Here is a 72,089-nt window from a genome sequence, read left to right as displayed (position 1 = left end):
CAGTGAGTTAGCCACAGTGAGTTAGCCCCAGTGTGTTAGCCCCAGTGTGTTAGCCCCAGTGTGTTAGCCACAGTGTGTTAGCCACAGTGAGTTAGCCACAGTGTGTTAGCCACAGTGTGTTAGTCACAGTGAGTTAGCCACAGTGTGTTAGCCACAGTGTGTTAGCCACAGTGTGTGTGGGAGACCGGTTAGGTGAGAAAAGGGTGGGAGTTAAGGGGGATGAAAAAACACCCTTTTGAACGTTGGCCGCATTAGGTGTTAAACACTGGATGCATCATTGGGGTAGGTGTTAGCCACAGTGTGTTAGCCACAGTGAGTTAGCCACAGTGAGTTAGCCACAGTGTGTTAGCCCCAGTGTGTTAGCCACAGTGTGTTAGCCACAGTGTGTTAGCCCCAGTGTGTTAGCCCCAGTGTGTTAGCCACAGTGTGTTAGCCACAGTGTGTTAGCCACAGTGAGTTAGCCACAGTGAGTTAGCCACAGTGTGTTAGCCACAGTGAGTTAGCCACAGTGTGTTAGCCACAGTGAGTTAGCCACAGTGTGTTAGCCACAGTGAGTTAGCCATCACAGTGAGTTAGCCACAGTGAGTTAGCCACAGTGTGTTAGCCACAGTGAGTTAGCCACAGTGTGTTAGCCACAGTGAGTTAGCCACAGTGTGTTAGCCACAGTGAGTTAGCCACAGTGTGTTAGCCACAGTGAGTTAGCCATCACAGTGAGTTAGCCACAGTGAGTTAGCCACAGTGTGTTAGCCACAGTGAGTTAGCCACAGTGAGTTAGCCACAGTGAGTTAGCCATCACAGTGAGTTAGCCATCACAGTGAGTTAGCCACAGTGTGTTAGCCACAGTGTGTTAGCCACAGTGAGTTAACCACAGTGAGTTAGCCACAGTGTGTTAGCCACAGTGTGTTAGCCACAGTGAGTTAGCCACAGTGTGTTAGCCACAGTGTGTTAGCCCCAGTGTGTTAGCCACAGTGTGTTAGCCACAGTGTGTTAACCACAGTGAGTTAGCCACAGTGTGTTAGCCACAGTGTGTTAGCCACAGTGTGTTAGCCACAGTGAGTTAGCCACAGTGAGTTAGCAGAAATAAAAATGGAGGGTATAAAGGAGGCATGATTTTTCACTCTCTTTGAGCTACAACAACCTGTCGACTGCTGGAAGAAGATTTTTGCTGTAGCTTTTTAGCTTAATTAAAATATATTTTGAGTTTTATTACACTCTTATTTAGATTTTTATTATACTCATATTTAGATTTTCATTACACTCAGTTAAAGTAACATTTTAGGAGGAATCCTTAAGGTTACCTCATTGATAGCAGTGTGTTAAAGTAGCTGTTCAAGTATTCAGATGCTATCGAAGGGACTGATCATCCTGAAGAGGGAGCCAAAAAAACTGTTTATAAAGTTGTAGAAGGTATGAAATAGTTTTTCTTTTTAATTAAATATTGTGCTTCACCTAAAATTGTAATAGTCAAAAGATATTGTATTGGCATCCCAATAAGGGTTTAGTTAAGGGCGCTACAGCGGTCTATCAGTTTAATTTGCTGTTGATGTTTGCCTGTCATTGATTGGTGAAATTGATTGGTGATTGATTGATTGGTGATTGATTGATTGATTGATTGATTGATTGATTGATTGATTGATCTGGATTTTTATGAATGTTTCTGGAATTTTGAATAAACTTGCTTTGTTGTTCTGAAACCCCGTTTCATCAAAGACTCATACAAGTGCAAGTCGTTTTAATCTCGGTTTCTGAAATTGTCAGGAGAATTCTATACTCCTGTTCATTTACCAATTCAGTTATGTTACCCTCAGTCTGTTATATCAGGATTTGTAAGATACTGACAGAAATGAAAACAGACAGAGAGGCCCAGTCTACCAAAGTTAAATGTTTATTCACGGTAACGTTCTGACGTGTACAGTACAGGACCTTCAATTTATAGCGACACACATACTTCCACACCAACCATCAAATCCGCCCGCCAATAGAGCCTAGGGGAGTATGTGAGAATAGTGTCTTAATACCCTCCCCTAAGATAGGGAGAGACCTGGGACTGGGAAGTTCTCAGTGTCCGAGCCAAGGTCGCCGGGGATCTGGCTCAGACAGATAGCCTGTTCCCAAAACGTTGAAATATTTGACTTTCAAAAAATCACAAGTGCAATACATAAAATAAAGCTATGGTTATCTGAGTACAGCGCCCCATCATACAAATGACAAACATTTTTCAACCAGGGAGGTGCGACACGAAAGTCAGAAATAACAATATAATTCATGCCTTACCTTTGAAGATCTTCTTCTGTTGGCACTCAAAATATGTTCCAGAAACATCACAAATGGTCCTTTTGTTCGATAAATTCCTTCTTTATATCCCCAAAATGTCCATTTATTTTGCGCGTTTTATTCAGAAATACACCGGTTCCAACTTGCCCAAATACAAATGATCTAATAAGTTACCTGTAAACGTGGTCCAAACATTTCAAACAACTTTCCTAATCCATCCTTAGGTATCCTAAAACGCAAATAATCGATCAAATTTAAGACAGAATATACTGTGTTCAATAGCGGATAAAAACAACGTGGAGCGAGCTCCAGGTCGCACGCAAAAAACAATAGAGTCCACTTGGCTTGACACTCACAGAGAACAGCTGTACTTCTTCATTTCTCTAAAGAAAAACATCAACTTATTTCTAATGACTGTTGACATCTAGTGGAAGCCTTAGGAACTGCAATTAGGTTCCTATTAAATAGTGCTTCCCATAGAAAATGAATTGAACACACATATTCCTGGATGTTTTGTCCTCTCTGGTTTGCCTGCCAAATAAGTTATGTTATACTTACAGACATTATTCTAGCAGTTTTAGAAACTTTAGAGTGGTTTCTGTCCAAATATACCATGTATATGCATATCCTAGCTTCTGGGCCTGAGTAACAGGCAGTTTACTTTGGGCATGCTTTTCATCCGGATGACAAAATACTGCCCCCTAGCCCAAACAGGTTAAAACCTCCAACAGTGCTTGGCAGAATTAGGGTCTCCAACATAGCGAGGGAGAGTTAGGGTCTCCAACAGGGCTCGGAGAGTTCAGGTCTCCAACATGGATAGGGAGAGTTAGGGCCTCCAACATGGCTAGGGAGAGTTCAGGTCTCCAACATGGCTAGGGAGAGTTCAGGTCTCCAACATGGCTATGGATAGTTAGGGTCTCTAACAGGGCTGGGGGGAGTTAGGGTCTCCAACAGGGCTGGGAGAGTTCAGGTCTCCAACATGGATAGGGAGAGTTAGGGCCTCCAACAGGGCTAGGGAGAGTTAGGGTCTCCAACAGGGCTCGGAGAGTTCAGGTCTCCAACATGGATAGGGAGAGTTAGGGCCTCCAACAGGGCTGGGAGAGTTCAGGTCTCCAACATGGATAGGGAGAGTTAGGGCCTCCAACAGGGCTAGGGAGAGTTAGGGTCTCCTACATGGTTAGGGAGAATTAAGGTCTCCAACATGGTTAGGGAGAATTAGGGTCTCCAACATGGCTAGGGAGAATTAGGGTCTCCAACATGGTTAGGGAGAATTAGGGTCTCCAACAGGGATAGGGAGAGTTAGGGTCTCCAACAGGGATAGGGAGAGTTAGGGTCTCCAACAGGGATAGGGAGAGTTAGTGTCTCCAACAGGGATAGGGAGAGTCAGGGTCTCCAACAGGGATAGGGAGAGTTAGGGTCTCCAACAGGGATAGGGAGAGTTTGTGTCTCCAACAGGGATAGGGAGAATTAGGGTCTCCAACAGGGATAGGGAGAGTTAGGGTCTCCAACAGGGCTAAGGAGAGTTAGAGCCAAATAATAGAGATTACTGACCAACAAATATACATTTGGGGGATATACTACTCATGATAATGTGCATTTCAAAATGAATGACTTCAGACTTCTTTATACGGCTGTGCAGAAGTAGAGGCCTTGTATACAGTACAGCTGTGTATATTTTTCAAGGTGCTGGTTGAATAACAGGATGTACTTTCAATACAGTATCGGTATACGTTTCTCTTTTGCAGAATGTTTTGTGGTGAGCCTGCCAGAAAGCAAGCTTTTAAGTTAAGCTCAAGACGCTGTGTAGCTGGCATCAACAGGAAGCTGTTTAGGCACATCTCACCTTCTCACCTCTGTTTTGTTCATCGGCCTTAGCAGGGTTAAAGAAAAAAGGGTGTAGCAAAACGTGCAGATGATGATGGTTCCCACGCAGCCTTTCTCTTCTTCTGTCCATCTTCCAGCTGTTCCACCAACATGGTCAGAAGGTAACATCTCTCCCATGGAGAGATCACAGCGACCCCTTAGCTTCCTCATTAGCTTCCTCATTCCTGAGAGCAGGAAACACTTTTTGCCCAAGGCATTTCAATTTCACAGGTTATTTCCATTCCTGTAGTTAAAAATTCCATCTACATCTATCAACTTTTCAATATAAACCATTTCAGCAAATTAACAGTATAAATCTTCCCTCACCTACACCTTTCACATGGATTTCTGAGGCTTCAATTACATGTGAAGTATATCTGTTGTTGTCCTCTGAGGATCATAAAGTAACCCATATACATGTCAGGCTATAGATCGAACATTCAAAAGTTTATTCTACTTAAACGTTTAATTAATTCCCAATTTCATTTAAATAAATCATAAAAAGCTAAAAAATAATAATAATTTAAAAGCAACACAAGGAAACAACTAATGTAACATGGTTCTTAATGTAAATGTTTACATTGGAAGGATACATTTGCAGTCTAGTACTATAGACCTGTTTTAAAGGGAAAGTTAACCCGAAATTACTGATGAATAATTTGAACATGAAGTCAAGAAAATGTCATATCGATACTCTTCACTTGCATTGGATTTGTACCACGAATGCTAAAAGTTAGCATTTAGAAACAGTGGCCAGGTAAATAAAACCAAAGCATGGATTGCTGTCTATAGACTGCATACAGGGTAAGGAAACAAATGTCATTTTGTAATTTGGGGGAACTATCCCTTTAACTAGTTTCATTAAATGGTAACAGATCCTCCAATCATGCAGCTTCTTGCAACTCACAGACACTCACTAACCACAAATAATTTACTGGCCTTTGTGCTGAGATTTGGAAAGTATTCAGACCCCTTGACGTTGTCCACATTATGGATTAAATCAATGTTTTTCCTCAGCAATCTACACACAATACCCCATAATGATAAAGCAAGAACATGTTTTTAGACATTTTTACCAAAGTATTTAAAATATGAAACAAAAATACCTTATTTATGTAAGTACTCAGATCCTTTACTATGAGACTCTAAATTGAGATCAGGTACATTCTGTTTCCATTGATCATCCTTGAGATGTTTCTACAACTTGATTAGAGTCCACCTGTGGTAAATTCAATTGATTGGACATGATTTAGAAAGCCACACACCTGCCTATATAAGGTCCCACAGTGCATGTCAGAGCAAAAACCAAGTCATGAGGTTGAAGGATTTGTCCATGGAACTCCAAAACAGGATTGTGTTGAGGCACAGATCTGGGGAAGGGTACCAAAACATTTCTGCAGCATTGAAGGTCCCCAAGAACACAGTGGCCTCCATCATTCTTAAATGGAAGAAGTTATAGACTCTTCCTAGAGCTGGCAGCCAAACTGAGCAATCGGGGGAGAAGGACCTTGGTCAGGGATGTGATCAAGAACCCGATGGTCACTCTGACAGAGCTCTAGAGTTCCTCTGTGGAGGTAGGAGAACCTTCCAGAAGGACAACCATCTCTGCAGCACTGGTAAAGTGGCCAGATGGAAGTCACTTCTCAGTAAAAGGCACATGACAGTCCGCTTGGAATTTGCCAAAAGGCCCTTAAAGACTCTCAGACCATGAGAAACAAGATTCTCTGGTCTGATGAAACCAAGATTGAACTATTTGGCCTGAATACCAAGTGTCACATCTGGAGAAAACCTAGCACCATCCCTACGTTGATCCATGGTGGTGGCAGAATCATGCTGTGGGGATGTTTTTCAGTGGCAGGCACTGGCAGACTAGTCAGGATCGAGGGAAAGGTGAACAGAGCAAAGTACAGAGAGATCCTCGATGAAAACCTGCTCCAGAGCACTCAGGACCTCAGACTGGGGCGAAGGTTTACCTTCCAACAGGACAACGACACTAAGCATACAGCCAAGACAACGCAGGAGTGGCTTCGGGACAAGTCTCTGAATGTCCTTGAATGTCCCAGCCAGAGCCCGGACTTGAATCCGATCGAACATCTCTGGAGAGACCTAAAAATAGCTGTGCAATAACGCTCCCCCTCCAACCTGACAGAGCTTGAGAGGATCTGCAGAGAAGAATGTGAGAAACTCCACAAATACCGGTGTGCCTGGCTTGTAGCGTCAAAGTACTGAGTAAAGGGTCTGAATACTTAAGTAAATGTGATATTTCAGTGTTTTGGGGGGAGGGGCAAAAATGTCTAAAACACTGTTTATGCTTTGTCATTATGGGGTATTGTGATGTCATTATGGGGTATTGTGATGTCATTATGGGGTATTGTGATGTCATTATGGGGTATTGTGATGTCACTATGGGGTATTGTGATGTCATTATGGGGTATTGTGATGTCATTATGGGGTATTGTGATGTCATTATGGGGTATTGTGATGTCATTATGGGGTATTGTGAAGTCATTATGGGGTATTGTGTGTACATTGATGAGGGTAAAAAAAACAATTTAATACATTTTAGAATAATGATGTAATGTAACAAAATGTGGAAAAAGTCAAGGGGTCTGAATACTGTCCGAATGCACTGTATACTACTCATGATATTGTACAGTTAAAGACGGGGCGGCAGGGCAGCATAGTGGTTAGAGCATTGGACTAGTGACAGAGAGGTTGAAAGTTCAAATCCACGAGCTGACAAGGTACAAATCTGCCGTTCTGCCCCTGAACAGGCAGTTAACCCACTGTTCCTAGGCCATCATTGAAAATAAGAATTTGTTCTTAACTAACTTGCCTAGTTAAGTAAAAGGTCAAATATATATATTTTTTTAAAGATGCATAACTTCAGACTTTTGTATATGGCTGTGCAAAAAGATAAATAGAGGCCCAGTCCACATGTGTGTATTTTTTTCAAAGTTCTGGTTGTGGAACAAGAGATAATATACAGTGCCTTGCAAAAGGATTCAGACTCCTTGGATTTCTTAACATTTAATTGTGGGATTAAAATGTGGGATTAAAATGGATTTAATTGTCATTTTTTGTCAACAATCTACGAAAAATATTTTCTAATGTCAAAGTGGAAGATAAAAAAATATATACAGAATTGAACTATGGTCGTTGCATAAGTATTCATCCCCTTTGTTTTAATGCAAGCACACATTAATTCAGGCGTAACATTTGGATTAACAAATTGCATAAATTAGATGGAATCACTCAGTCTGAAATAATAGTGGTTGACATGATTATTTAATGACTCCTCCTTCTTCTGTCCTCTGTACATACAACCTCTGTAAGGTTCTTCAGTCAAATATTTAATCTCAAGCACAGATTCAATTACAAAGACCAGGGAGCTTTTTGAATGCCTCATAAAAAGGGCAGTGATTGGTAGATGGGCAACAATAACAAATAAGACATTGAATATCTCTTTAAGCATGGTCAAGTTAATAATTATGCTGTGGATGATGTATTAAACCACCCAGACACATCAAAGATACAGTCGTCCTTCTGAACTGAGCTGCAGGACAGGAAGGAACCTGCTCAGGGATGTTAACATGAGGCCATTGGTGGTTTTAAAACAGTTACAGAGTTCAATGGAGGGAGAAAACTGAGGATGGATCAACAACATTTTGGTAACTCCACAATAATGACCTAAATGACAGAGTGAATAGAAGGAAGGTACAGAATACAAATATTCCAAAACATGCAACAAGGCACTAAAGTAATACTGGCACAAAAAACACGGCAAAGGAATATATCTACTTTTTGGTCTAAATGTGGCGTTATGTTTTTGGTCTAGACTTATGTTTGCGGCAAATCAAACACAACACATCACTGAGTAATTGGTTTCTTATTTTCAAGCATGGTGGTGGCTGCATCATGATATGGGTATGCTTGACATCAGCAAGTACTGGGGAGTTTTTCAGGACAAAAAGAAATGGGATGGAGCTAAGCACAGGCAAAATCCTAGAGGAAAACCTGATTCAGTCTGCATTACATCAGAGACTGGGAAATGAACTCACCTTTCAGCAGGACAATAACCTAAAACACAAGGTCAAATCTACACTGGAGTTGCTTACCAAGGAGGGAGTGAATGGCTGAGTTACAGTTTTGACTTAAAACTGCTTCAACATTTTAGATGGTTCTCTTTTGTAGATGCTTCTTTTGTTGCCCGAAGCAAATGTTAAAGTCAAACTCAGGAAGCTGTGTAGCTGACATCAACAGGAAGATATTTAACTACATCTCTCCATCACACCTCTGTTCTCTTCATCAGCCTTAGCAGAGTTACAGAAAAAATGTGTTACAAAAAGGGTGTAGTAAAACATGCAGATGATGATGGTTCCCACGCGGCCTTTCTCTTCTTCACTAACCTGGTCAGAAGGTAACATCTCTCCCAGATGATGATGGTTCCCACGTGGCCTTTCTCTTCTTCACTAACATGGTCCGAAGGTAACGTCTCTCCCAAGGAGAGATCACAGCGACCTCTTAGATCACAGAGGCTTCCTCATTCTTAAGAGCCGGAAAACGCTTATTGTCGTTAACGATTCCACTTCCATCCATTAAAAAAAATATATATAAATCCTTTCAGCAAATGAACAGTATAAATCTTCCCTCACCTACACCTTTCACTGGGATTTATAAGGTTTCAGTAACATCTATACCTATTGTTACCCTCTGTGATCATTAAGTCATTCAGAAACACTTCAGGCTATAGATCAAACGTTCAAAAGTTTATTCTACTTAAATGTTTAATAAACAAATCCAAACCAATTCGGTAAAGTTCAAATAAAATAAATACTTCAACTTTGAATAAAATCACTTTTTAATTCAAATAAATCCTAAAAAGCATCCAATCAAATTAAATGTTTATTGGTCACATACATATATTTATCAGATGTTATTGCTTGGTGTAGCGAAATGCACACAAGAAACACAACGAAACAACTACCTGAATACTGTAGGTCTTGTACTCTTACTGCAATGGGCTAAATCAGGGTCACACAGAGTGTTTAAATCGGCTTTGAAACAAAAGTATATACCTCACACACATGGTTATGTCAGATACACAGTTGAAATGTATTCAATTTTGAGTTTGCATCCCAATATTATACGCACAGTAAGAACATCACAGAAGACTGAAATATAACATAGAAACACCTGAATTTTCCCAGTAGTTTAGAATATTGTTGTATTTATTAATTATTCAATTCTGAAAAATATGAATATAAATCCACCCATGAGGCCATTAGAGGGTGATTTGGTCATTTGACTGCAGGAAAGGGGTGCTGCAAATGTAACCTGTGGATAGGCAGGCTAACTTTGCAGACTACACTCTTAGAACCTAAAAGTGTTCTCTGGCCTGGAACCAAAAGGGTTCTACCTGGAACCAAAAGGGTTCTCCTACAGGGACAGACAAATAACCCTTTGGAACCCTTTTCTCTAACAGTGTGGCACTATAGACCCCAGTCTTAACTAGTCTGATGCAATTGGTAACAGATCCTCTGTGTGTCTCTCCAATCATGCAGCTTCTTGGGTCTCAGATACTAACCACAAGCTATTTCCTTTAGTTCTGTGGGGAGTCACGTAAGAGACGTCTCATGGGTTGTCTTCTTTTGGCATCTATACAGGAGCTACTGTAAAGGGAAATTGTCATTGTCATTTTGCCTCATTCTGAAACAGAGAGGTGAGTCCAGGGCATTTTTATTTTGATGTAGCCTGAAAAGGCTTTGCTCACAGAGCAATCCTTTAAACACAAAATTATTCTGTGAACACATTCTCACAAATGTGCACCTTCTATCAGATTTCTCAACCAAACATTTATATGTTTGTGTTGCATTTAGGATGGATGTGCCAAAACCATGGCTGAAACTACTGAAGAAACATGTTGTGTCAAATGTGGGTTGTATCTTCATTCTTCTGGGCTTGGAGAAGCTTGTGGAGATGGAGTTTAGGTGTCCCTGCGATCCTAAATGGAACAGGCTGTTTACGTCTACATTCTTTATCCTTCCTGCCATTACAGCATTCATGATGATGCTAAAAATACTAGGACCTGGGTGTAACAAAGTGTGTAAGGGGGCACTTGTGTATTTGTCAAGCCTCATCCCTGCATTGGTGTGGTTGGTCATACTGTTCTTCGATGGCCAGTACTTTGCTTGTGTAAAGTCAAACTGGAATGGCACATTTGTCATTTCTAAGGAAGATACTCCTCGGAAATGGTGTGAGCCAGATGAGGCTGTACCCACTCAAATGGATCACCATCGGGAATTTCTTGTTCAGTCTCAGGTGAGAAACCAGACCAATATATTACATTAATGATATGTAGCTTTTTGAAGAATAGAACTTACATGCCTTGTGATTAAAAAAACAATCAAGAGTTCACCCCGGTCCCCACCACTTGGTTTGGTAAACAGCTGAGGGATGGGGCTGGAGAAATGTTATCACTGAAATTGGGCAGGACCCAGGGTCTCAAGCTTAATGATGAGTTTGGAGGGTACTATGGTGTTAAATGCTGAGCTGTAATCGATGAACAGCATTCTCACATAGGTATTCCTCTTGTCCAGATGTGTTAGGGCAGTGTGCAGTGTGCAGGGAAAGACTTTCCCTGGTGGAGCGTGCCCGGTAGATTTAGTTTGGGCACATACTGAACATGAGTTGACATAGTGGGCCACATCCTGAGCAAAAAACATATCTTTCGTCTCTCTGTGTTTCATTAATGTCCTTCAATTCTCAAGAGGCTGAATGTATCTCACTGGAGAAAGTATCAGAGCAAACAAAACAGCACCCCTCTGTCTCAACAGTTTTTACCCCCAAGCCATAAGACTCCTGAACAGGTAACCAAATGGTTATCCGGACTATTTGCATTGTGTTCCCCCCCCCCCAACCCCTCTTTTTTACGTGCTGCTACTCTTTGTTTATCATATATGCATTGTCACTTTAACTATATATTCATGTACATACTACCTCAATTGGCCCGACCAACCAGTGCCCCCCCGCACATTGGCTAACCAGGCTATTTGCATTGTGTCCCACCACCCGCCTGTTCATCATATACAGTGGGGATACACAGACAATTTTGCAGGTTTTCCTACTTATATAAAGCATGTAGAGGTCTGTAATTTTTATCATAGGTACACTTCAACTGTGAGAGATGGAATCTAAAACAAAAATCCAGAAAATCACATTGTATGATTTTTAAGTAATTAATTTGCAGTTTATTGCAACACTGTGTGCTAGCTATTAAACTAGCATCCAATGTTATGGTGCATTCCCGCCGCCTACTGTATTACAGCGCCCCTGCCTCCCGCTTATGTACCAGAGTCAAAAAACAGACCAATAGCGGTATAAAGAGGGTTTCCTGCACAAGCAGGAACTTTCCAAATTGCAGACTGTTCTGGGTTTTTTTTGCGCTTAGGCCTTGGAGGTGTAGGTTCAGGCTGAGGCTCAGAATCAGAAGAATAATCATCAGAGATGTCATCATGATTCATTTCTTCCGTCTGAGTTTCATTCAGATTGTGTAGTAATGCTAATGCAGCATGTGCAATGTAATTCAAATGCAAATGTAATTTGTCTTGGTCTTCTTGCTATTGTAAATTACACCTGCTCTCACTGTGTCCTCAAAGTAGGCTGATAAAACTGCTTGGATTTGGTGGACTGATATAGGGTACATACCATTTTGAGATTATAATTAGAATATACCAATACAATACAATGCCTGTCCTGTTCTTCATTCACAATTGGTGATTACATAATTATGCATCGTTTGCTTCCCCTCATCCGTCAACTCACCCATTCTCCCCCTTTCTCCCCATCATACTTAATAATAATTTACTTCGTCTGTTGTTATAAGCTGTGTGAAGTTCATTTCGGTATAGTTTAGGTTCAGTTTCGAGGCAATTATTGCGGTGATTATCAACTGGGCATGGTACCTTGGCACCTTCAACTATCGGGAGAAGGAGAGGAGCAGGCCCTACTGTCGGAAGAAGGAGGGGCAACAGGGGAGAACTTTTCAAAAAAGTCCATTCTCCCCTAAAACTAGTTATAACTCCAGTTCTGTTTGTGATATTAAGATTTGGACAACAGTTTTATTTAGGAAAAATCAAGGACGGAGGGGGACATAACTTTAAATGTGCATTTATGAGCAGTCCAAATGACAGCGGTTCTAGTGTGGGTAATTTAACTGCAACATGTATTACCTTTTACTGTGGTATGAACACAACCAGTCTTTATGTTTCCATCTGATTGTCAAACAATATCACTTAAAAAAGTATGTGATAATTTTGGCATCCGAACAGTGCACTGTGCACCTGCCAACTTTCCTTCAAATTGCATGTGGCTAAAACTATCTCACAGGAGAAAGCATCCAGAGAAAGCATCTGAATGAGTGAAACAGCGCCCTTGTATCTGATGCTGTCTGGACAGAAATAGTTTGACATGCCATACTCATTTTATCCAGACAGCATGGGCTACATATACTGAGACAGAGTGGCGCTGTTTTGCTTGCTCTGATGATTGATCTGAGATTGATGTGTCTTTCTGTCGGTATGTGTCTTAGTCAAAATAAATTCTAAATATTATTATTTATTTTTTTGACGGGCAAAGAGGTATGATAGCCCCACTAAGCCCCACTGGCACTGATGAAAAATCTGTAGTTTTTGTATTGCATGCACTGATTCTGTTTTCCATTTGTCTGTTTCCTCTTGTTTTAGGTCATTGGTCTGGCTCTGCTCTTGGTCATCTTTGCGGCACTCACATTTTTCTTGTGTTTAAAATGCTGCTGCACAGGACTGCAAACAGAGATAACAGAGCAGCAGAAGGAAGTTGACAAGAATGATGGCAAGAAAGATGTCAAGAAAGTTTTTGTGTCACATGTGGTTTGTAGCTTCATCCTTCTGGGCTTGGAGAAGATTGTAGAGATGGAGTTTAGGTGTCCCTGCGATCCTAAATGGAACAGGCTGTTTACGTCTGCATTCTTTATCATTCCTGCCATTACAGCATTCGTGGTGATGATAATAGTACAAGGACCTACTTGTAAACAAGTGTGTAAGAGAGCGTGTAAGTGGGCACTTGTGTATTTGTCAAGCCTCATCCCTCCATTGGTGTGGTTGATCATACTGTTCTTCGATGGCCAGTACTTTGCTTGTGCAAAGTCAAACTGGAATGGCACATTTGTCATTGCAAATGAAGATGCTCCTCGGAAATGGTGTGAGCCAGATGAGGATGTACCCACTCAAATGGATCACCATCGGGAATTCCTTGTTCAGTCTCAGGTGAGAAACCAGACAACTTTTATATTAATGATATATAGCAATTGATTTTTTAAAGAATGTAACTTACATGCCTTATGATTTAAAAAACAATAAAGAGTTCACCCCGGTCCCCACCACTTGGTTTGGTAAAAAGCTGAGGGATGGGGCTGGAGAAATGTTATCACTGAAATTCATAGACAGAGATATCGATTCAAAGACTGACAATACATGAGATCAAAATGATAGTTTTAACCATGTTTCGAAGCTATACAACATTTTCTCATGTAGCTCACGGGTATGTGTGAAACTACATAGACATTAAAACCAGTACATAGTGATAGCTCTGACGTCATCCCGATGGCGCATGAAGCCGAAAGTATTTGAATCTGAAGCTCATCATCCCACCATATTGCTGAATGGGGTTGGACGGTGTCATGTAAAAATCTTCTCAGCGTGAAATAGTTCCCAATCATTCTGATTGTGTTCTGATTGTGTTCTGATTGTGTTCTGATTGTGACGTCGTGTTGTAAAAGAGACTTTTTGAGATTGCAAAGACCAGTCTCAATGTCAACAGTGAAGAAACGATTCTGGGATGTTGGCCTTCTAGGCAGAGCTGCAAAGAAAAAGCCATATCTCAGACTGGCCAATAAAAATAAAAGATTAAGATGGGCAAAAGAACACAAACACTGGACAGAGGAACTTTGCCTGAAGGCCAGCATCCCGGAGTCGCCTCTTCACTGTTGACATTGAGACTGGGGTTTTGCGGGTCCTATTTAATTAATCAGCCATTTGATGACTTATGAGGCGTCTGTTTCTCAAACTAGACACTAATGTACTTGTCTTCTTGCTCAGTTGTGCACCGGGGCCTCCCACTCCTCTTTCTATTCTGGTTAGAGTCAGTTTGTGCTGTTCTGTGAAGGGAGTAGTACACTGCCTACAGTAGCATTGTACGAGATCTTCAGTTTCTTGGCAATTTCTCACATGGAATAGTCTTCATTTCTCAGAACACAAATAGACTGACGAGTTTCAGAAGAAAGTTCTTTGTTCCGTCCATTTAGAGCCTGTAATTGAACCTACAAACGCTGATGCTCCAGATACTCAACTAGTCCAAAGGCGGACAGTTTTATTGCTTCTTTAATCAGAACAACAGTTTTCAGCTGTGCTAACATAATTGCAAAAGGGTTTTCTAATGATCAATTAGCCTTTTAAAATGCTAAACTTGGATTAGCTAACAAAACGTGCCATTGGAACACAAAAGTGAGGGTTGCTGATAATGGGCCGATGTAGATATTCCTTAAAAAATCTGCCGTTTCCAGCTACAATAGTCATTTACAACATTAACAATGTCTACACTGTATTTCTGACCAATTAGATGTTATTTTAATGGACAAAAAAACATATTTTCTTTCAAAAACTAGGAAATATGTAAGTGACCCCAAACTTTTGAATGGTAGTGTATGTCTATATATCATTAATTAAAAAATCCCTAAATGTATTTTCCAATCCCAGAATGCTTTAACTGCACAGCAAAATCAAATGACAGAACGATTCTACCTGCAAATTCAACCCGCCAAATGTTAAAACCTCTCTAGGTGAAATTGCAGAACGCCAAATTCAAAATACAGAAATACTCATAATAAACATTCATACAATATACAGGTGTTATACATTGGCTTAAAGATTAACTTCTTGTTAATTCAGCCGCTGTGTCAGATTTCAAAAAGGCTTTACAGCAAAAGCATACCATGCGATTATCTGAGGACAGCGCCCCGCTTACAAAAGCATACAAACATTTTCCAGGCAAGTATATTACTCACGAAAGTCAGAAATAGCGATAAAATTAATCACTTACCTTTGATGATCTTCTTATGGGTGAACTCACAAGACTCCATGTTACACAATAAAATATTTGTTTTGTTCAATAAAGTCCCTCTTTATATCCAAAAAACTCAGTTTTGTTCAGTAATCCACTGGCTCAAAGACGGTCACAACAGGTAGACGAATAGATCCAAATAGTACCGGTAAAGTTCGTCGAAACATGTCAAAACAATTTTTATTATTCCTCAGGTTTTCTATTGTCTTTATAATCAATAATATTTCAACCGGACCACGGTCTATTCAATACAAAGGAAAAAGTATGGATGGCACGCTCCCGGGTTGTGCGCGCAAAAATCTCTTGTTCGTTCGACCGACCACTCAGAAAATGTTGTCATTCTTACTCATTTTTCAGAATAAAAGCCTGAAACATTGTCTAAAGACTGTTGACATCTAGTGGAAGCCATAGGAACTGCAATCTAGGTCCCATCCTTTTATATGGTGGATAGGCTTTCAATGGAAAAACACTCAATTCAAAAGAATGCCACTTCCTGGATGGATTTTCCACATGTTTTCGCCTGCCATATCAGTTATTACATTATTGTAACAGTTCTGGAAACTTTAGAGTGTTTTCTATCCAAATCTACCAATTATATGCATGTCCTAGCTTCTGTGCCTGAGTAACAGGCAGTTTACTTTGGGCACACTTTTCATTCGGACATCAAAATACCTACCCCAGAGAGGTTACCTTCTCTGGGATATGTGAGACGGTAGCGTCCCACTTGGCCAAAAGCCAGAAAAAATGTAGTGCGCCAAATACAAATATATTACTATAAAAATCTATCTTTCATGAAATCACACATGAAAGACACCAAATTAAAGCTACACATGTTGTGAATCCAGCCAACGTGTCTGATTTCAGAAAGGATTTACTAGGAAAGCACACCAAACAATTATGTTAGCTCAGTACATAGCCACGGAAAAACACCATTTTCCCAGCAAAAGATAGTAGTCACAAAAAGATCCAATTAATCACTAACCTTTGATGATCTTCATCAGATGACACTCATAGGACATCATGTTACACAATACATTTATGTTTTGTTCGATAATGTGCATATTTATATCCACAGATCTCGGTTTACATTGGCGCCATGTTCAGAAATGCCTACAAAATATCCTGAGAAATTGCAGAGAGCCACGTCAAATTACAGAAATACTCATCATAAACTTTGATGAAAGATACATGTTTTACATAGAATTAAAGATACACTTGTTCTTAATGCAACCGCTGTGTCAGATTTTTTTTAAACTTTACTTAAAAAGCACACCATGCAATAATCTGAGACGGCGCTCATATTTAACAACATTTCTCCGCCATGTTGGAGTCAACAGAAATAAGAAATTACATCATAAATATTCCCTTACCTTTGATCATCTTCATCAGAATGCACTCCAAGTCATCCTAGTTCGACAATAAATTGTTATTTTGTTCGATAATGTCCATTACTTTTGTCCAAGTAGCTACTTTTGCTAGCATGTGTAGTACACGTGTCCAAATGCTCACGCAGATGCAGGCAAACGTCGGACGAAAACTTCAAAAAGTTATATTACAAGTCGAATAAACTGGTCAAAGTAAGTAGAGAATCAGTCATCAGGATGTTGTTATCATATATATCCAATAACGTTCCAACCGGTGCATTCCTTGTCTGTAGAAGTTATGGAATGCAAGGCGACATCATGTGATATCATGAGGAAAGCGCGAGAGCAGGAACTGGCAATCTGCCAGACCACTGACTCATTCCCCTCTCATCCGGCCCCACAACACAGTATAAACTTCATTCAACGTTCTACCGACTGTTGACATCTAGTGGAAGGCGTAGGAAGTGGAAACAGATCCATATATTACAGGGAATTGAATAGGCGATGAGTTTAACATCGACCAGCCTCAGAATTCTCACTTCCTATTTGGATTTTTTCTCAGGTTTTTGCCTGCCATATTAGTTCTGTTATACTCACAGACATCATTCAAACAGTTTTATAAACTTCAGAGAGTTTTCTATCCAATAGTAATACTACTATGCATATATTAGCATCTGGAACAGAGTAGGAGGCAGTTCACTCTGGCCACGCAATTCATCCAAAAGTGAAAATGCTGCCCCCTATATCAAAGTTTTTAAACAATCCTCTTAAAAGCACCCGTGAGGAAAAAGCTGTTGTTGATCTATTGCATACACTGATTCTGTTTTCTATTTTCATGATTCCTCTTGTTTTAGGGCATTGGTATGGCTCTGCTCTTGGTCATCTGTGCGGCAGTCACACTATCTGTGTTCAAAGACTGCAGCTGTGGAAAATGCTGTGGGGATGTAGACGAAGAAAACGAACAAAGAAAAAATGACGAAGAAATTGAGTTGAATCAACCACCAGCAACAGCTTCGGCGTGATGGAATCAATCATGCACGAACTGATGGATGCACATGCACACACACACACACACACAAGCGCACATGCATGCATACTAAGAGAAAGTTTATGTTAGATTTATACTCTTCTCTCTGCAATTACCAACTGCCATTTCCTCAATGTATCCTGTACTCAATGTATGGTAATATGTCATTGTTCAGGATGGAGCCAATTGCTGTTTGAAAGCTTTGGTTTAGGTTTCTCTCTACTCTGATGATTAAGAGAACACCAAGCAAGAATGGGAATGTTCAATTATTACATATGTAGGACACGGGCGAGCCCAAACACACACACACACACACACACGCACACACAATGTGTTTACTGCATTGCTTCACTTACGTTTCTATGATGTGGAGGTCGTGAGGAAATCACTATAATGATTAAATCATCTCCACAATCTACATTATCTCCACGTTCTAAATTATCTCCACCCTCTAAATCATCTCCACCCTCTAAATTATCTCCACCCTCTAAATCATCTCCACCCTCTAAATTATCTCCACCCTCTAAATGATCTCCACCCTCTAAATCATCTCCACCCTCTAAATCATCTCCACCCTCTAAATTATCTCCACCCTCTAAATCATCTCCACCCTCTAAATCATCTCCACCCTCTAAATCATCTCCACCCTCTAAATTATCTCCACCCTCTAAATCATCTCCACCCTCTAAATCATCTCCACCCTCTAAATCATCTCCACCCTCTAAATCATCTCCACCCTCTAAATTATCTCCAACCTCTAAATTATCTCCACCTTCTAAATTATCTCCACCCTCTAAATCATCTCCACCCTCTAAATCATCTCCACCCTCTAAATTATCTCCACCCTCTAAATCATCTCCACCCTCTAAATCATCTCCACCCTCTAAATCATCTCCACCCTCTAAATTATCTCCACCCTGTAAATCATCTCCACCCTCTAAATCATCTCCACCCTCTAAATCATCTCCACCCTCTAAATTATCTCCACCCTCTAAATCATCTCCACCCTCTAAATTATCTCCACCCTGTAAATCATCTCCACCCTCTAAATCATCTCCACCCTCTAAATCATCTCCACCCTCTAAATCATCTCCACCCTCTAAATCATCTCCACCCTCTAAATCATCTCCACCCTCTAAATCATCTCCACCCTCTAAATTATCTCCACCCTGTAAATCATCTCCACCCTCTAAATCATCTCCACCCTCTAAATCATCTCCACCCTCTAAATTATCTCCACCCTCTAAATCATCTCCACCCTCTAAATTATCTCCACCCTGTAAATCATCTCCACCCTCTAAATCATCTCCACCCTCTAAATCATCTCCACCCTCTAAATCATCTCCACCCTCTAAATCATCTCCACCCTCTAAATCATCTCCACCCTCTAAATGATCTCGTGGAACAAATGTTAAGGTTTTTCCCCGGTCAAAATAGCACCACATGCAGGCAGCCACAGGTCTCTAGGTACTCTCTCTACTAAACTATATCTTTCTATTATTATACTCCCCCCTTCACTACAGTATCTCTCCCCTTTATTATAGTATCTCTCCCCTTTACTATAGTATCTCTCCCCTTCACTACACTATCTCTCCCCTTTACTATAGTATCTCTCCCCTTTCCTATAGTATCTCTCCCCTTTACTATAGTATCTCTCCCCTTTACTATAGTATCTCTCCCCTTTACTATAGTATCTCTCCCCTTTACTACAGCATCTCACCCCTTTACTACAGCATCTCACCCCTTTACTATACTATCTCAGCCCTTGACTATAATATACTATCTCCCTTTACTCTAGTATCTCAGCTCTGTACTAAGGTATCTCTCCCATTTACTGTAGTATCTCAGCCCTTTACTATAGTATCTCAGCCCTTTACTATAGTATCTCTCCCCTTTACTATAGTATCTCTCCCCTTTACTATAGTATTTCTCCCCTTTACTGTCGTATCTCAGCCCTTTACTATAGTATCTCAGCCCTTTACTATAGTATCTCAGCCCTTTACTATAGTATCTCTCCCCTTTGCTATAGTATCTCAGCCCTTTACTATAGTATCTCTCCCCTTCGCTACAGTATCTCTCCCCTTTACTATAGTATCTCAGCCCTTTACTATAGTATCTCAGATCTTTACTATAGTATCTCTCCCCTTTGCTGTAGGGAATAGGGTGCAAAGGGAGAGAACCCTTTAGAGCTGAGCTGCCATAGTACCTTGTCATTGCAGTGGCCTGCCTGTGTCTGTCTGTCTGTTTGGGTGGTCCTGACTGCAGAGTGTCAAGCCCATCCATCACACAGCAGATTATGCTGCAGAATCAGCCCAGTGGGGCGTGGCCTGCAGGTAGCAACAGCTGCAGTGCCGCAGTCCCCATGTGGACGGTGCACATTCTAGGACATCCTCAGCCCCCAACGCTTTACCCTTCCTTGAGTCAATCGTCATTGTATACCACTTAGCAGACACGTATCCTAAGTGACTTACAGTACAGTTGATTGCATGTATTCAGTATGTTTTTGACAATTGACTCGAGAAGGGGTGAGACGTGAGGCTGAGTACATCCTAAAATGTACACCACACAGGAGGACAGCATCTCTGTCAGCTCTCATCCACCTTGACTTGTTCTGCCCACTTCAGTCTGCAGTCGTCCCACTGAACGGTCGGGGGGATCTAAACCCACTGGTCTTTTCTGTTTCACCGCCTGCTGATATCCTGGTTCAAATATTGACAGACCTGTCAATCACTACTCACTCAACATGAGTGTCCTTTGAGTATCAGTGACAGACTTGCAGGATTGTGTAGGCTCTGCCCTAATTTATATGCTCTGTGGCACCTGGAGTTAGATGACAGTGGAAAAGGACTAGTCATAAAAGTAGCGAGGCTACATACAGACATACAGGCTGATTGAGGTAGTATGTATATGTAGATATGTTTATGTGACACCATGTGGAGATTGGGCCTTGGTGGTCAGGTTACACTGTAAACTTGGTATCGTTTGATTGGTCAAAATTGGTTGGTCTTGAGTTGAAAGGTGACACCTTCCGATGATATAAACGGAATTAAATGCTTTGTTCTCTCTCTTCTCCTGTATCCTGTATGATCAATTCAAACTCCCTAGGCTTCTGGCCTAGTAAGCATCTCTTTGTTCATGCGTTGTGTTGTAAGTTAATCTTAGGATCTATATGCTTGGAAATATGCCATGTAATGTTTGCAACTTAAGCTTTATTAAATATCTGCCTTTGATATAAACCATTCTCAGACCCATTTTTGTTAGTCTCGTCAACGCATTGCCTAATGCTTGTTTGTATATTTTAATCATCTTTATGAAGTCAGACAAACTTTTTATTGGGCTAATTGCTACGTGATATTACAAGTCACACGTGACTTAACCATTCTGAACCCGCTACGGCTGTTGCAAAAGGACCAATCAGCTCGAAGCACCAACCTGGAAAAAGGAATGTGTGCATTTGTTTGATCTTGCTCAGTGCACTAGGTGGGTGGAGTTTGCGCTTTTAGGACCAATGGAATGGTCTCAATCCCGGGACGAGGTAAAACTAACGGACCTAATAACACCATCCCAATACAACGGGGACAGACAGCGTTTCAGTCACAGGAAGAAAGGGAGGAAGAGGAGGTTCATGTGAAACAGGCTCAATTTTCTGGATTAAAAATACATGATTCCTCTTCTCCAGCCTCACTCCTACCGTCTGTTGGTTGACGAATGGCTTAACAAAATGAAATATTCTCAGTGAAATATTTAATAGAGTAGGTTAGCAAATGCAAAAGTGGACGAGCGATATCATCAAAGAGGAGAGGGAGATGGTATACCTGTGAGTGATGGTACCTCGGGCCTGGGTAAGCCTTTGTAGCTGTGAGTGATGGTATCTCAGGCCTGGGTAAGCCTTTGTAGCTGTGAGTGATGGTATCTCAGGCCTGGGTGAGCCTTTGTAGCTGTGAGTGATGGTATCTCAGGCCTGGGTGAGCCTTTGTAGCTGTGAATGATGGTATCTCAGGCCTCGGTAAGCCTCTGTGGCTGTGAGTGATGGTATCTCAGGCCTCGGTAAGCCTTTGTAGCTGTGAGTGATGGTATCTCAGGCCTCGGTAAGCCTCTGTGGCTGTGAGTGATGGTATCTCAGGCCTGGGTAAGCCTCTGTGGCTGCATGCTGTATACTTACTGTTAGGGTGGATAGAGAGAGATGAGGTTTAAACCTTCAAGAAGTCAGCGATAGACTACAAGGAGCCTAGAGGTGTTAGGACAGTGGACAAATGTATAGGTTTCAACTTGTATTGTCAACTGAAACTTGTATTATCTCATCCGTATCTCCATCTTTTAATACAGTCCGTAAATACAGTAGCTATTGAAAGGCCAAACACTTGTATTTGCACACAGCAAAACAGTCTAGTGGGAAACATTTTGAATCCATTTGGAAGGTTAAAGTCTCATGTGAGACATTCTCATAATCTCTCATCGCTGTCATTTGGACAGTGATCATTTTCAACTGCCTCACAGACATCTAAAATCAATAAGAAGTACCAAAGTACTTTTGTCCCGGCAGGTCCCCCGAGGGGACACATCCAACACCAACAGGAGTTCATTGAGGACAATGTAAACCATTGTTTTAGGGGACTTACTCAAAATATAATCTACCTGAAATCTATCTGATTGGTCCTCTCGATAGACTAGATTTACCCATAAGCACATACAAGTTGAGAGACACCAAGCCATTAGGTTTACATTTAAGTCGCAAGCACACACACACACACACACACACAAATACACACACACACACACACACACATTCACACACACACACACACACACACACACACACACACACACACACACACACACACACACACACACACACACACACACACACACACACACACACACACACACACACACACACAAACACACACACACAAACACACCTTCACACTGAGACATACAGGAGCACATATGCACACAAACGTGCACCACACACACACACTGTCACGGAGCGCATATCCGTGACTTATAGACAATGACACAGATAAAAGATTTGAGAAAGGCTCCTTATTATCTCTTCTATATATCGTCAGAAATCCTGAAACAAAAGACCATGTTGGTTAGAGTTGCGAATTCCTTTTGCCAAACAATGCTTTGACATAAGGTGCCAAAGTCAAGTGATTGTTACTCACGCCAGTATGTAAACTTGTTAACCATGTTTCTACCATGTATAAAGCTGTCCATTTAGACCTACATCTAATATATTATTAGACTAACGATCTACTTGGAAGTAGAAGAATAATCATATAATTTATCAGGGGTGCAACTTTGGTTTTGAGAATTATTTATTATTATTATTATTATTATTTTATTTATTTTTCAACCAGTCGGATAAACAATCCAAACAGCTCCTACCCGACCGCTCTGAGGCGTCTTCATGGTCCTAAAGCACACGGTTGCCTCGTTTTGTATCACATTCCAATGATGGGGGGGGAAGAATGCAATTTCAGAATGTGTGAGGGGGGGGGAAGAATGCAATTTCAGAATGTGTGAGGGTTCAGAATGTGTGAGGCAACTTTCACTGGGTCCCCAGTGAAAGTTGCACACCTGTAATTTAACCTACCTGCTGTTTGTCTGAAGCTCCGTGCTGTTTCCTTGTTGGAGCCGGTGTTCATTACGAACGATGCAAATTAGTCTGCAATTCATCAAAGAACAATTATTGGTAATTGGGAAATAACCAAAGCGATGAGTTACCCCGGGTGTGAATTACTTTATGAATGGGTGACTTAAAGAAGTTATGGCCCAAGTCATTGAAGTGTTGGTTGCAATGTAACCAGTTGTAATGATATTATGGGATGTCCATATGAAATGATGCATTTATGGTAGAAATGTATTGTGGGCTATCATGATGGAACAACCAAGGGTTCCTGGGAAAAGTTTTTAGGTGGTCAGTCGGCCTTTGCCTGGGGGGAGAGCAGACTGGGCAGGTCACAGGTTGGCTAGAGTAGAGCCATGTCTGAGTTTTATATAGAGGCAACGAGTTGTTGCTTGAATAGTTTATACTGAGAATATCTTTGATTTATTCAAGTCTTTATGTCAGCGTCCTGTTTTGTTATTTTCGGTACAAAGTTTATTGACAAATTCTTTCTGCACCTGTTAATCTTGTAAATAAAAGCCTCTAAGAGAGGTGAGTACCAGAACATCCTGTCTGTCTCATCACTGTCTGATCCGTCGCCTTCCGTAGCTTCTGCTTCACAAACACAGTCACACATACTACACACACACAGACGCTGGATTTCCAGTTATTTGCGGCTTGCCAAGGACTCGGGAATTGCTGGCGAATTAAATCGGGATTAAGATTAGGGAATTAAAGTACAAATCATTCATTTCTGAAATGGTAATAGGCTTTAGAAAGTGCTTGCATGCCTCTAGGTTTATGTCTGTACTTTGTGAGAGAGAAAGAGAGAGAGAGAGAGAGAGAGAGTCAGTGAGTCAGTGAGTCAGAGAGTCAGTGAGTCAGTGAGTCAGAGAGTCAGTGAGTCAGAGAGTCAGAGAGTCAGAGAGTCAGAGAGTCAGTGAGTCAGTGAGTCAGAGAGTCAGTGAGTCAGAGAGTCAGAGAGTCAGAGAGTCAGAGAGTCAGAGAGTCCGTGAGTCAGTGAGTCAGAGAGTCAGAGAGTCAGTGAGTCAGAGAGTCAGTGAGTCAGAGAGTCAGAGAGTCCGTGAGTCAGAGAGTCAGAGAGTCAGTGAGTCAGAGATTCAGTGAGTCAGTGTGAAACAGAAAATTATGAACCCTTACATCTCTGCTCTATCTCTTTCTTCCTCTTGTATGCACAAATGCTTTCGTAGTCAGCGTGACATACATGGGTTCACAACAACACAACAACAACACTAAACAAGTGGTAGAATAACTGCAAAACAAACTAGATGTAATGTCAGCTATCAGTGATTCAGCACCAATGGACAGCTGACAGAACCAGAACGTCTGAGATCAGCACCCTATGACAGTGGACAGTGACTCTCTCACAGGTGCATAATCAGGAAGGAGAGGAAGCCTGAGGAAGGGGGCTGGGATACTCCCCTGCAAACCCCATTTGCTAGCTTTGATTGTGTCTGACGTGCTTAGAATTCATTTACACAACTTTACAGACATGTAATCTCTGATTTTAAACTCACAGGTTATGTGTTTGTGAGTTGTTTAGTACCAGTTGTGTGGATTGTTTGTCTGGTCTGTGTACAAAGACCTGTCTTCATCTCTAGTCGATCCCATGACATTAGCAATTGCGTTGTTGTTGTTGCGTCCCTGGGTTATTGATCTTCAGTTGACTTTAATTACATAGAGGAAGCAGCCCTATCTCCACAGTAAACACGGGGCCCTATCTCCACAGTAAACACGGGCCCTATCTCCACAGTAAACATGGGGCCCTATCTCCACAGTAAACACGGGGCCCTATCTCCACAGTAAACATGGGGCCCTATCTCCACAGTAAACACGGGGCCCTATCTCCACAGTAAACATGGGGCCCTATCTCCACAGTAAACCCGGGGCTCTATCTCCACAGTAAACACAGGGCTCTATCTCCACAGTAAACACAGGGCCTTATCTCCACAGTAAACACAGGGCTCTATCTCCATAGTAAACACAGGGCCCTGTCTCCATAGTAAACACAGGGCCTTATCGCCATAGTAAACACAGGGCCCTATCTCCACAGGAAACACAGATTCTTATCTCCATAGTAAACACGGGGCTCTATCTCCATAGTAAACACAGGGCCCTGTCTCCATAGTAAACACAGGGCCCTATCTCCACAGGAAACACAGATTCTTATCTCCATAGTAAACACAGGGCCTTATCTCCATAGTAAACACAGGGCCCTATCTCCACAGGAAACACAGATTCTTATCTCCATAGTAAACACAGGGCCTTATCTCCACAAAAGAAGAGAAATGGGAATGTATTCAACTGAAATGTGTCTTCCACATTTAACCCAACCCCTCTGAATCAGAGAGGTACGGGGGACTGCCTTAATCGACATCCACATCTTCGGCGCCCGGGGAACAGTGAGTTAACTTCCTTGCTCAGGCACTGAACGACAGATGCTCTTATCCAGAACAACTTCCAATCGTGATTTCTTACATTTTCATACTTTGTTTTCTCCATACTGGTCCCCCGTGGGAATCGAACCCAAAACCCAAGCTTTTCAAGCGTCATGCTTTACCAGCTGAGCCACACGGGTAAGTGATTGTAAACCCGTGCAGTGCTTCTGAACACTAGTCTTAGATTAGTAGTTAAACCGTCATATTCTTACTGTGACTCTGCTCCTGACTCATAGCTGGTTCCTGAGAGCTGTGTGAACTCTTAGATGTTAAATCCCCTGTATGTTGTTTGTTAACTATTAGATGTTAAATCCCCTGTATGTTGTTTGTTAACTCTTAGATGTTAAATCCCCTGTATGTTGTTTGTTAACTCTTAGATGTTAAATCCCCTGTATGTTGTTTGTTAACTCTTAGATGTTAAATCCCCTGTATGTTGTTTGTTAACTCTTAGATGTTAAATCCCCTGTATGTTTGTTAACTCTTAGATGTGAAATCGCATATATGTTGTTCGTTAACTCTAAGATGTGAAATCGCATATATGTTGTTCGTTAACTCTAAGATGTGAAATCGCATATATGTTGTTCGTTAACTCTAAGATGTGAAATCGCATATATGTTGTTCGTTAACTCTAAGATGTGAAATCGCATATATGTTGTTCGTTAACTCTAAGATGTGAAATCGCATATATGTTGTTCGTTAACTCTAAGATGTGAAATCGCATATATGTTGTTCGTTAACTCTAAGATGTGAAATCGCATATATGTTGTTCGTTAACTCTAAGATGTGAAATCGCATATATGTTGTTCGTTAACTCTAAGATGTGAAATCGCATATATGTTGTTCGTTAACTCTAAGATGTGAAATCGCATATATGTTGTTTGTTAACTCTTAGATGTTAATCTTTGGGAAAGGCGTGCCGCTAGCGGGACAACTCGACAACATCCGGTGAAATTGCAGAGCGCGAAATTCAAACTACAGTATTATAAATAATACACTTTCATAAAGTCACAAGTGTAATACTTCAAAATAAAGCTTGACTTCTTGTTAATCCAGACGCTGTGTAAGATTTCAAAAAGGCTTTACGGCGAAAGCACACCATGCGATTATCTGAGGACGGTGCCCTGCATACAAAACCATGAAAAACATATTTCAACCAGGCAGGTGCGACACGAAAGTCAGAAATAGCGATATAATAAATGCCTTACCTTTGATGATCTTCTTCTGTTGGCACTCCAAAAGGTCCCAGTTACATCACAAATGGTCCTTTTGTTTGATAATGTCCTTCTTTATATCCATAAAAACTCAGTTTATCTGGCGCGCTTCAGTCAATAATCCACCCATTTTCCCTCCATCAAAATGCATACAAAATGAATCCCAAAAGTTACTAATAAACTTTTCCAAACAAGTCAAACAACGTTTATAATCAAACCTTAGGTACCCTAATACGTAAATAAACGATCAAATTTAAGACGAAGAATCGTTATTGTCTTTACTGGAGAAAAATACCAAAGCTCTCATTCACCCGCTTGGAAACAATACAGCCAAAATGGGAGCCACCTAGAAAAACTACCATTTCTGGCTCATTTTTTCCAAAAACCAGCCTGAAACTCTTTTTAAAGACTGTTGACATCTAGTGGAAGCCCTAGGAACTGCAATCTGGGAGGACTTATAATAAAAGTGACAGCCATTGTAAACAGTGATAGGCTGAAATGTTTTTTTTTTGGGGGGGGGGGTTTGTCCTCTGGGTTTCACCTGCCATATCAGTTCTGTTATACTCATAGACATTATTTTAACAGTTTTAGAAATTAGAGTGTTTTCTATTCAAATCGAACAATTCCATGCATATCCTAGCTTCTGTGCCTGAGTAACAGGCAGTTTACTTTGGGCACGCTTTTCATCCGGACATCAAAATACTGCCCCCTATCCAAAGCAAGTTTTAAATCCCCTATCTGTTGTTTGTTAACTCTTAGATGTTAAATCCTCTGTATATTGTGGGTTAACTGTGTGACTTATTTATTTCCTCCTTGCTGGTTCAGCTGTCACACTACAGGCTAAATTCCATCAGCGTGGGGGTTTATTTAATTCAGCTCTCTGTTGCCGGGCGGACATCTGTGGACCAGGGAAGTTTTTTTCACCTTTTTCAAAGTGTTCGCACAGCTTCCAATAAAGAGAGTTTACTATCTGCAGGAAGTCAGCTGTGTGGAATCTTGCAGGAAGGAGCACATTATAGTGTGAACTGTGACAAAACACGGTTGAGCCCTCGTGCTATCAACCTCGGGATATCTTAATCTGCACAGACAAACCAATCACCTTACACACTATGTTCGCCCCTTTTTCCACACATCTGCTAAACTGCCACGTAGACAAAACAGTTTGTGCTATTTCTATAAAAGCAGAGATCCAACTATGTTTGTTTAACTTTCAACTCTGAACCGTTCTTGGTAACGGTTCGGTTGATTGATTTTTGCCAATCTTATAATAAAGTCGTTATAAGAGGAATCTACAGTCTCTCTCTTCCTATAGAATTGCTAACACAGACGTGATGGAGAAAGAGAGGGGGAGAGAGAGGGAGGGGGAGAGAGGAGATGGAGAGAGAGAGAGGGAAAGGGGGGGGGGGGGGGGGGGGGGGGAGAGATAGGGAATGAGGGGGAGAGGAGATGGAGAGAGAGAGAGGGGGAGAGAGAGAGAGAGAGAGATAGAGAGAGAGAGAGAGAGAGAGAGAGATAGAGAGAGAGAGAGAGAGAGAGAGAGAGTATTAAGGGACAGACGAGGTAGAAAGTGAGAGGTTATGAAGAAGGGCTGGCGAATGAGGGAAACTAAAAAGGAGGGAAACCAGCAGTTGTCATCCACTTAAACTATTGCTCCTTCCTGTTGTCCCCCCCCCACCACCACCCCTCTCTCAACCGTCGTCCCATCTCTCCCTCTCTTTTCCCTTGTCTCATTATTCTCTGTGACCCCATACCCTTTAGCTTTGTACCCCGGTCCTTGTTCTAAATCATCTTCTCTAGTCTCCTTCTACCTCTCCCTTCCTGTCTCTCTCCCTCCATCTTCTTCCTCTCTCTCTCTTGTCTCATTATTCTCAGTGACCCTGTTAAACCTTAGCCAGTCCCTCTGCCAGACGCCCCCCTCTGTACTACGCCGGTGAGGACCCTTTAACCCAGAGCAATTTGCAGCCCTGTTGAAATGTCAGATGGTGACGCTCGGGTGGTTTCTGATCCGTTCTTTGAGAGCAAAGAGACTTCACTTCAGACATCTCTCTGTCCGAGGTGCTCTCCAGAATGTCAACTGGGCGTTTTGAATTCACAGCACCTTTCAAGACTGTAGTTAACATTTTGAGATTAAGACTAGGATAGTCTAATTTTAAGATGACAGGTGAAATGAGCACAGTCACGGACATAGATCTATCATCCCCGTCATCTTTTTGTGACAAAATTGATCTGCTCAAGCAGAGAGTCGTCTGTGGCCAAGACAATGAATGATAGAAATAAGAGCCTCATAAAATACTTCACCCAATGAGCTATGAGTTTACAGATAGCTGGCAAGTAGCATTTTACAGCAGAAGAACAAAAGCAATTGCAAGCATGACTGACAATAATAAATAGACAACAATGCAGACAAACACACACACACACACACACACAAACACTTGATTATATCACTAACAAGAGGGAGTGTGTCTGCTATCGTTCTGTGAATTACTATAGCTAATTACACCTAATGAAGAGACCCTGGTGAAGGTACATGTTCTGATTTACAAAGAAGCCAGCGCTGCCATTCATTGTCTCTTTCACTGTCTCTTTCACTGTCTCTTTAACTGTCTCTTTCACTGTCTCTTTCCCTGTCTCTTTCCCTGTCTCTTCCACTGTCTCTTTCACTGTCTCTTTAACTGTCTCTTTCACTGTCTCTTTAATTGTCTCTTTCACTGTCTCTTTAACTGTCCCTTTAATTGTCTCTTTAACTGTCTCTTTCACTGTCTCTTTAACTGTCTCTTTCTCTTTAACTGTCTCTTTCACTGTCTCTTTCTCTTTAACTGTCTCTTTCACTGTCTCTTTCACTGTCTCTTTCACTGTCTCTTTAACTGTCTCTTTCACTGTCTCTTTAACTGTCCCTTTAATTGTCTCTTTAACTGTCTCGTTCACTGTCTGTTTAACTGTCTCGTTCACTGTCTCTTTAACTGTCTCTTTCACTGTCTCTTTAACTGTCTCTTTCTCTTTAACTGTCTCTTTCACTGTCTCTTTCACTGTCTCTTTCTCTTTCACTGTCTCTTTCACTGTCTCTTTCACTGTCTCTTTCTCTTTAACTGTCTCTTTCACTGTCTCTTTCACTGTCTCTTTAACTGTCTCTTTCACTGTCTCTTTAACTGTCTCTTTCTCTTTAACTGTCTCTTTCACTGTCTCTTTAACTGTCTCTTTCTCTTTAACTGTCTCTTTCACTGTCTCTTTAACTGTCTCTTTCTCTTTCACTGTCTCTTTCACTGTCTCTTTCACTGTCTCTTTCTCTTTAACTGTCTCTTTCACTGTCTCTTTCACTGTCTCTTTAACTGTCTCTTTCACTGTCTCTTTAACTGTCTCTTTCTCTTTTACTGTCTCTTTCACTGTCTCTTTAACTGTCTCTTTAACTGTCTCTTTCTCTTTAACTGTCTCTTTCACTGTCTCTTTAACTGTCTCTTTCACTGTCTCTTTCACTGTCTCTTTAACTGTCTCTTTAACTGTCTCTTTCTCTTTAACTGTCTCTTTCACTGTCTCTTTCTCTTTCACTGTCTCTTTAACTGTCTCTTTCTCTTTCACTGTCTCTTTAACTGTCTCTTTCACTGTCTCTTTAACTGTCTCTTTCTCTTTAACTGTCTCTTTCACTGTCTCTTTAACTGTCTCTTTAACTGTCTCTTTCTCTTTAACTGTCTCTTTAACTGTCTCTTTAACTGTCTATTTCACTGTCTCTTTAACTGTCTCTTTCTCTTTAACTGTCTCTTTCACTGTCTCTTTCACTGTCTCTTTCACTGTCTCTTTCTCTTTCACTGTCTCTTTAACTGTCTCTTTCACTGTCTCTTTCTCTTTCACTGTCTCTTTCACTGTCGCTTTAACTGTCTCTTTCACTGTCTCTTTAACTGTCTCTTTAACTGTCTCTTTCTCTTTAACTGTCTCTTTCACTGTCTCTTTAACTGTCTCTTTAACTGTCTCTTTCTCTTTAACTGTCTCTTTCACTGTCTCTTTCACTGTCTCTTTAACTGTCTCTTTCACTGTCTCTTTAACTGTCTCTTTCTCTTTCACTGTCTCTTTCACTGTCTCTTTAACTGTCTCTTTCACTGTCTCTTTCTCTTTCACTGTCTCTTTCTCTTTCACTGTCTCTTTCTCTTTCACTGTCTCTTTAACTGTCTCTTTCACTGTCTCTTTAACTGTCTCTTTAACTCTCTTTCACTGTCTCTTTCTCTTTAACTGTCTCTTTCACTGTCTCTTTCTCTTTAACTGTCTCTTTAACTGTCTCTTTCACTGTCTCTTTCACTGTTTCTTTCACTGTCTCTTTTACTGTCTCTTTCACTGTCTCAGTTTCTCTTGTCCTAATTGTTCTGTTCATCATTCATTTGTTCAGCTAATTGTTCCTGTCGAAGGACCTGATGTATTTTATGGAAGCCATTTTTACAGTCTCAGGTCTCTCCGGGTCTTTAGACCAGATTTACTGTGGACCTAAGGGGAAAAGTAGCTTTTTAAATTAAAGATTTACGCCATTGATTGAATCTCACTAACCTGATATGCATTACGGAATTACTTTTTCAATACATCATGTTTCTGTGTCACAACATAGAGAGAGTGAAACTGTATAACTGGTAGTCTGTTTACAACTTACACTAATGACAGTAGTGATTTACCAAGAAGCCAGTGGTACCAATTCACTCTCTCATTCACTGTCTCATTTTCTCTTGTCCTAATTGTTCTGTCAAAGGACCTGATGTATTATAGACGCCAGTTTCACAGCGGGGACTTTTGGCCTGAAGTCTCAGGTCTCTAAGGGTCTTTAGATTTACAATGGCCCTAAGGGGGGGCAAAGTAGCTTTGAAATCAAATATTTAAACCAGTAATTGAATCTTACGTACATTACAAAATGACCTTTCAATATATTTTCTGTTGAACCAATATGTAATATAGAGATGAGGGAAACTGTATGACAAGTGGTGTTTACTTACTTACACTTATGATACTTTTACCCACAAGTCACTTTGGCCTTGCGTTTGTCTCATGTACAGTGGGGCAAAAAAGTATTTAGTCAGCCACCAATTGTGCAAGTTCTCCCACTTAAAAAGATGAGAGAGGCCTGTAATTTTCATCATACTTTTTTGCCCCACTGTATCTCCCCACTGCCACATGTACAAACGCCAGTTTTATCACCATGCTCCTCATGCCCAGTAGTCCTGCTCGGAGCTAGAGCTGCACATTGGAAGGGGGAAAAAAACAAGAATTCTTCAAATAATTATTGAGCTGTGTGGCTGGCTTTATCTGTGGCACAGCAAGGCCTCCTCCTCCTCCTGACACACCACACACACACTCACTGTGGCATGTCGTAAATAAACATGAGTGGAGCTGCCCACTGCCCAGACTGTGGGTAAACAAGTCAGACTGGACTCGGACTGCAGATGAGACTTCAACGCCACATAGTCCATGAAGGGTGTTAGTTCAATACCACACTGACTCTTCCTGAGAAAAATAACTGCGATACAATAATAATGTAAAAAGTGGCAGTAAAGTAATATTCTACACTTACCACTGATTGCATAATCTCCATTCATCAAGGTATTCCTTAAAGAATATAATGTGCAGGTATACGAATCTCAAGTGAAACTGACTGACTGACAGCACAGCACTGTCTTCAGTCCATTTAACTCTAATGTGTTATCCTGAAACCTTTAAAAGCTTTCTCCCCTACAGAGCTCATCTTGTTGAAGTGCCCTGGAAATGTCCCATTCTCAGTCTGGCATTAGATAATGCTGTGTCTGAAACAGCTCTCAGGATGCTGCTGGTCACTTCATTGTTATTTCATGAGGTTTTAAGGACTGTGAATCAGTTTTATCTACTCTCTAACTACGGAAAACCAGGGCTTTTGGAGCTCTAATGGACAGTAAAAGGCACATACCCTATAACCAGTCTGGAGCACTGTCATTCTAACCCAATTCTTAACAAGAATGAAATGGTGATGTCTGTAAGAGGGGAGACCTGCTAACCAAAGTCAAGACCAGTGGTGGTCGGTGTCGTTCAAGATGAGGGAGGACGATTTTGTTTTTTGTATGAGCATGGCCTTATTTCTATTACAGCATATTGGATGACTGTCGTCTCGTCGTTGTTGGTAATCAAGCCTACCACTGTAGTGTCGTCTGCAAACTTGATGATTGAGTTGGAGCCGTGCATGGCCACACAGTCATGGGTGAACAGGGAGTACAGGCCCCTTGTGGGCCCCAGTGTTGAGGATCAGCGGGGTGGAGATGTTGTTTCCTACCCTCACAACCTGGGGGCGGCCTGTCAGAAAGTCCTGGACCCAGTTGCACAGGGCGGGGTCGAGACCCAGGGTCTCGAGCTTAATGACGAGTTTGGAGGGTACTATAGTGTTGAATGCTGAGCTGTAATCGATGAACAGCATTCTTACATCCTCTTGTCCAGATGGGTTAGGGCAGTGTGGACAGTTTGATTTCACAGAAGTGTGATTGACTTGGAGTTACATTGTGTTGTTTAAGTGTTCCCTTTATTTTTTTGAGCAGTGTATATCCCTGGCATATTACATAATTTATGCAACAGCATACAATACATTTTTGGACTAAACTTGTTGTGCTCACTTGAACAGGAAGGTGATGCGACGGTCCTTCCTGTAGGATCTAGAAAGAGGCCCGAGTTCCAGACTTGGAATTCCGAGTTGGATGACTGTTAGAAATTATGTTCCATATTTTCCCAGTAGTCTTGAATTCACTGAAGTCTGAGATTTCCCAGTTCCGAGTTTCCTGTTGTTTTGAACGCGGCTGAACACACAGAGCACGACGAGATAAGGACATCCTGGCTGGCCAAACCCTCCCCTAACCTGGACGCTGGGCCAAATGTGCGTGGTCCAATGGGCCTCCCGGTCACAGCTGGCTGTGACACAGCCTGGGATCGAACCTGAGGCTTAAGTCGAGGATCTGCACTCATTGTTGAATTTGGGATTTTCAACTTGTTGTGTAATGTTTATGTCCAATGGCCGATGAGTACTGATACATTTGATCTATAATTTCTCTTCATATGACAAGGTTTGAAAAGGATTTGCCAGTAGATTGTTGACTTGAATAATGATGACTGCTTGTCTAGCTTGCTAGCTAAGATTTTGACAATCAATCCAATCAAACCTACTGTAGATGATTTGACGTTATTTTTTCTCTGGCCAATGACCTCGAGCGTTTTTGGATGGGCACTCCTAATGTAAGTCTATGGCAGCACCCAATCACGGCACAACTAGAGAACATAACCAACCGCTACCCTACGTATTTTCCACTGGCTTGCCCCTCCACCACAGAAAGCACTGAGCTAGGCTGAAACACCTGCATTTTGGACCTGCCTTACTCATGAAAGCAAAACAGAAACCGTGTTTGTATGCAGATTTATTAACTCAATTAGTATATATTTGTTTACGTTGTTTGCAAACTGATATGTGACACGTATTAATGCCAAAATGACATGCCAAACAGGCACACCCCAAAACAATTGTCATTCTCATATCTGATTTTCGAATTTAGCATCTGGTTCTATACTGTTATCTATCCACCAGTGATCTTGGTCATCAGACTGGGTCATTAGTGTGTGTCATTACCGTGTTCGTCATCAGAGTCATTACTGTGTTCGTCAGAGTCACATCCATCCATCCTCTCCTTATCAAACTCATTATATGATCATGTTATTTACTGCTCATTTGGAAATGGCAGGATGTGGTCTGAGTTATAAGTTGTTGTGGTGGTGAAGATGATGGTAGTGGTGATGATGATGGTGGTGGTGAAGATGATGGTGGAGATGATGATGGTGGTGGTGAAGATGGTGGTGGAGATGATGGTGTTGGTTATGATGATGGTGGTGGTTGTGGTGGTGGTGGAGATGAATGGTGGTGGTGGTGGAGATGATGGTGGTGGTGGTGGAGATGAATGATGGTGGTGGAGATGATGGTGGTGGTGGAGATGAATGATAGTGGTGGAGATGATGGTGATTTTTGTGATGGAGATGATAGTGGTGATGATGATGGTGGTAATGATGATGATGGTGGTAATAATGATGATGATGATGATGGTGGTAATGATGATGATGGTGGTAATGATGATGATGATGGTGGTAATGATGATGATGATGGCGATGATGATGATGATGGTAATAATGATGATGATGGTAATGATGTGATGGTGGTAATGATGATGATGGTGGTAATGATGATGATGATGGTGGTGGTAATGATGATGATGGTGGTAATGATGATGATGATGGTGGTAATGATGATGATGATGGTGGTAATGATGATGATGATGATGGTGGTAATGATGATGATGGTGGCGGTGGCGGTGGCACTAAAAAAAGAGCCAGTTCATTCATGAAAGAAAAGTGATGTGTGACCACCCCCTGGCAGCGAGGATGAAAATTACAGTACTTGTGTATTAACCGGCCATTACATTACTAGTCACTTGAATTAGTCAAGTCATCTACCTATGTGTTGAGTAAAGGACATTCATTCAGTATGATCTGGTCGAAGAATCCAGAGCTGTGGCATCCAGTGTACAGTAACACCACATGTGCCCTATAGAAGCATCGTAAGGGTTATGGTGAATGGACAGTGAGCAATATGCTTAAACATTTTTTTTTTTAATTTACACGTCTGTTTAAAAACACAATTCAATTCAATTGGGGTTAGCTTAGTTTCTCCTCTGTAGTTCTTCTGTGTGGAGCTGTTTCAGTTAAGAAGGCGCTACACATATCTGTCTATTGTTGATCATGTCTCTGTTCTGTTCTTTCACTACTTTCTCCTTGTATTTCTTGTTTCGTCTTTAACACAGAATAATTATTTCCAGTGTGTAATTCACTGTGGACCTGAGTATAAGGGACCTAAACATACCTTTAGTTCACATTTTTGTCATTTAGCAGATGCTCTTAGTCAGAGAAATTCGAGTTAAGTGCCTTGTTCCAGGGCACATCCACAGATTTTTCAACTAGTCAGCTCGGGGATTCAAACCAGCGACCTTGTGGTTAATGGCCAAGTCTCTTAGCCGCTGGGCCACCTGCCGCCCCATTCTGTTTAGCTGCCTCATTCTGAGGTGGTCAACCCGTTTCTAAGGTAAACACATCGCACTAGGGGATACCTAAAGGATACCTCCTAAAGCCTACCTCCTAAACTCTACATCCTACAATATCTCCTAAAGCCTACCTCCTAAACTCTACATCCTACGATACCTCCTAAAGCCTACCTCCTAAACTCTACATCCTACGATATCTCCTAAAGCCTACCTCCTAAACTCGACATCCTACGATACCTCCTAAAGCCTACTTCCTAAAGGATACTTCCTAAAGGATACCTCCTAAAGCCTACCTCCTAGGATACCTCCTAAAGCCTACCTCCTAGGATACCTCCTAGGATACCTCCTAAAGCCTACCTCCCAGGATACCTCCTAAAGCCCTCCTCCCAGGATACCTCCTAAAGCCTACCTCCTAGGATACCTCCTAGGATACCTCCTAAAGCCTACCTCCCAGGATACCTCCTAAAGCCTACCTCCCAGGATCCCTCCTAAAGCCTACCTCCCAGGATACCTCCTAAAGCCTACCTCCCAGGATACCTTCTAAAGGGTACCTCCTAAAGCCTACCTCCTAAAGGCTAAAGACACATGCACAAACCAAAAGGTAAAAAAGGTGAATAAGATTGCAAGTTTAAACTTTTATTAATGATATAATAATACAATGATATTTTGTGCAACAGTTTGGTGGGGCGTGGACCTGTACATTATCAACAACAAAACTGTATAAACTCAATGCCATGGCAACCTGCAAGCAGAACATCACATGACTTGTACTAGCCTGGGTCCCAGTCTGTTTGTACTCTATTGCCAACTCACTCATTGTCATGTCAGAGAGCACAAACCGACTGGCACTCAGGCTAGACATGTATAGTTTGGCCATGGTTGTGTCAAAGTGAAAACCGATAGATGTCATCTAGATATACCTACCGTGTCATTAAATCCATATACACATAGCTTCCACTAGCATACATTTAATGGCTTGTACTGTATAAGACTACATATGTATATAAAGTGCAAAAAGAAATGAAAACACTTCCAGTGAACGCTTGGCCCTGAAGTGCTGTTCGGATGAGTGTGCAAAACCTCCATGTGCCCAAATGTAAGCCAGGCCAGGTGGCTTGGCAAACAAATGGCTGATTCCTACTACAGGGCCGAGCCGATCCGTACTGAGACGGCCTGGTTACACATCCTCTACTGAACCATGCTAGAAAAGGACAATGTGAAAATTAAAATATCCAAGCCAGAACGGTTCGGGTCAGCCCTACAGCGTGAATCAGACAACAGGGTATCTGTGGTTATGTTCAATAGGACACAGAATGCAAAAAAAAAAGAAGTTTCAAAACAGAAAATGAAAATGTCCCTCTCCGTGTTTCAGGGTAAATCAGGCCACAGATGGGCAATATGCATTACAAACTTTATATTGCCCTTCAAGCTCACAGATAATATGATACAACGTATGAAAGGCTTTGTCAATCTGTATATGGAGCTATAATCAATATGAACAACAAGCTGAGAAGAGAAGAAAATGCTTTTTTTTAAATTCCCTTTCTTTCTTTCTTTTTACAATAAAAAATATACATTTTGTATCACTGCTACTTGTTCCTTCACCGAGCTTAGCACCACTGGGTCTCAAGTAGGGTACAGTAATTCTAGTAACTCGCAAAATTCCCAGGTTTTCCAGAAATCCTGGTTGGAGTATGTGGGATTTCATTGCATATTCCGGAAATCTTCCAACCGGGAATCCTGGAAATACAGGGGATTTTTTTTACCAGAATTTTGCAACCCCTATCTCAAGGTTTTCAAGCATACGGAATTACCTGAACAAATAGAAAACCAAGCCTTAGTTATAAAAGAATAATAAGGCATATCTGTATGTTATTTAAAATATATAACAAAATATAAGCACTGTTAGTTACACTAGATTAGATGCTTTTTTAATAAATTGTTCATAGTTGTTGTTTTGTCTTAAAATGTTTTGTTTTGTCTTAAAATGTGTGTAGTCTTGTCTATATGGTTATAAAAGCAAGAGTATTCCGCATCACAGTTAAGTCTCATTGATTTGAAGTAAGCAGAAAGAAAAATAGTAGCTAGCCTGGTTCCAGATCTGTTTTGTGCCTTCTTTAATAGGCCAATGAACATAGGAAGCTGGATATACAGCAACAACAAAAAACTGATCTGGGAGCAGGCTAGAGAGATAGTGGGTTTGCCAGATTGGTCGGTCAGTTCACCTCTGACCTCTCCACGCCAAACACATGTCTGGAGAATCATAGGTCATCTAGGGCTGCTGGGACCCCTGAGAAGAGAAGGAGAGAGAGGTGAAGGTTAAACAGTGAAGACCTTACAAAAGTTGTCACTATTTGCCAGTAGTTGGATTTTTTTGGCACAGCTGTCTCACCAACTACTCCTAGATGAGTTTGTACATGGCATCACATTGAGCTACAGAAAAACAAGTGTATAGTATTTCAAAAATACTAATCTCATCAAGTATTGTATCCAGAGAGGATTTGGGCATTTACAAAAATCAAGATGGATAAAAAATGTACTGTATATACATATATATATATATATATATATATACAGAGATATCGCTATAACAGTGTCATGCATAAAAGTCCTTCCTTACGGAGTTGGTTCTCTTGCGTTTCCAGCAGTCAGGGTTGAGTCTCTTCTGCTCGTCAGCCAGAGCCTTGGCCTCCACGGTGTACATCCTCCTCTCCTCGTTCTTCATCTTCTTCCACTTCTCACCCAGGATCACGCTGATGGCTCTGTACAGGGGATACAAGGACATACTTTTCAGCAATGGCATTTATTCCATCATTCATAATTCATGTGTGTGTGTGTGTGTGTGTGTGTGTGTGTGTGTGTGTGTGTGTGTGTGTGTGTGTGTGTGTGTGTGTGTGTGTGTGTGTGTGTGTGTGTGTGTGTGTGTGTGTGTGGGTGTGTGTGTGTAACTATCAATACTGAAAACGGACAGTTTGTGTATTCTATAAGAGACAACACACTCTTTAGGTCTAACATGTAAGAACAATCGTGAGGCAGACAAGCCTTTAGTTACCGGTGATGTCATCCTTGCTGTCCCCAGTCCACCTGGCCATGCTGCTGTTCCAGTTTCAACTGACCTGAGCCCTAGGACCATGCCCCAGGACTACCTGACATGATGACTCCTTGCTGTCCCCAGTCCACCTGGCCATGCTGCTGCTCCAGTTTCAACTTCCACCTGACTGTGCTGCTGCTCCAGTTTCAACTGTTCTGCCTTATTATTATTCGACCATGCTGGTCATTTATGAACATTTGAACATCTTGGCCATGTTCTGTTATAATCTCCACCCGGCACAGCCAGAAGAGGACTGGCCACCCCACATAGTCTGGTTCCTCTCTAGGTTTCTTCCTAGGTATTGGCCTTTCTAGGGAGTTTTTCCTAGCCACTGTGCTTCTACACCTGCATTGCTTGCTGTTTGGGGTTTTAGGCTGGGTTTCTGTACAGCACTTTGAGATATCAGCTGATGTACGAAGGGCTATATAAATACATTTGATTTGATTTGATCCTGCATGTGGCTGCCGTGGTCTACTCAAGAGACATTCCTAACATAGAACTCCTTCCATTTTGTAAACAGCGTATCAGAACAGTACAGACAGTACTACTGACACACACACACACGCTTCCCTGATCCTAGTTCCAGTCCCATAATAGTGCCTGACGTCATATGGGAAGGTTTTATGGAGGGGACCAGAATAATAGAGACATTTAATGGCAGGAGACATTCTAAACCTATCTAGAATTTTGTTCAGGGCAGAAAGTCATTTTCTGCACACAAGCACGCACACACATGCACACAGGTTTGGTCCTCCTACTCACCTGTTATCCTTCCCAGGGTACATCTGTGTGTACTCCATCCTGTACTTCTTAGCGAAGAGCATGAAGGCGTTCATTGGCCGTTTGCATTTGGTGGGTGTGGCCCCGCCGGGGACTGTCCCTGAGGTATTGCTCCTGTTTGATTTGCTGGCAGAGGAGGAGTGGGAGGAGCCGGAGAGTTTCTCTGGGTCGGGGGAGACAGCGCCACTACTGGACTGGGAGGTCCTACGCTGTCTGGCCATGCTGCTCAGAACATACACAGCTGACGAGTCCAGAGGAGTGAAATCATAACTGGGGAGGGAGGGAGGGAGGGAGGGAGGGAGGGAGGGAGGGAGGGAGGGAGGGAGGGAGGGAGGGAGGGAGGGAGGGAGGGAGGGAGGGAGGGAGGGAGGGAGGGAGGGAGGGAGGGAGGGAGGGAGGGAGGGAGGGAGGGAGGGAGGGAGGGAGGGAAGATGAATACATTTGAAATCATTACACCATACATCTTATCTACAGAGTCAGACTGTGGCTTGACATTTTCTAAATAAACTAAAAGCACTTGGGAGCAGATGTTCAACAGTGATATATTATTATGTACCTCCTGAAGGTGTCCAAGACATCAGAGTCATCACAGTTGATGGTGTCCCTGTGTCCCGGGGGAAGACACAGGTCCCCAACCTGAATCTCATAGCAGGGGATACCATGCTGCACCACCGTCAGGCTAGGGTAGAATGAGGACCAACCTGGGACAGGAAGAGGTATGAAGATGTTAACATACATAGAAATACATAGACCAAGATGTGAACCTGTCCAAGATGTGAACCTGTCCAAGACGTGAATCTGTCCAAGATGTGAACCTGTCCAAGACGTGAACCTGTCCAAGATGTGAACCTGTCCAAGATGTGAACCTGTCCAAGATGTGAACCTGTCCAAGATGTGAACCTGTCCAAGACGTGAACCTGTCCAAGACGTGAACCTGTCCAAGATGTGAACCTGTCCAAGACGTGAACCTGTCCAAGACGTGAACCTGTCCAAGATGTGAACCTGTCCAAGACGTGAACCTGTCCAAGACGTGAACCTGTCCAAGACGTGAACCTGTCCAAGACGTGAATCTGTCCAAGACGTGAACCTGTCCAAGACGTGAATCTGGGCTGTTCTATAAGGCACGTCATGCAGTTTCAAAGATTATTCGACCAATAGGCCTATCCGCTTCCATGGAAAATCAGGCAAGAACTGAACATTTCCTTAATCAATCTCTTATGACAGAACTTTCGGACTTCAGACCAATAGTGTCCGTATGCAGTTCCACCACGTTCCCTTAAAAAAAACATGCAGTTATTTGTTTACACTGGAAAGACATTTTGTTTTTGTTTACCTTTGTTTTTCACAAAGAAGGGGTGATCAAATCTGCACTCTGCCGTTAACAGGCCTTCTTCTGGCGAGCCGGGGTCAAAGGTGAGTTTGAGGACGGCCTGACCGTAGGACACATTGTCCTCATGGGCCACTAACTTCAGACCTTCAGAACCATAGCTCTGTAAACCAATCAACAAACCGGAGAGAAAGTTGTCACAGAGGAAACCCAGTCAATCATATCGGATCTGACGATTAGCAGGGTGTGTTCATAACGCATCAAACAGAGTGAAAAACAAAACTGTGAGGGATTAGCTGGACGTTCAGCTACCTTGAGGGAGGTGAACGGCGTCCTTCTCTCATCATCTGACTCGTCATCAGAGTCCCCCAGGTCTTCAGCCTCCTGCCACTCCTTGTTAAGGCCCCTGTGGAACCGAAGGCGGGTGCCTGGATAGGAAGATAAGAATCAGTAAAACATTCCGAGACAGAGAGAGACAGAGAAAGACAGAGAGAGACAGAGAGAGACCGAGAGAGACAGAGAGAGATAGAGAGACAGAGAGAGACAGAGAGATACAGAAAGAGAGACAGAGAGAGACAGAGAGAGAGATACAGAAAGACAGAGAGAGAGATACAGAAAGACAGAGAGAGACAGAGAAAGACAGAGAGAGACAGAGCGACCGAGCGAGAAAGAGACAAGAGGCTTTATTCTTTAGGAACTTTTGTGAGTGTGATGTTTACTGTTAATTTTGATTGTTTATTTCACTTCTGTTTACTATCTACTTCACGCTGTCACGGCACTGGCCCTTTCAGTGAATCGGCTAGCAGAGATGTGAACAACCCCCCCCCCCCCCCCCCGTTCAGAGGGGAGGGGGGTGGGGGGGGGGGGGGGTGGGGGGGGGGCAGTTTTATGACTTCACAACCACGTCATCATTTCCTTACAGACTCTTGTCTCCCTGACCATGCAGTACGGGAGAGAGAGGGTCACAGTAGAACAAAGGAAAACTCCCGGCCAAATACTCCTACCTCCCCAAATTAGAGGATTAAACATCGTTCCTCATTTAGAGAATGTGGAAACGGTCAGTGGAGAAGCCAGCTACGACCCGGTCTGTTTTGTTTCATATTTGTGACCTCAAGGAAAGACAATACAGCCACATTACACTAACTCTTGTTTATACAGGTTCCTCAGTTATGAGACGTGCATCTGAATGTTGGATAAAATGTTTGACAAAGTTTAAGAATACTTTTGAAAAGATATCATGTGATTCAGTCTTCTAAAATGAAAAGTGTTTTGCTTTATGGTAATGTGTGCCCAGTCAGTGGCCCCACCCAAGTGAATAGACTTTTATTTTACCTTTATTTAACTAGGCAAGTCAGTTAAGAACAAATTCTTATTTTCAATGACGGCCTAGGAACAGTGGGTTTAACTGCCTGTTCAGGGACAGAACGACAGATTTGTACCTTGTCAGCTCGGGGATTCGAACTTGCAACCTTAGAAATGAAAGAGTATCAACCTCATTTCATTGTGGCATAGTTTTCAAAAATCTATCAGAAATATTTTACAAACCCTTTTCCAACTCTAGAATTAAAGCCCCCGTGACGAAGAGTCACCTCAGTTCCAAATACCATGAGGGCTAGTCCGTTCTAATTTCAACTCCACAGGCCAGAAAGCCGGAGAGCTTGGGCCATACGTGAAATGGTGTGAACTCTGAACTACTGATCACTCTTGAAGAAGTGAGTCGTAGATTACAGCCTAACAGACTGTAGCTGGAAAGGCAGCAAATCAAGTAAGAACATTGACCGACGCAGAAAACCACAACATCTCACTCCACGACAACCCGGAAGAATCCACAAAGGACAATGGCGACCTCAACTGGGCAAACCAGAGCCTCACACCACCAGCTCAACTATTGAAGCCAGCTTCACGTAAATACAATGCATTACCTTTCTCAGAATGAACGATCGTTAGAGGCATATTTATTTATGTGAGAATAGCTTCCCATGTCCGACAGAGTTTACATTGCAAACTTGCTTTGGCAATGTAAACATGTTTCCTATGCCAATAAAGCCCCTTGAATTGAATTGAGCGCGAGAGAGGGGAGCGAGGGGGGAGACCAAAAGACAGAGACAGACAGCTGGACCTACAGGAAGTGAGAGATACACACTGAGACAGAGACTTTTGATGCTCTTTATTGAGCCATCCTCACTTACAACACAGAGAAGAAGTACAAACGGACTTCTACTATACTGACCTGATTAGGTTAGCAACTAACACTTAGGAAACAGGATCATTTAGACAGAGTAAACACAGGCTTAACAGGATCTGTGTCCATTTTCTGTTGCCTGATCCAGTCCTGACTACACAGGCAATTTGTTATCAATGTTATCTAGGTTTTTTCCACAAGGTAAAAGTACTCAAGGCCATAATTATAGGAAAAGGTCATCATTTCTGTGTGTACAAGTGTGCCTGTGTGTCCATACCTTTCAGGAAGCAGTGCCAGGCTGTAGAGGGCCAGGAGTGTGACCAGCCCATGTCCTCATCATCAGAGAAGGAGGCCATAGAGAAAACACCAGACTCTGACTCACTGCTGGCCTGAATGGGCAGCGTTCAAGCAGAGAGGAACGTGTTAATAATGTTATCAACAGCAGTGTTGTGGCAATGTTATAAAACAGTTGAATTGTACATGTTATCAACAGCAGTGTTGTGGCAATGTTATAAAACAGTTGAATTGTACATGTTATCAACAGCAGTGTTGTGGCAATGTTATAAAACAGTTGAATTGTACTTATTGAATTGAACAACCCCATGCAGAGTTAGGCTACATTTCCTTTAGATTCAGTCAGTTCATGAAGTCAACTGAAAAATCCTCAATGAAGTTCAAGTACATTGAAGAAAAAAAAATGGAACTGGGAGGTCAGTTTGCTTCCTGAACTTAACTAGCCTTGTGAAACCAGATTGACCGCTGTGCTGAACTGAAATGGAATTCACCACAACCATGATGCTCATCCATAACCTCATAGTAGCCAATCACTAGGCTTACAGGGGCAGAGGGTGACAGTAAATCCACAGTAAACCCTATGACCTACAGGAAGTGAAAGGTTAAAAGGTCATACCCTGACACGTCTGCTGCGTTCCCTGAGGTGACCTCTAGAGGGGCTGGGTGCACTGCTGGCCAGGGGGGGGCGGGCGTAGGAATGTAAACTACGATTGGTGGAAAAGATGTGCACAGGAGATGACCTGAGGAGAGGAATACACATCAATCAGTTCTTCATAATTGTATTTTAATGTGTGTGTGTGTGTGTGTGTTGTGTGTTGTGTGTGATGTGTGGTGTGTGTGTGTGTGTGTGTGTGTGTGTGTGTGTGTGTGTGTGTGTGTGTGTGTGTGTGTGTGTGTGTGTGTGTGTGTGTGTGTGTGTGTGTGTGTGTGTGTGTTGTGTGCCATGAGCACGTCCATGTATGTGCGACGTCAACACCGATACACAACAGACCTCTCGATGGGAGCAGCTTCCTGCAGCAGGGGGCTCTGAGGGCTGGTAGCGATGATAGCCAGCTCAGTCAGCCAGTTAGTATGAGGGGAACCAGCTATACACTCCTGACGGGACACACCAGCCCCCACATGGAACAGGACTGGAGAGGACGGGCTCTCGTCCAACTCCTGCAGCTCTGGCAGGTCATCTGGTGGGTAGGGAGAGACCAGATTGTTGATCAGTTCTACAGTACAGAGAACAACAATACATGTATTGCATATCTCTGTGACAGTGTCCATTCTTCAATGGTAACTAAGACTTTATTATGTAATAAGCTGGTAGGCTATCACATATGTGGCACAGCTGTCTGCATCTCAGTGCCTGAGCTGTCACTACAGACACCCTGGTTCGATTCACATATGTGGCACAGCTGTCTGCATCTCAGTGCCTGAGCTGTCACTACAGACACCCTGGTTCGATTCACATATGTGGCACAGCTGTCTGCATCTCAGTGCCTGAGCTGTCACTACAGACACCCTGGTTCGATTCACATATGTGGCACAGCTGTCTGCATCTCAGTGCCTGAGCTGTCACTACAGACACCCTGGTTCGATTCACATATGTGGCACAGCTGTCTGCATCTCAGTGCCTGAGCTGTCACTACAGACACCCTGGTTCGATTCACATATGTGGCACAGCTGTCTGCATCTCAGTGCCTGAGCTGTCACTACAGACACCCTGGTTCGATTCACATATGTGGCACAGCTGTCTGCATCTCAGTGCCTGAGCTGTCACTACAGACACCCTGGTTCGATTCACATATGTGGCACAGCTGTCTGCATCTCAGTGCCTGAGCTGTCACTACAGACACCCTGGTTCGATTCCAGGCTGTATCACAAACGCCCGTGATTGGGAGTCCCATAGGGCGGCGCACAATTGACCTAGCGTTGTCTAGGTTTGGCCGGAGCAGGCCATCATTGTAAATAAGAATTTGTTCTTAACTGACTTGCCTAGTTAAATAAAGGTTATATTTGAGAGAAAAAAATATGTATATATATTTTTTTTTATAGGCATATTACATGGGTACTATATGAGAACAGATATTTACCATACTCCATGGGAGTGGAGGGACAGTCACGTGAGGAGGGCAGAGCCTTTAGGCGATCAAATGAGTCCTCCATTCTATTAGCATCCATCTTTGGTTCCTCTACTCGTTCAGTCTATACTGGACTGTAAACACTGGAGACACAATGATAAATTACAATACCAGAATCTGACCAAAACAGAGGCATGCATGTAAAATATACAAAATGGGGAAAACATATGCTTATATTATTTGTCTTATTAATTAGGTGACTATTTAAACGCTAGACTTATATAGTGTATATTTGCATTGTATATTTATAGGAGATGAATCAAAGAAAATGATTTGGTTAAATGTTTTATATATTTCAACTGCAACATTCATACGGTCATACATTTTTTTTTAAATCTAATTTGCAGGTAAGATAATTTCAATAATACAAGTCCATTGTCTGTGTGGACTACATAAAGAGCTGTCATGTGACCCATGTGCATGCAGTAAAGGCATGCAGTCCTGGCTCGTTTATAAACTTTGGTAACTTCGCGCATGCGCAACAGAGCTCATTCATTCATAACTGCGTAACAATTGTCAATAACACTGTTACGTTCGTACAAACATTACACAACATATCATTCGTGGGAAGAAAAAAAAAACAGTCGCAATTAATAGTTTAAATAGATTTGTGATGGAATTGAAACGTTAACGATTACGATAACGCCATTTGAATTATGTAACTGCTAGCGTTACATTTGTATCACATAGAAGGTGCTGAAGACAATAACAAAGACGTTTTCTGCTACTCCGTCACCTTAGCTAGAAATGGCTGAATGGTACGTAGCCAATTTGTAACGTTATTGTTTAGACCTAATTTGTATCCTATTTGTAACGTTGAGACTAGATCTAGCATGCGAATGAATGGCCCGATCATAAATATTGCGCAATATATTTATTGACATTTTGATTCCTGGAAAACTAGCTAGATGACACTTTGAAATGTGAAAACAGATCTTTGTCCAATGACTTTCATTGTAAACAGGTGTCTCTCTTGCTGTTTTGAGCATTGTCGGGAGGGGATTTGCCTCCCTGACAGCTAACGGTAGCTAGAAAGGAACAAACTCACTTGTAAACAAAAGAATGTCAACAAGTTCAGACACGACAAAAACGCTGTGATCGAAATTGTCTAATGAATGAAGCGAAAACGATACAAGATGTAAGTTGGAAGTTGTTTTTTTGTTGTTGACCAAAACCTTTTTTCTCCTCCACATTAGTCTCTCTACTTTTGGAAGTGGGCTCTTTTTTGTTTGTTTGTTTTGTTTTTTTGTCACTATCTTGACGAATAGCTAACAAGCTGCTAGCCTAGCATGCTAATGTTACAACCAAAACAACAAACGTCACAATGAAAAAAAATGTGTGTAGAATAAGTTGTCATTCGACATCGAACGGTTGAATGAAAACCGTTAAATTACACAAAACGACACGCACCGAATAAATTACATTACACTGCTTATTTTTCTAGATGAGTTAGTCTTTTGTTTCTGAGAAATCTATTCAACTCACCAAACATGTCGCCATCAAGTAACTCTCTGGCAAATTACTGAAGGGGTGGGAACGAATACTTCCAAACACGGTCGTCTATTGGACGATAATAACGTCAATAAAGCAAATCTCTAATCGTGATTGGTGAGTTCTTGAGGGTACTGTAAATGGGCATGGTTAGGTTTGTTGATCAAACGCCCATTGGCTGAATGTGCACGTCCGTTATATCACAGGAGCAGCTCATTGGTCATAACAAGTAGAAGACGAGATATTCCTTTGTTATTGAAACTCACACGAATCCCTTATATTATACTTGTCGAATAACAATGTAATATCAACGTTTGTCTGAGTTCATTTGACAAAGCCTTGTCCATGTTATAGTGGAGAGATCAAAATAATAAATATTGACATTATTACATGGTCAGGTACAGCTAATTACAGTTACATAATGTGACATACTGTACAACTGTGACTGAGGTTGTGGTACAATTGTGTAATTGCAATCGAAAACATTTTTACATTATGTAACAATTCATCACAATCAACTGCTGTACACACTGTACCTACCTAGACTTGTCTGTGTAAAATGGGACCCAGTTGTGCACCCATTGATGCTCACCATAGCAGTTGCAACATATAGATGCATATAATAGAGATTTTCATTATTCATATTTTCACCTCGAACGAAGTTAGTGTCTAAAGAAAATAAGCATAGCAGCTTCTTAATACAAAACTGTTCTTTATTGTACTGAAAAGTGAGATATAACCAACAACAGCCAATAATACTGGATTTCCTCCTCAGATATATCCACAGTTCCAGTCTGTTGTGAACCTTATTCACAAAACTGCACTGCCAAAAAAACAAATTGTATAATACCTCATGTATAAGCCATTTTGTTCACAGACTAAGGGAACCAAAAACACAATGGAAAGCAAACAATGGAAAATTCAACCACTGGAGGTGCTATTGAGAAAGAGAGAGAGGGGGGAGAGGTTGGTATTGAGAGAGAGAAAGGGAGAGAGAGAAGTTGCTATTGAGAGAGAGAGGTTGCTATTGAGAGAGAGCAAGAGAGAGAGAAGTTGCTATTGAGAGAGAAAAAGAGAGGTTGCTATTGAGAGAGATAGAGAGAGAAGTTGCAATTGAGAGAGCAGGGGTCCATTGTGAACTACTTCTTAAAGGTACAGGTTGTTTGTTATTTATCATTTAGAGGTAGACAGCAATACATATAATAATGCCTATGTCCCGAATGGCACCCGATTCCCTATATAGTGCACTACCTTTGATCAGGGCCCATAGTAGGGAATAGGATGACATTTGGGACACACATTATCAATATCCTTTGACGTCATTGCTAAAGCTTCATATTATGTTTTACTGGCACATGAGAACAGTTGAATGTAATACTTAAAAATGTACATTTAAGATGAGAAACACATGGAAATAGACTACATGGCAAAAAGTATGTGGACACCTGCTTGTCAAACATCTCATTCCAAAATCATGGGCATTAATATGGACTTGGTCCCCCCTTTGCTGCTATAACAGCCTCCACTCTTCTGGGAAGGATTTCCACTAGATGTTGGAACATTGCTGTGGGGACTTGCTTCCATTCAGCCACAAGAGCATTAGTGAGGTCGGGCACTGATGTTGGGCAATTAGGCCTGGCTCGCAGTCGGCATTCCAATTCATCCCAAAGGTGTTCGATGGAGTTGAGGTCAGGGCTCTGTGCAGGCCAGTCAAGTTCTTCCACACCGATCTTGACAAACCATTTCTGTATGGACCTCTCTTTGTGCACGCACGGGGTATTTGTCATGCTGAAACAGGAAAGGGCCTTCCCCAACCTGTTGTCACAAAGTTGGAAGTACAGAATTGTCTGGAATGTCATTGTATGCTGTAACATTAAGATTTCCCTTCACTGGAACTAAGGGGCCTAGCCCGAAACCATGAAAAACAGCCCCAGACCATTATTCCTCTTCCACCAAACTTTAACGTTGGCACTATGCATTTGGGAAGGTAGCGTTCTCCTGGCATCCGCTAAACCCAGATTAGTCTGTCAGATTGCCAGATGGTGAAGCGTGAGACGAGTTTCCACTGCTCCAGAATCCAATGATGTTGAGATTTACACCACTCCAGCCAACACTTGGCATTGCGCATTGTGATCTTAAGCTTGTGTACGGCAGCTCGGCCATGGAAACCCATTTCATGAAGTTCCCAACGAACAGTTCTTGTGCTTCCAGAGGCAATGTGGAACATGGTAGTGTTGCAACCGAGGACAGATGATTTTTACATGCTACGAGCTACAGCACTCGGCGGTCCCGTTCTGTGAGCTTGTGTGGCCTACCACTTCGTGGCTGAGCCCTTGTTGCTCCTAGATGTTTACACTTCACAATAACAGCACTTACAGCTGACCGGGGCAGCTCTAGCAGGGCAGAAATATGACAAAATGACTTGTTGGATAGGGGGCATCCTATGACGGTGCCACGTTGAAAGTCACTGAGGTCTCAGTACGGGTCATTCTAATGCCAATGTTTGTCTATGGAGATTGCATGGCGGTGTCCTCGATGTTATACACCTGTCAGCAACAGGTGTGGCTGAAATAGCCGAATCCACTAATCTGAAGGGTTGTCCACATACTTTTTTGCAAACTATGTCATGTAAACTAGCTCAAGAAGACAATAATGTGGTCAAATACAATTATTACAGTGGATAGTGTCTAATGCTGCAGTACTGAGGAATCAAGAACTTGAAGACAATAAAGTGGTCAAATACCATTATTATAGTGGTGAATGTCTAATGCTATAGTGCTGAGGAATCAAGAGCTTGAAAGTGTGTAATACTTGGTCAGCCAACTGTTTTCAAAACTATCAGCCATCTTTTTTTAATAACTTCTTAAAACCTCTACAGGATTGGTGGGTCCCCCTGCGGGAAGGTTGAGCTAACGTAGGCTAATGCGATTAGCATGAGGTTGAGCTAACGTAGGCTAATGCGATTAGCATGAGGTTGAGCTAACGTAGGCTAATGCGATTAGCATGAGGTTGAGCTAACGTAGGCTAATGCGATTAGCATGAGGTTGAGCTAACGTAGGCTAATGCGATTAGCATGAGGTTGAGCTAACCTAGGCTAATGCGATTAGCATGAGGTTGAGCTAACCTAGGCTAATGCGATTAGCATGAGGTTGTAAGTAAACAAGAACATTTCCCAGGACATAGACATATCTGATATATGCAGAAAGCTTAAATGCTTGTTAATCTAACTGCACTGTCCAATTTACAGTAGCTGTTACAGTGAAATAATACCATGCTATTGTTTGAGGAGAGTGCACAGTTATGAACTTGAAAATGTATTAATAAGCCAATTAGGCACATTTGGGCAGTCTTGATACATTTTGAACAGAAATGCAATGGTTCATTGGATCAGTCTAAAACGTTGCACATACACTGCTGCCATCTAGTGGCCAAAATCTAAATTGCACCTGGGCTGGAATAATACATTATGGCCTTTCTCTTGCGTTTCAAAGATGGTACAACAAAAAAAACACCATGTTTTTTTCTTTTACCAAATCTAATGTGTTATATTCTCCTACATTCATTTCACATGGTATCAAGAATATGCATATCCTTGCTTCAGGTCCTGAGCTACAGCCAGTCAGATTTGGATATGTCATTTTATGGCGAAAATATAAGATTCTTAACTCTGTTAACACCACGTCAGCCATACCAGAGTGCAACGATAGGAAATCACATTGTTCAATTCATCCCTAGAATTTTATGGCACTATTTGTTGGTACAACTGTTCAACGTGGTTGTTGAAGCCAGAAAGGACATAGTTCCCCTGGGAATCCCCTAGCCTACAATGTACAGTATAAACCAACACCTTTACTGAAAATGATGTCACCATGAGAATATCAAATTATGAACACTTTAATGTGCAAGGTATGGATATTCGTGATTTGTTTACACGCTCATAATCTAGTAAGGATGTAATGACCTTTGGCACAAGATTTTTGAAGAAATATGACATGATCAGAGAATCTGAAAAGGCCCATTTATATTTTACATAACATAATAGTGATCAATAATATACAAAACAAGTGACTTAAAATGTCTTTGATAAATTCAATAAAAATTTACATTTGTAAAAAAAAAAAAGAAAAAAAGAACAAAAGATAAAAAAAGGAAAGTTGTGAGGACAGAACATATGAACATTTACGTTTTTGGAATAACACACATATCTGTGCTTCAATAAAAAAATACTCCTCCCAAGTCAACGATCCTTTAGAAAAAACCATTGTATTTTATCTGGAATCGATCCTGTACCTGTCTAACATACCGTGTTTCCTATTTTGTGAAAGAAAACAATCCTTGACAAAAGGTAGATATGGAAAAGTTACACACAAAGTGACAAGACTTTTTCCACTTCCCGATTTATGACATCGTCATCATGCATCTCACTGTCTTTTTCCCCCCTTCTGGTTTTCATGGGTTTATCTCCTCAATGTCAGTGGTGCTACATTCAAACAGAGTAACCAGCTGCTCTTCGTAATTTGCAATGTTTCTCTTCATGATGTCCATGCAGGGGCCCAGCAACCTCTCAAACGCCTGCACGTCCATAACTAGTAAACACAAGAGGAGAGATGTCAACACCCAGGATGGGAAGCCACAACTGGTAAACACAAGAGGAGAGATGTCAACACCCAGGATGGGAAGCCATAACTAGTAAACACAAGAGGAGAGGTGTCAACACCCAGGATGGGAAGCCATAACTAGTAAACACAAGAGGAGAGGTGTCAACACCCAGGATGGGAAGCCATAACTAGTAAACACAAGAGGAGAGGTGTCAACACCCAGGATGGGAAGCCACAACTGGTAAACACAAGAGGAGAGGTGTCAACACCCAGGATGGGAAGCCATAACTAGTAAACACAAGAGGAGAGGTGTCAACACCCAGGATGGGAAGCCATAACTAGTAAACGCAAGAGGAGAGGTGTCAACGCACAGGATGGGAAGCCATAACTAGTAAACACAAGAGGAGAGGTGTCAACACCCAGGATGGGAAGCCATAACTAGTAAACACAAGAGGAGAGGTGTCAACACACAGGATGGGAAGCGGTGTGATTGTAAGCAGAGCTGTCCTCACATCACATGTACAGGTCCTAAAAAGGATCCACATGAACAACAACTCCACTTTGTTATCATGTTATAATACCCCTCTATTCCATGCTGTAATGTAAAGTGTTACCATGTCACAACAAGTGAATGGCAGAGAAGGCTTCTGTTGGCTTTTACCTAAATACAGAAGTGCTTCTCTCAAAAGCTGGTGCTTTCACTAAGACAGTTATATCATGGACTGAAACAGGAAGTCAAACAGTTATATCATGGACTGAAACAGGAAGTCAAACAGTTATGTCATGGACTGAAACAGGAAGTCAAACAGTTATATCATGGACTGAAACAGGAAGTCAAACAGTTATATCATGGACTGAAACAGGAAGTCAAACAGTTATGTCATGGACTGAAACAGGAAGTCAACAGTTATGTCATGGACTGAAACAGGAAGTCAAACAGTTATGTCATGGACTGAAACAGGAAGTCAACAGTTATGTCATGGACTGAAACAGGAAGTCAAACAGAACATACGGTGTAGTAAATTGCGTACCTAAACACTTGACACTTCCCACAGCATAAGCTGAAGCAGCTCTGGGTTTGTTGGTGACGAGGGCCAGTTCTCCAAAGTACTGCCCCCTGGAGCATGTAGCTATATCCACATCCTCTTGGTCCTTTTTCGTCTAGAGAGAAGACATAAGAAAAGCAACATAAACAACATTAAATCCCACAAATCTGTCCAAAGTAAACATTTATTTTAATGGTGCATACATTAACTACTTATTTTTTTTTTTTTTTAAATCATCACAGAACAATGTAAAACTTACCCTGGTTCTCTTCATGGTGATTCTAACTTGACCAGATTCAACTATATAAAAACAATCTGCTAGATCACCCTGTAACAGAATATACAGGATTATGTTCAAATTTGAGAATAACAAATACATAACAAAGAATGACTGAAAGAAGTCCGTTCTAGTTAGGGATCATTTAACACGAACATAACATACATGATGCATACACACGGTGGAATCATGTAGAACATAAGACTGAGATGTATAAATACCTGAGAGATAATCTGTTCTCCATCGCAGAAGGCTCTAGAAGACAACACATCCACCACCTTCATTCTCTCCGAAAGCTGTGGGGAAAAAAAGTGGGTTTCAAATTGGTTTAAAATGGATCAGTTGGTTTTACTTTAAAATACACTTTTGATTCTACTGATAAAGAGAAAGAAAGTAGCAAAGTCTCAGACCTGCCGTCTTGCCAACTCCTATGGACATTGTCATGCTAAACAACCATAGGAGTTGGCTAAACAGCACAAACTGGTCTCGGACCAGGCTATACATAACAAACATCTATACTGTACCTCTAATGATGTTAACAGTGGAAGTGATTCAATGAACTCCTCGTACAGTCTCCTCTTCAACGCATTGTTCTTCACTATGATCCTCCTGAATGTCAGACGATCCTGCAGACAACAGAGTAGATCAATCATTTCTAATGGTAGGATGAAAACAACAGAGTAGATCAATCATTTCTAATGGTAGGATGAAAACAACAGAGTAGATCAATAATTTCTAATGGTAGGATGAAAACAACAGAGTAGATCAATCATTTCTAATGGTAGGATGAAAACAACAGAGTAGATCAATAATTTCTAATGGTAGGATGAAAACAACAGAGTAGATCAATCATTTATAATGGTAGGGTGAAAACAACAGAGTAGATCAATCATTTATAATGGTAAGATGAAAACAAAAGAGTAGATCAATCATTTCTAATGGTAGGATGAAAACAAGAGAGTAGATCAATCATTTCTAATGGTAGGATGAAAACAACAGAGTAGATCAATCATTTCTAATGGTAGGATGAAAACAACAAGAGTATATCAATCATTTCTAATGGTAAGATGAAAACAACAGAGTAGATCAATCATTTCTAATGGTAGGATGAAAACAGAGTAGATCAATCATTTCTAATGGTAAGATGAAAACAGAATAGATCAATCATTTCTAATGGTAGGATGAAAACAGAGTAGATCAATCATTTCTAATGGTAGGATAAAAACAACAGAGTAGATCGATCATTTCTAATGGTAGGATGAAAACAACAAGAGTATATCAATCATTTCTAATGGTAAGATGAAAACAACCGAGTATATCAATCATTTCTAATGGTAAGATGAAAACAGAGTAGATCAATCATTTCTAATGGTAAGATGAAAACAACATTTCTAATGGTAGGATAAAAACAACAAGTCATGTCGATGTCTGGCATTAGTGAAAGATACACAGAGTTTACCAAACATTAGGAACACATTCCTAATATTGAGTTGCATGAGGGGCACGGACTCTACAAGGTGTTGAAAGCGTTCCACAGGGATGCTGGCCCATGTGGACTCTACAAGGTGTTGAAAGCGTTCCACAGGGATGCTGGCCCATGTGGACTCTACAAGGTGTTGAAAGGGTTCCACAGGGATGCTGGCCCATGTGGACTCTACAAGGTGTTGAAAGCGTTCCACAGGGATGCTGGCCCATGTGGACTCTACAAGGTGTTGTAAGGGTTCCACAGGGATGCTGGCCCATGTGGACTCTACAAGGTGTTGAAAGCGTTCCACAGGGATGCTGGCCCATGTGGACTCTACAAGGTGTTGAAAGGGTTCCACAGGGATGCTGGCCCATGTGGACTCTACAAGGTGTTGAAAGAGTTCCACAGGGATGCTGGCCCATGTTGACTCCAATGCTTCCCACAGTTGTGTCAAGTTGGCTGGATGTCCTTTGGGTGGTGAACTATTCTTGATACACACGGGAAACTGTTGAGCGTGGAAAACCCAGCAACATTGCAGTTCTTGACACAAAGTGGTGCGCCTGACACCTACTACCATACGCCATTCAAAGGCACTTAAAAACGTTGGTTTTTCCCACTCAACCTCTGATTGACACATATACACAATACATGACTCAACGGTCTCAAAACTTAAAACTCCTTCTTTAACCTATACCCTCCTTTTCATCTACACTGATTGAAGCAGATTTAACAAGTTACATCAATAAGGGACAATAGCTTTCACCTGGATTCACCTGGTCAGTCTGTGTCATGGAAAGATTCATGTTTTGTGTCTCAGTGTATATTCAAGACACACACAGTCAAACAATTTGTGATTGTTTTGTTTACTAGTACAGTACTCCATTCCCACTCCTAGAATATCTATAAACATTTTGTCTCTGTGTCCAACATAATATTGTCCAGCAGAGGGAGCTTTATCATTAAACACATGTCAAGATTTTCCACAAAGAAAAGCAGCAGAAGTATTATTATATCATGGCCTGTGAGCATCCGGGGCTTTACACCTGGGAAAGGCTTTACACCTGGGAAAGGCTTTACACCTGGGAAAGGCTTTACACCTGGGAAAGGCTTTACACCTGGGAAAGGCTTTACACCTGGGAAAGGCTTTACACCTGGGAAAGGACACATGTGCTGCTCATGTACAGTTCAATGCTCTCCGCTCAGAGAGTACAGATTCTAGGAAGCACTTTGTACAAAACAGTTATTTTACCTCACTGAGCTTTCTCGGCTGTTTCTTCACAACTAAATACATAGAGGCAGAATTCTGGCTATGTACCCATCTGAGCATAATGTACCTATAAGCAACTTACAACAGAGGGAGTCCATATAAAGTGAACGTGATCCCTGACACATTGACAACTGAGCCATTCAGCACGATGCCAGTTTCTCCCCGAAAACAGTCAGCCACCGCTTACCCCATAATAGAATATGCACGGTTCAGTACTGTCTGGCACTGCATGTACTATGACAAACAGTTTAGGGAACAGAAGAGCATCCACTCACCAGGCACCAGAGGGCTCCGGGCGAGGTGGAGATGATGGTAGCAGCCCTGGGGGTGTTGTACATCAGGGCCAGCTCCCCAAAGCTCCCCTTGTTATCATAGGCTCCCACGGTCTTCTCTACACCATCAACCCTCATATAGATGTCAAAGGTCCCTCTGAGAGAGAGAGAGAGAGAGAAGGAAGAGAGTAAGAGAAAAAGATATGGAAAGGAAAGAGAGAGCGAGACGGAGGGGGAGAGAGATGGAGGGGAAGAGGGAGAGGGAGAGAGATGGAGGGGAAGAGGGAGAGTGAGAGTTGGAAAGGGAGAGTGAGAGAGAGAGAGAGAAATGGAGGGGGAAGAGGGAGAGATGGAGGGGAAGGGAGAGAGAGAGAGAGCACGAGATGGAGAGAGCCAATTGGATCATATAACAGTCCTTTCAAGACAACTACTGTGATCTTTATTGGACCTTGTTTTGACCAGGTTCATCTCATTGAGATTAACAAATCTCTTTTACAAGAGAGACCTGGCCAAGGTTTCAAACCACTTACAACATAAAGAACAAAGCTCTACAGTTTAAAATATACATTTACACACTGAGCACAAGAAGGTTTGAGGAAGTGTGGTGCAACTAGCACTTCTCCATCATAGTGTTAACCCTAGCTGAAATGATTAACTGAAAGGAAACTATTGCCAAATACACTGTGATGTAATGTAGCAAATTTAGGAAGTAACCCCGGCTGGCTGTCAGTCCAGTATGAAGGAAGCCAGTAGTTTCGCAAGCCAATGCTAACTAGCGTTAGCACAATAACTGGAAGTCTATGAGTATCTGCTAGCATGTTAAACTACCTCTAACTTCCTTCCTACTGGACCCAGAGACATAAAGTCTAATCTGAAGTAGATAAAGGGCATCATTGCTAACATCCCAAAGTATCCCATTTAACCGTTGAGCCAAGAGATCCAAACCTCTTGACGAGGTTGCTGCTACAGCATGTCAGGGTTTACCTTTCAATGACGTAGAAGTTGTCGCCATCGTCGTCTTCATCTATGATGTGTTCTCCTACCTCAAGGAACTTCTCAAACATGGCGTCCAGTACTTGGGAAAATTGTTCCTGTGATATTGGGAAAACAAACAAACAAACAACAATATCAAACTGAAACAAAGACCTGTGGATTATATTAAACTAGAAGTATATTCAATTAGAAAACCAACATTGCATTGGGTATTTGTAATAGTAAGGCCACATTACCCACTACATATACACATGATGCCACAGCATCATCACAGTACAATATGTAGGATAAATGAATACTGGAACTTGATTCCTCTCTACATTCTGTTACAGTATTTCAAAATAACTAGCAACAAAAAAAATCCCACAGTGCACCGGGCCATGACAATGTTACAGGCCCCGGGCTCCGGTCTGTTCTTTTTTTCTGTGTACAGTTAGTGTGTGTGTGCATACATGTGCCAATGTGTGTGTGTGTGTGTGTGTGTATTTGTGTGTATACAGAGTACGTCAGTCCATTGAATAACAGCAGCCAGTGGGTGGAGGGGCAGAGAGGCCCACTCAGCCTAAAATGAGGGAATATTTCTTCAGTTTACCGGGTCCAGGTTTTTGAACAGCAGAATGTCTCTGCAAGCCTCCTGTAGTCTCTGCCTCTGTTCGTCTGTTTTAGGATGGGTGACCTGGGAAAACACACACGCCACTCGTGTTATTCACAGAGAGACATTAAGAGAGGAAACGTCATTAACATGATGCCACCGTAACTCATTCATACCCCGTGCACTTCCTCCAATACCAAGTACAATACCAAGTACAATATCAAGTACAATATCAAGTACAATACCAAGTACAATACCAAGTACAATACCAAGTACAATATCAAGTACAATATCAAGTACAATACCAAGTACAATACCAAGTACAATACCAAGTACAATACCAAGTACAATATCAAGTACAATACCAAGTACAATACCAAGTACAATATCAAGTACAATATCAAGTACAATATCAAGTACAATACCAAGTACAATACCAAGTACAATATCAAGTACAATACCAAGTACAATACCAAGTACAATATCAAGTACAATACCAAGTACAATACCAAGTACAATATCAAGTACAATATCAAGTACAATATCAAGTGGAATCCAGATGCTGTATCCTGTAGTTCTTCTGTAATGCTTTTCATTTCAACAGTACCACTATTTTTTGAAGTGGTACAGTCACTCCTCTGTCACTCCTCTGTCTGTCTGGGCCATCTTACCCTCTGTTCTTTGTCTTCCTCGTCTTCATCAGGGTTGAACGCCTCGGCACAAACTGTGTGATAGAAGAGATGAATGAAAGTTAGTGCAAGACATTCACATTCACTCAAAAAACAACACAGCAAAGCAGAAATGTTCTGTTAAATGACATAGTCTTTCCGAAGCCATACAAATGGTAAACAAAACTATCTAAGATAGTCCATGTTAAAGATCCACGACTATATGGGGTGAGAGTGAGATTCTGGGAGTTTTAACAGGATTTCTACCATGATCCCACTTATCCCAGTCATATAAACAACTGTCTAATTGTGCTGAGATTAAGAGTCTTTGTGATGTACTTAACACCAAGCCATTGTTTAAAGTGTGGGGGGCTAAAAAAATAAAAGGTTTCATCGACGTGACATTTGTATAAACATCTAGATATGATCTCCTTCCTGTAAACTTACTCAATGCTCCGTGACATCACAGGGAGATTCAGTAGGACATATTTAAGCCTCACACTTTAAAACAGATCAGAAAGAGTTTATACTCAACTGAACCAGAGCTCAGTCCATCTACTTGTGAATGACAAAGCACATATCTATTGTTTACACGTAACCTATATTGTATTTGGCGACTAGACCTTAATTATACTTTTCCATTCGAAAGGAATCACACTAGAATTTTTTATTATGTAAAATAAATATATATATTTTTTTTTTTTACAGTCGGAAGACTTTTTTTGCAATGTCTGGACATCACTGACCGTACTTCTCCTGTACCATACAAAAACTACACAGGTATCTTCACCCCAACCTCCCCTGAAGACCTCTTACTCCCTTACTGCTGATATGAGTCAGTATGGTTGACCAGCCAATCAACGAGACCAGTGAGTGCAGCGGTCAGTATGGTTGACCAGCGGTCAGTATGGTTGACCAGCGGTCAGTATGGTTGACCAGCGGTCAGTATGGTTGACCAGCGGTCATGGCCTCTAAACCTTCAAGCTGCATACTGGACCCTATTCCAACTAAACTACTGAAAGAGCTGCTTCCTGTGCTTGGCCCTCCTATGTTGAACATAATAAACGGCTCTCTATCCACTGGATGTGTACCAAACTCACTAAAAGTGGCAGTAATAAAGCCTCTCTTGAAAAAGCCAAACCTTGACCCAGAAAATATAAAAAACTATCGGCCTATATCGAATCTTCCATTCCTCTCAAAAATTTTAGAGAAGGCTGTTGCGCAGCAACTCACTGCCTTCCTGAAGACAAACAATGTATACGAAATGCTTCAGTCTGGTTTTAGACCCCATCATAGCACTGAGACGGCACTTGTGAAGGTGGTAAATGACATTTTAATGGCATCGGACCGAGGCTCTGCATCTGTCCTCGTGCTCCTAGACCTTAGTGCTGCTTTTGATACCATCGATCACCACATTCTTTTGGAGAGATTGGAAACCCAAATTGGTCTACACGGACATGTTCTGGCCTGGTTTAGATCTTATCTGTCGGAAAGATATCAGTTTGTCTCTGTGAATGGTTTGTCCTCTGACAAATCAACTGTAAATTTCGGTGTTCCTCAAGGTTCCGTTTTAGGACCACTATTGTTTTCACTATATATTTTACCTCTTGGGGATGTTATTCGGAAACATAATGTAAACTTTCACTGCTATGCGGATGACACACAGCTGTACATTTCAATGAAACATGGTGAAGCCCCAAAATTGCCCTCGCTAGAAGCATGTGTTTCAGACATAAGGAAGTGGATGGCTGCAAACTTTCTACTATTAAACTCGGACAAAACAGAGATGCTTGTTCTAGGTCCCAAGAAACAAAGAGATCTTCTGTTGAATCTGACAATTAATCTTAATGGTTGTACAGTCGTCTCAAATAAAACTGTGAAGGACCTTGGCGTTACTCTGGACCCTGATCTCTCTTTTGAAGAACATATCAAGACCATTTCGAGGACAGCTTTTTTCCATCTACGTAACATTGCAAAAATCAGAAACTTTCTGTCCAAAAATGATGCAGAAAAATTAATCCATGCTTTTGTCACTTCTAGGTTAGACTACTGCAATGCTCTATTTTCCGGCTACCCGGATAAAGCACTAAATAAACTTCAGTTAGTGCTAAATACGGCTGCTAGAATCCTGACTAGAACCCAAAAAATGTATCATATTACTCCAGTGCTAGCCTCTCTACACTGGCTTCCTGTCAAAGCAAGGGCTGATTTCAAGGTTTTACTGCTAACCTACAAAGCATTACATGGGCTTGCTCCTACCTATCTCTCTGATTTGGTCCTGCCGTACATACCTACACGTACGCTACGGTCACAAGACGCAGGCCTCCTAATTGTCCCTAGAATTTCTAAGCAAACAGCTGGAGGCAGGGCTTTCTCCTATAGAGCTCCATTTTTATGGAACGGTCTGCCTACCCATGTCAGAGACGCAAACTCGGTCTCAACCTTTAAGTCTTTACTGAAAACTCATCTCTTCAGTGGGTCATATGATTGAGTGTAGTCTGGCCCAGGAGTGGGAAGGTGAACGGAAAGGCTCTGGAGCAACGAACCGCCCTTGCTGTCTCTGCCTGGCCGGTTCCCCTCTTTCCACTGGGATTCTCTGCCTCTAACCTTATTACAGGGGCTGAGTCACTGGCTTGCTGGGGCTCTCTCATGCCGTCCCTGGAGGGGGTGCGTCACCTGAGTGGGTTGATTCACTGTTGTGGTCATCCTGTCTGGGTTGGCGCCCCCCCCCCCCCCTTGGGTTGTGCTGTGGCGGAGATCTTTGTGGGCTATACTCAGCCTTGTCTCAGGATGGTAAGTTGGTGGTTGAAGATATCCCTCTAGTGGTGTGGGGGCTGTGCTTTGGCAAAGTGGGTGGGGTTATATCCTTCCTGTTTGGCCCTGTCCGGGGGTGTCCTCGGATGGGGCCACAGTGTCTCCTGACCCCTCCTGTCTCAGCCTCCAGTATTTATGCTGCAGTAGTTTATGTGTCGGGGGGCTGGGGTCAGTTTGTTATATCTGGAGTACTTCTCCTGTCCTATTCGGTGTCCTGTGTGAATCTAAGTGTGCGTTCTCTAATTCTCTCCTTCTCTCTTTCTTTCTCTCTCTCGGAGGACCTGAGCCCTAGGACCATGCCCCAGGACTACCTGACATGATGACTCCTTGCTGTCCCCAGTCCACCTGGCCATGCTGCTGTTCCAGTTTCAACTGACCTGAGCCCTAGGACCATGCCCCAGGACTACCTGACATGATGACTCCTTGCTGTCCCCAGTCCACCTGGCCATGCTGCTGCTCCAGTTTCAACTTCCACCTGACTGTGCTGCTGCTCCAGTTTCAACTGTTCTGCCTTATTATTATTCGACCATGCTGGTCATTTATGAACATTTGAACATCTTGGCCATGTTCTGTTATAATCTCCACCCGGCACAGCCAGAAGAGGACTGGCCACCCCACATAGCCTGGTTCCTCTCTAGGTTTCTTCCTAGGTATTGGCCTTTCTAGGGAGTTTTTCCTAGCCACCGTGCTTCTACACCTGCATTGCTTGCTGTTTGGGGTTTTAGGCTGGGTTTCTGTACAGCACTTTGAGATATCAGCTGATGTACGAAGGGCTATATAAATACATTTGATTTGATTTGATTTGAGTATGGTTGACCAGCGGTCAGTATGGTTGACCAGCCCATCAGAGAGGCCAGTGAGTGCAGCGGTCAGTATGGTTGACCAGCGGTCAGTATGGTTGACCAGCGGTCAGTATGGTTGACCAGCCCATCAGCGAGACCAGTGAGCACAGTGGTCAGTATGGTTGACCAGCGGTCAGTATGGTTGACCAGCCCATCAGCGAGGCCAGTGAGCGCAGCGGTCAGTATGGTTGACCAGCGGTCAGTATGGTTGACCAGCCTAGCCCATAAGCTCCTACATGCCTCCAGCCAACCATCCTGTTACCAACCATGCAGATAATGGTACAGTCACTCACCCGCCCGCCCGCCCGCACCTCCAACACAGGAGACTAGGATAGATCCTCATCTCAACACTGCCTGTCTGTCTGTCTGTATAACCTCAACCTCCCACACAGGAGCCTAGGATAGATCCTCATCTCAACACTGTCTGTCTGTCTGTCTGTCTAACATCAACCTCCCACACAGGAAACTAGGATAGATCCTCATCTCAACACTGTCTGTCTGTCTGTCTGTCTAACCTCAACCTCCCACACAGGAGACTAGGATAGATCCTCATCTCAACACTGCCTGCCTGTCTGTCTGTCTAACCTCAACCTCCCACACAGGAGACTAGGATAGATCCTCATCTCAACACTGTCTGTCTGTCTGTCTAACCTCAACCTCCCACACAGGAAACTAGGATAGATCCTCATCTCAACACTGTCTGTCTGTCTGTCTGTCTGTCTAACCTCAACCTCCCACACAGGAAACTAGGATAGATCCTCATCTCAACACTGTCTGCCTGTCTGTCTGTCTAACCTCAACCTCCCACACAGGAGACTAGGATAGATCCTCATCTCAACACTGTCTGTCTGTCTGTCTGTCTAACCTCAACCTCCCACACAGGAGACTAGGATAGATCCTCATCTCAACACTGCCTGCCTGTCTGTCTGTCTAACCTCAACCTCCCACACAGGAGACTAGGATAGATCCTCATCTCAACACTGTCCTCCTGCACCTGGTTTGAACTCATGTCACCCTACATCATTCACTGATGCATTTCCTTCCTGTTCTTCGCTAATGGAAGATAGAGATGAATTACCACCGTTGTCTCTACTGTAAGCAGAGGCCAAATGAAACACCGTGGAGAAACAGTTATGATTAATGACCTCCGTGTTTTAAATCCTCAAATTTTTCCATATCAGTTCTATATAAAAAATAAAGTGCAGCCTGACTGTCAGTGTAACTTCAAAAGGTATCCTTGATAAGAGATTTAACGGTTTGTTTTATAGGTAGACTGCTGACTGAATGACTGCTGACTGACTGCTGACTGCTGACTGACTGACTGCTGACTGACTGAACGACTGCTGACTGACTGAACGACTGCTGGCTGACTGAACGACTGCTGGCTGACTGAACGACTGCTGACTGAACCACTGCTGACTGAACCACTGCTGACTGAACCACTGCTGACTGAACCACTGCTGACTGAACCACTGCTGACTGAACCACTGCTGACTGAACGACTGCTGACTGAACGACTGCTGACTGAACAAAGAGGCCAGACAGAGTTTGTGCTGTACTGTATACGATTGTGAAGATTCCTGGTAAAAGCATATCAGTTATTGAAATGGTGGCAAGTGGTTCTACAAACAGACAATGGGGTACTGACTGAATGACTGCTGACTGAATGACTGCTGACTGAATGACTGCTGACTGAATGACTGAATGAGAAGCTAAACCTACTACAGCAAAAGGCTTTTGTTCCAGCCCAGTAGTAATACACCTGCAGTGGTGTAAAGTACTTCAGTAAAAATACTTTAAAGTACTACTTAAGTAGTTTTTGTTGGGTATCTGTACTTTACTATTTATATGTTTGACAACTTTTACTTCACTACATTCCCAAAGAAAATCATGTCCACTGCCGTTCAAAGGTTTGGGGTCATTTAGAAATGTCTTCTTTTTTTTAAAAGAAAAGCACATTTTTGTCCATTAAAATAACATCAAATTGATCAGAAATACAGTGTAGACATTGTTAATGTTGTAAATGACTATTGCGGCTGGAAACTGAAGATTTGTTATGGAATATCTACATAGGCGTACAGTGGTCCATTATCAGCAACCATCACTCCTGTGTTCCAATGGCACGTTGTGTTTGCTAATCCAAGTACAGTGGTCCATTATCAGCAACCATCACTCCTGTGTTCCAGTGGCACGTTGTGTTTGCTAATCCAAGTACAGTGGTCCATTATCAGCAACCATCACTCCTGTGTTCCAGTGGCACGTTGTGTTTGCTAATCCAAGTACAGAGGTCCATTATCAGCAACCATCACTCCTGTGTTCCAGTGGCACGTTGTGTTAGCTAATCCAAGTACAGAGGTCCATTATCAGCAACCATCACTCCTGTGTTCCAGTGGCACGTTGTGTTAGCTAAAATAATCAAATAAATACAATAGATAATAATAAAACTGGCCTTCTTTAGACTAGTTGAGTATGTGGAGCATCAGCATTTGTAGATATTCCATTAAAAACCTGCCATTTCCAGCTACAATAGTCATTTACAACATTAACAATGTCTACACTGTATTTCTGATCAATTTGATGTTATTTTAATGGACAAAAAAGGTGCTTATGTATATTTTAGCAATTACATTTATTTTTGATACTTAAGTATATTTAAAACCATATAATTTTACTCAAGTAGTATTTTACTGGGTGACTTTCACTTTCACTTAAGTCATTTTCTATTACTGTATCTCTACTTTTACACAAGTACGACAATTGGGTACTTTTTCCACCACCTGACATAACAACAGATGTAACACACTCACCTGATGCTCTTCTAATGAATCGACTCATCACTGGAGCTGAAATAAGAGGAAAGCAAAATGTTAGGTGATCATATAGGATTCATTTGGGGATTCGTATAGGATTCAAATCGGATTCATATCGGATTACATCCCGTTAAGGCCAAAGAAAGAAAGAGGACTTCCAATATTGCAGTGATATCATACAGAGGAACGGATCAACACAGTGATATCATCAATGTATCAACACAGTGATATCATACAGAGGAACGTATCAACACAGTGATATCATCAATGTATCAACACAGTGATATCATACAGAGGAACGTATCAACACAGTGATATCATACAGAGGAACAGATCAACACAGTGATATCATACAGAGGAACAGATCAACACAGTGATATCATACAGAGGAACGTATCAACACAGTGATATCATACAGAGGAACAGATCAACACAGTGATATCATACAGAGGAACGGATCAACACAGTGATATCATACAGAGGAACGTATCAACACAGTGATATCATACAGAGGAACAGATCAACACAGTGATATCATACAGAGGAACATATCAACACAGTGATATCATACAGAGGAACGTATCAACACAGTGATATCATACAGAGGAACGTATCAACACAGTGATATCATCAACATATCAACACAGTGATATCATACAGAGGAACGTATCAACACAGTGATATCATACAGAGGAACATATCAACACAGTGATATCATCAACATATCAACACAGTGATATCATACAGAGGAACGTATCAACACAGTGATATCATCAACATATCAACACAGTGATATCATACAGAGGAACATATCAACACAGTGATATCATACAGAGGAACGTATCAACACAGTGATATCATACAGAGGAACGTATCAACACAGTGATATCATACAGAGGAACGTATCAACACAGTGATATCATCAACATATCAACACAGTGATATCATACAGAGGAACGTATCAACACAGTGATATCATCAACATATCAACACAGTGATATCATACAGAGGAACATATCAACACAGTGATATCATACAGAGGAACATATCAACACAGTGATATCATACAGAGGAACGTATCAACTCAGGCAACTGAATAATGGGTGAAAAGGACATTTGATCCACTGGAGATTATTATAACAACATGCTAATAACAGATGTGACCTAGTGCTTTAATGCATATCCTCTCTCTTTGATAACGTCATCAAACCAGGTAAACCATAACTGCTATTGGTCAATATTGCCCATGCAGAGCTAACATGGCTGCCGTAGAATTGGCGGTGTTATGTAAATGCATCGTAACACTTCAAACTGCACAAACTCCCTCTACTATATCTTTGGCTCTACATAAAACCAGGTATGCACGCACCCTTTGCTGAGCTAAAACTCCTAACGGGGAACAGCTGCGGAGTCCTTTGAATTGCATTTTGCTTCTCTGAACAAAATTTAATTGAGAATGAATTTAAAGCGTCAATGAACCAAAGCAATTTAAAAGACTTTGCACTAGAACAATACCTCCACATGAAAAATACATTAGGTAAGAGGTCTCATCTCATCCATGAATACCTAGTTAGCCAGCCTCTCTCTCTCTTCCCCTCTCTCTCATCTAAATATAATTATGAGCCGAGGGCCTGGGTTGGTTGTGTTGTGTAAGGGGGAATTATAGGTCCTCTCACGGGCCATGAAAAGTGCAGTCAAGGCTTGCCAGTAACAGGAAGATTGAATGCACCGGTCCTGAAACAACCATCTCTCAGGGTTTGTACCATAGCTACATTACTAATTGTTTATAAAATAATAATCAGACACGTGATGGGTTGAAGCGAGATGGAACTCAGTCTGTGATGAGCTCAGACTGTTTACTTTAGATTCACTGACTACGGAAACCCAGGAGGCACAACTTCCCACAATACCATATGCATGTCGCACCAACATACATTTACAAAGGCATCGCATACTGTATGTCAGAGATAATCAACTAGATTCAGCCACAAGCCAAATTTTTAAGTGGTTGGTCAGGGGCCCGGAACATAATTACTAATAATGTATAGACTGCAAATTGACCGCAAGAAGCCCAAACAGATATAATATTTGACTAAAACATAATCATTTCAAACCTGGCTTACATTTGTTATATGATCACATATACAGTATCTCTCTATTATGCGTGGAAATAATTTGGACCAAAGATTTCCAAAATTTAAATTACTTGGAGCTGATTCGCTGGGCAAATAAAACCATCCGCGGGCCACCAAGTGGGGAACCCTGACATGTGTTGTCGTCACACTATTATAACAAACTGGAACGGAACATTGTGACTGTGTCAGGACCAAGGGCTCATGGGAGTAATGTGACATTGGCTGCATGTAGCATTTCTGCAATCAGCCAAGGTCTTATCTTCTCTCTTCTAGTCTATTCTATTCTACTCTATTCCATCTGCAAGCAGCAATCGTGCATGGGGCTTGTTCTATTCCATCTGCAAGCAGCAATCGTGCATGGGGCTTGTTCTATTCTATATGCAAGCAGTAATCGTGCATGGGGCTTGTTCTATTCTATATACATGTGTTACATAAAATGTATAAACAGAGAATGTAGGCCAAAGCCTGTTGCAGCCTTGCCTGACGTTCCACTGCTCTACTGTTCGCTTCAGCCTGAGAATGCCATCACTGAAGTCGTTTGTAGTGAAGTAAAAAATTAGGGGGCGTTGTACAAAACAAAGTAATCAGCGATTGGATCATCTCTAACCAATCAGATTATCAAAGCCAATGTTGAATCTTCAAAACATCACTTTACCCATGTGTGTTCTTTTCTGGCTCTGGTCCAACCCATTGGTTTCGGAGACCAATCAGACGGTCTAGAATGGATTTTAATTCCAGGAATCTTCAAAGAGATACTCAGATCCCCAATCAATGAGGGGGTTCGATTGATCTGGCCCGGGCTACACCGAGCTATGGCCCATCACGTCATCGCGAAAGTGGGGAGGGAACGAGCCTTTCTCAAATCAAACAATAATCGGCACCACTCCGCCATGTTGTCAACAAGGCAGCGTGGGGCATTGTTCAGAAAAATACATATATTTTCCTTAAAATAAAATGTTAGAATTTTCCAACTATATAAATTTTATTGAGAAGGAAGATAAAGCGTTTTTATCAAAAGCAATCACTTTTGCATGTGAAAACAAAGAATCCTACTCATTACTACACGTGCATAATTACATCACTTTTGTTTTGACACGGACAGAACCGGACACCACCTGGTTCGCGCCCGGGAGGCAACCTGGTTCCAAATGGAATGCAATCAACTTTCAGCCGGTGCAAAACACACCTACACGGGCGACCAGGCGAGATTAGTCGCACCCCCTCATTGGGGAGAAGAAACTAACGTCCGTGGGCGTGACGTAGCGTTTGGCCAGAGGAAGGAGTTTGGGTAGCCAGGCAAATTGCAGCCCTGGGTGGCCTATCCTCCTAATATAGCAGGCATCCAGACTTCCTCTTCAGCCAGGCTCCACAACCACAGAGTAATGGCATGCAAACCTGTCACAAACACTCCTCCACCCCCAACTGCTTTACTTTCAGACCTACAGAGCTGTACAATGCCAATAACATACTGTTGCATATGAAATGTAAAGGCCTATGCGATTCTTATCACGAGGACTGTATAGGCTCTTGTTCCCTCTGTAGTAACTTGGCCTACAAGCACTGTATAGCCCTAATGATGTCAAATGAAATCAGGATACGCTGTCGGTTAGAGATCAAAGGCTACACAGCTATACTGTATGTTCATTAGTATGCACATCAATCAGCCACCATGGCATGACCATATATGGGCAATACCAGCCCAGACAAAATAAATGCCATGGTGTTAGAATGTGGCAAGCAATTGCTAATCACACACCACTGGATATATTCTCTCTAGGAGGCAAATATATTGCAAATGTAGGATTCCATTCCAATATTCCATTGGCTGCAGAATATAATATACACATGGTTATTATTCTTTACCAATGAATTCCTCTTCGTCACTCTCCTCTTCCTCTCCATTTTCAGAATCGATCTGCATGGCTTCGTCGATGAAATTGACCGCTTTCCCACTGTGTCGCGAAGCCGAATGTTGGTCATTGCCGAACGCGGCCCCGGTAGTCTCACTGTCCTTCAGTTGGGTGAAATACTGCAACGCGAACTCGAGCAAATCTCCCGGCTGATTCCGTAACACTTCCACGGTAAAGCTCTGCAACAGCTCCGTCAATCCTTCAGGAATTTCTATACTCATTCCTGATGTCAAATCTATGAGAAATACGAAATAAAATGTATAATGAATGTGCTTCCCAAATAACGAAAGAATTCTATTTAATTATAAATACAAGAGACTGAAAAAAGTTAAACGAAAAATGAAAAACGCTTAATTGCCCGGTGAATGTTTTATAATCCACGTGCAATGTAGAGAATCCTTTCAGTATGTTGAATGAAAATGGCATCTTTTGCTGCTCTCACTGGCTACAGGAAACCCACGCACGTGACCCGAGAAACCATGGCAACCACCCACCCAGGGATTGCGTATGAGAAGCGAGCTGAAGCAATGCATAGGATGGCAAAAACTGCAGTGGCATGTTGTGAGCGTTGACTCATTTAATGTAACCAAACATAATAGCCTAGTCAGAGATGGACATAGCAAAAATGTGTAAGATTTGTATATATATATAAAATATATATATATATTTTTAAAAAAGATATATATATAAGGAATACCATTATGGCACTATGCATAAAGTATCTGGTAGTTGCTTCAGGCTATTCTATTGTAGTCTGTTCTGTTTACAGTCATTGGTTCAAATTCAAGCTGGACAAATGGCCACATTTTACAGTAAATGGCCTATATTCTGTGTATTTTCCAACTATGTGTTAAATGATGTAAAGATAATTCTAGTTAAAAGCTATAAAAAAAATGGAGTACAATTAGACTGGCACTTCCTGTTCTGACCCACTTCCTTTCTGTCTTTAGGGAGGAAACATAATAAATCAGTCAGACTGGGTTATTGTCAAGGGACTAGGTTTCTGTGCTGAGCAGAGGACCAGCTTTTTTCTTTCCCTCTCAGACCCATTTTTACTAGAGATCGTTAAGGGACCTGTGGCCACTTTGCTGTAAAGGACTAGCCTGGTCCCAGATCTGTCTCCAATAGCCTGGTCCCAGATCTGTCTCCAATAGCCTGGTCCCAGATCTGTCTCCAATAGCCTGGTCCCAGATCTGTTTGTGCTTTTTTTGCCAAGTCCTATGGTCCTTTTCACACCAATGACTATAGTGGATAGTGGTTGGTAAAATGCTACAAACAGATCTGGGACCAGTCACACAAATGCATGGAGTTTTCCCTCTTAATATACATTCTGTGTGTGTGTCCATCATCCTCACACAGTCCATTTTCATACGTACCACCATCAACACCACCATCATCACCATAAATACCATCAACACCACCATCACCACCATAATCAACACCACCATCATCACCACAACCATCAACATCACCATCAACATCACCACAACCATCAACATCACCATCAACACCACCATCAACCACACCATCAACATCACCACCATCATCCTCACACAGTCAATTTTCATACGTAGAATTCAAGTAACAAACAATAGTTTGTATGTAATTCAAACCATGATGTATTGTTGTAATCTCAGCAGGGCAGTGTTCCCAAACTGTTGCAGATGTGACTGACTGTGCCCTCCTGGCCTTGTGGTTGGCAGCAGCCATCCAGTCTTTCCACGGCAGATTTGGATGGAAGAATGTGGTATTAGTGGAATATCAGTGTGAGAACATTTGATACCAACCAACCAACTCTAGGTGTGTAAAACATAGGGAGGGAGACATATATGTGTTTTGACACAGTATAACAACAATTTGATTTAAAATGTAATACAATGTGGACACAATAGTACTAGAGCATTTCAGACTGGAGGGTTTTGAGAGAGTATTCTGTTTCCTGTTTATTAACAGATCGCGAGACATTACAGTTATACGAAAACACTAACAAAAGAACCCACCTGTGTGTTTTCCTGTAGGCTTACTCCCTGATACCCTCACTATACAGCAGTCTACACAACACCAACATCATCATCACCAACACCACCCCAACCATCAACACTATCCCAACCACCATCAACACCATAATCACCATCCCCACAATCAACACCACCATCACCATAAATACCATCAACACCACCATAATCACCATCAACCACACCATCATCACCATAAATACCATCAACACCACCAATCACCATCAACACCACCATAATCACCATCAACACCACCATCCCTACCATCAACACCACCATCATCACCATAATCAACACCACCATCCCAACCATCAACACCACCATCATCACCATAATCAACACCACCATCCCAACCATCAACACCACCATCATCACCATAATCAACACCACCATCCCAACCATCAACACCACCATCACCAGCATCCCCATCAACATCACCACCATCATCCTCACACAGTCAATTTTCATACGTAGAATTCAAGTAACAAACAATAGTTTGTATGTAATTCAAACCATAATGTATTGTTGTAATCCCAGCAAGGCAGTGTTCCCAAACTGTTGCAGATGTGACTGACTGTGCCCTCCTGGCCTTGTGGTTGGCAGCAGCCATCCAGTCTTTCCCCGGCAGATTTGGATGGAAGAATGTGGTATTAGTGGAATATCAGTGTGAGAACATTTGATACCAACCAACTCTAGGTGTGTAAAACATAGGGAGGGAGACATATATGTGTTTTGACACAGTATAACAACAATTTGATTTAAAATGTAATACAATGTGGACACAATAGTACTAGAGCATTTCAGACTGGAGGGTTTTGAGAGAGTATTCTGTTTCCTGTTTATTAACAGATCGCGAGACATTACAGTTATACGAAAACACTAACAAAGAACCCACCTGTGTGTTTTCCTGTAGGCTTACTCCCTGATACCCTCACTATACAGCAGTCTACACAACACCAACATCATCATCACCAACACCACCCCAACCATCAACACTATCCCAACCACCATCAACACCATAAATACCATCAACACCACCATAATCACCATCAACCACACCATC

General features: G+C 41.9%; 3 protein-coding genes and 1 long non-coding RNA gene across 5 annotated transcripts in view; 2 read left to right on the top strand and 2 right to left on the bottom strand.

The window, feature by feature from the left end:
* The window catches only part of LOC116356377 (uncharacterized), a 6,292-nt gene extending 4,598 nt beyond the window's left edge, over positions 1-1,694 (top strand). The window contains exon 2 of the long non-coding RNA XR_004204895.1: positions 1-1,694. This exon is cut by the window's left edge and continues 3,607 nt beyond it. This is a non-coding gene — a long non-coding RNA (uncharacterized LOC116356377).
* An 8,060-nt stretch (positions 1,695-9,754) lies between these two features.
* On the top strand, positions 9,755-21,120 carry LOC109867559 (calcium homeostasis modulator protein 6). Of its 2 annotated transcripts, XM_020456778.2 has the most exons (4): positions 9,755-9,859; positions 10,017-10,458; positions 12,882-13,442; positions 17,513-21,120. In XM_020456778.2, the coding sequence occupies exons 2-4, from the start codon at positions 10,018-10,020 to the stop codon at positions 17,678-17,680; spliced, it is 1,170 nt and encodes a 389-aa protein (XP_020312367.1). In that variant the 5' UTR covers positions 9,755-9,859; position 10,017; the 3' UTR covers positions 17,681-21,120. The 2 variants fall into 2 exon arrangements, with proteins under 2 accessions (XP_020312367.1, XP_031657918.1); XM_031802058.1 differs by lacking the exon at positions 9,755-9,859 and having other exon boundaries at positions 9,892-10,458; positions 17,513-20,918.
* A 15,526-nt stretch (positions 21,121-36,646) lies between these two features.
* LOC109867056 (HMG box-containing protein 1-like) lies at positions 36,647-47,369 on the bottom strand. The gene is made up of 11 exons (XM_031801373.1): positions 47,317-47,369; positions 45,784-45,914; positions 44,697-44,883; positions 44,322-44,445; positions 43,689-43,800; positions 41,542-41,657; positions 41,236-41,392; positions 40,459-40,603; positions 39,885-40,172; positions 38,652-38,793; positions 36,647-38,321 (listed from the first exon to the last, which is right to left on the bottom strand). Exons 2-11 carry the CDS (start codon positions 45,869-45,871, stop codon positions 38,304-38,306), a joined length of 1,377 nt encoding a protein of 458 aa, XP_031657233.1. The 5' UTR covers positions 45,872-45,914; positions 47,317-47,369; the 3' UTR covers positions 36,647-38,303.
* A 648-nt stretch (positions 47,370-48,017) lies between these two features.
* On the bottom strand, positions 48,018-69,487 carry LOC109867656 (cAMP-dependent protein kinase type II-beta regulatory subunit). The gene is made up of 11 exons (XM_020456911.2): positions 68,965-69,487; positions 64,964-64,999; positions 58,504-58,556; positions 57,833-57,916; positions 57,232-57,338; positions 56,251-56,404; positions 53,768-53,869; positions 53,465-53,539; positions 53,226-53,294; positions 52,952-53,081; positions 48,018-51,908 (listed from the first exon to the last, which is right to left on the bottom strand). Exons 1-11 carry the CDS (start codon positions 69,230-69,232, stop codon positions 51,772-51,774), a joined length of 1,215 nt encoding a protein of 404 aa, XP_020312500.1. The 5' UTR covers positions 69,233-69,487; the 3' UTR covers positions 48,018-51,771.
* Positions 69,488-72,089: the final 2,602 nt, after the last annotated feature.

The sequence above is a fragment of the Oncorhynchus kisutch genome, linkage group LG22, assembly GCF_002021735.2.
Source record: "Oncorhynchus kisutch isolate 150728-3 linkage group LG22, Okis_V2, whole genome shotgun sequence".
NCBI classification, from domain to species: Eukaryota; Metazoa; Chordata; class Actinopteri; order Salmoniformes; family Salmonidae; genus Oncorhynchus; species Oncorhynchus kisutch.
This window is presented reverse-complemented; position numbering and strand designations above follow the sequence as displayed.

Coding starts and splice junctions, on each gene's coding strand:
- LOC109867559 (XM_020456778.2), top strand. CDS start 10,018: ATGGATGTGCCAAAACCATGGCTGAAACTACTGAAGAAACATGTTGTG. Junction 10,459..12,881: donor AATTTCTTGTTCAGTCTCAG/GTGAGAAACCAG, acceptor CTCTTGTTTTAG/GTCATTGGTCTGGCTCTGCT. Junction 13,443..17,512: donor AATTCCTTGTTCAGTCTCAG/GTGAGAAACCAG, acceptor CTCTTGTTTTAG/GGCATTGGTATGGCTCTGCT.
- LOC109867656 (XM_020456911.2), bottom strand. CDS start 69,232: ATGAGTATAGAAATTCCTGAAGGATTGACGGAGCTGTTGCAGAGCTTT. Junction 57,917..58,503: donor AGGAAGACAAAGAACAGAGG/GTAAGATGGCCC, acceptor GTGTTTTCCCAG/GTCACCCATCCTAAAACAGA. Junction 57,339..57,832: donor TGTTCAAAAACCTGGACCCG/GTAAACTGAAGA, acceptor CCAATATCACAG/GAACAATTTTCCCAAGTACT.
- LOC109867056 (XM_031801373.1), bottom strand. CDS start 45,871: ATGGATGCTAATAGAATGGAGGACTCATTTGATCGCCTAAAGGCTCTG. Junction 44,446..44,696: donor GAAGCTGCTCCCATCGAGAG/GTCTGTTGTGTA, acceptor TCCTCTCCTCAG/GTCATCTCCTGTGCACATCT. Junction 40,604..41,235: donor CTTCTTTGTGAAAAACAAAG/GTAAACAAAAAC, acceptor TTCCTGTCCCAG/GTTGGTCCTCATTCTACCCT.